General features: G+C 40.2%; 3 protein-coding genes across 8 annotated transcripts in view; 2 read left to right on the top strand and 1 right to left on the bottom strand.

The window, feature by feature from the left end:
* Positions 1–17,511, top strand: part of PNPT1 (polyribonucleotide nucleotidyltransferase 1) — a 19,822-nt gene extending 2,311 nt beyond the window's left edge. The window contains exons 5-29 of the mRNA XM_037405615.1: positions 866–915; positions 1,400–1,463; positions 1,552–1,599; positions 2,304–2,417; positions 2,663–2,849; positions 3,381–3,432; positions 4,045–4,102; positions 4,252–4,348; positions 4,445–4,547; positions 5,777–5,847; positions 6,478–6,514; positions 7,298–7,364; positions 7,471–7,560; positions 8,444–8,497; positions 8,603–8,709; positions 9,401–9,472; positions 9,570–9,633; positions 11,246–11,329; positions 11,817–11,900; positions 13,915–14,021; positions 14,119–14,174; positions 14,699–14,777; positions 15,210–15,257; positions 15,635–15,793; positions 16,582–17,511. Coding sequence (XP_037261512.1) covers positions 866–915; positions 1,400–1,463; positions 1,552–1,599; positions 2,304–2,417; positions 2,663–2,849; positions 3,381–3,432; positions 4,045–4,102; positions 4,252–4,348; positions 4,445–4,547; positions 5,777–5,847; positions 6,478–6,514; positions 7,298–7,364; positions 7,471–7,560; positions 8,444–8,497; positions 8,603–8,709; positions 9,401–9,472; positions 9,570–9,633; positions 11,246–11,329; positions 11,817–11,900; positions 13,915–14,021; positions 14,119–14,174; positions 14,699–14,777; positions 15,210–15,257; positions 15,635–15,790 — 1,949 coding nt within the window. The 3' untranslated portion in view covers positions 15,791–15,793; positions 16,582–17,511. The remainder of the gene's footprint in view (positions 1–865; positions 916–1,399; positions 1,464–1,551; positions 1,600–2,303; positions 2,418–2,662; positions 2,850–3,380; positions 3,433–4,044; positions 4,103–4,251; positions 4,349–4,444; positions 4,548–5,776; positions 5,848–6,477; positions 6,515–7,297; positions 7,365–7,470; positions 7,561–8,443; positions 8,498–8,602; positions 8,710–9,400; positions 9,473–9,569; positions 9,634–11,245; positions 11,330–11,816; positions 11,901–13,914; positions 14,022–14,118; positions 14,175–14,698; positions 14,778–15,209; positions 15,258–15,634; positions 15,794–16,581) is intronic.
* Positions 17,512–21,653: 4,142 nt separating this feature from the next.
* PPP4R3B (protein phosphatase 4 regulatory subunit 3B) lies at positions 21,654–47,007 on the top strand. 5 transcript variants are annotated; one of them, XM_037405043.1, is made up of 16 exons: positions 21,654–22,117; positions 23,239–23,294; positions 29,570–29,668; positions 31,209–31,829; positions 35,287–35,364; positions 36,141–36,257; positions 37,420–37,536; positions 38,011–38,160; positions 39,136–39,238; positions 40,248–40,289; positions 40,906–41,064; positions 41,760–41,929; positions 43,069–43,208; positions 43,639–43,823; positions 44,356–44,480; positions 45,317–47,007. In XM_037405043.1, the coding sequence occupies exons 1-16, from the start codon at positions 21,976–21,978 to the stop codon at positions 45,410–45,412; spliced, it is 2,400 nt and encodes a 799-aa protein (XP_037260940.1). In that variant the 5' UTR covers positions 21,654–21,975; the 3' UTR covers positions 45,413–47,007. The 5 variants fall into 5 exon arrangements, with proteins under 5 accessions (XP_037260940.1, XP_037260938.1, XP_037260936.1 ...); XM_037405041.1 differs by having other exon boundaries at positions 21,655–22,117; positions 43,660–43,823; positions 44,278–44,480; XM_037405039.1 differs by having other exon boundaries at positions 21,655–22,117; positions 44,278–44,480.
* CFAP36 (cilia and flagella associated protein 36) lies at positions 45,624–67,227 on the bottom strand. 2 transcript variants are annotated; one of them, XM_037405046.1, is made up of 11 exons: positions 66,880–67,227; positions 61,956–62,020; positions 60,934–61,035; positions 59,935–60,049; positions 58,864–58,951; positions 57,903–57,954; positions 55,899–56,025; positions 50,988–51,157; positions 50,388–50,543; positions 48,772–48,893; positions 45,624–48,119 (listed from the first exon to the last, which is right to left on the bottom strand). In XM_037405046.1, exons 1-10 carry the CDS (start codon positions 66,992–66,994, stop codon positions 48,807–48,809), a joined length of 1,077 nt encoding a protein of 358 aa, XP_037260943.1. In that variant the 5' UTR covers positions 66,995–67,227; the 3' UTR covers positions 45,624–48,119; positions 48,772–48,806. The 2 variants fall into 2 exon arrangements, with proteins under 2 accessions (XP_037260943.1, XP_037260942.1); XM_037405045.1 differs by lacking the exon at positions 45,624–48,119 and having other exon boundaries at positions 48,328–48,893; positions 66,880–67,226.
* Between the last annotated feature and the right edge of the window lie 2,581 nt (positions 67,228–69,808).

The raw sequence follows: 69,808 nt of genomic DNA, 5'->3' as shown, positions 1-69,808 counted from the left end.
TTGACATTACCGCAGAAACAGACTTGTAGTTTCTTGCTTATTGGTACTGATTTTTAAAATGATACATCAACTGGGGCTGTGTGCCTATTCCTTTATATATAAGCCTGGATTCCAAGAAATCTTGTCACCTCTGTTCATATCAAGCTCTCATGCTAACTGCAGAGATGTTACCTCTGCAGTTGGACGTTTCTCTGAACAAGTGGAGGAGACAACCAAACTAAACTGAAATACAGAGAGGCAGACTTACTGATTGATAGATACTCACTCTCTCCCTCTTGGTCCTGCTTGAAAAGTGATCTCCATTTATGAATAAGATAATGCCTTGAAAGTCAACATTTATACAAAACTGATGTCAGATACATCAGCATCTGAAGACTGTGATGAAAAGAATTAGGAGAGGGAAATAGCCTATAAGGCCTAGGCTGTTACGCAGTCCTGTGCACTTTGGACTGAAATAAGTAGGAAATCTGCATTGTGGACATAATGCAATATTGAGAACATGTATGCTTTTGTTGCTTTAATTTTTTGGAGGACTGTGTCTTTTCATTGAAGATATTTTTGGTCAAATACTATTTAATAGATTATTTGAATCCTAAAGCACAGAAGACTTCTTCAGTGTTTTTACCTTGTGTTACCTGACAGTGGGTATGCTCACTCAAATAACTCTTACTTCACTCTGAGTGCTATTGACATTTTAGAATTGATTGTCATGCTAAATTTACTTCTGAGTCCTCTGCCTTTTTTGTTTGTTTGGGTCTTCCATGTAAACCATTTTATGGTTTTTGTGGGGTTATTACACAAGACAAACTGAATGCTAACTACTGGAAGCTGAATACTTCTTAGACTTTGAATATTTTTTTTCCAGATCGGTCAATCAGACCACTCTTCCCAGTGGGCTACTTTTACGATACACAGGTAGGTCATGCTTGCTGTCCCTAACTATAGCTACCTTCAGAATGGAAAACTTGGGTATATCAATTGAAAATTTCATGTGATGTAGGCACTGTTTTAAGATAAACAATTTTCATTATCTTCCAGGAGGGGTTTAAACTTTGAAAAACAGTCTAATATTCTAATGCTGCTTTGTAGTTTGTCATCTCCTTGCCTTAAATTACTTTTCTTCCATGCTAGTTTCCAAATTCTATTGTAGAGGTACAGGAACAAAATTCAGATATCCTCTGTACAATAGAGGAAAGAAAGGCTAATAGTATATGTTATATATGATATGATACTCTACACTCTGTGAGCTTTCTAGTTTAAATACCTGAACAAATTTTCATTTGCAGTATAGACATGTACAAATACATAGAATGTTTTGTTATGTTGTCCTTACGTTTGTAGTGACAGCTAATAAAAATGTATACATCAAAATTATTCATTGTCTTTTATCTTATGCCAGATCCTTTGTAATCTTTTAGCAGTAGATGGTGTCAATGACCCTGATGTTCTGGCAATTAATGGAGGTAAGATGACCGATAAAAACTACTGCTTATGTGTGATTTAATGCGATCCATTTTTTTTCTAACACAGATTTTTATCTCCTCATTCTAGCTTCTGCAGCACTTGCATTATCTGATATCCCATGGAATGGTCCTATTGGTAAGTAAATATTTTCAAGTGACGGATGATTTGAGTAATGGAAGACTTAGACCACAGTTCATGCTTTTTTAACAAGAGCCTGAATCTAAAATCCACTGTCTTTTTTTTCAAGTACTGAATGGAATTTTACAATTGATAGGATTGTTGCACTTCAAAGCATTATTTTTTCCTGGACTAAATATACTTTGGAAGGATTTATAATCCAGAAGTAGTATGGTGTAGAGACCAGTAACTTAATTTTTTCTTTAGAGAAACTTGGGTCTTGAAAAGCGTTGTTCAGAAAATAGCCAGATAAGAATACTTTTTCTCCAGGAACTCAGGAAGAGCTTTATTCCATTGTGACTATTTTGGGGAAAGAGAAGCCAAGATCTAGCCCAGAACAAATACTCAGCTGTATTTTTCCTTTCACCTGCCTTTTTTTCTAGAAAATATGTGCTCAAATGACTAAAAAACCCCAACCAGTAGACTTACAGCCTTGTGTATAATGCTACGTAGCTTTATATACCCTGCCCTGTAACACTACCCAAAAGAAATTCAAGAAGAGCTAATTTTGCGTTACAGATTTTTCCTTAATATATAGCTAATGTGCTAATATTTTTAAAAATCCATAGCTTTAATTACTGGTTTTACGTGTATAATTTTCAAAGTAAAATGATACTTTAAAGAACTTCTTATTATAATAATTCTCTGGAGTTTCTTTGTAGGTGCAGTAAGGGTAGGACTGGTTGATGGAGAAACTGTCATCAATCCAACTCGAAAACAGATGTCTTCTAGTACTTTAAATTTAGTTGTTGCTGGAGCTCAGCAAAATCAAGTTGGTAAGTAGGTTAATAGTATCTGTTGAGTGTTTGAAAATCAACTGGGTGCCTCTGCAGATATTTTCCTAATCTTTGAAACTTGTATTTTCACACAGGAATAAACAACAATGCGTTAGGTAACTTTTGTTAGGTAAATTTAGTTATATGTATGCAGTTTAATATTATTCTGTATTTCCTCAGCTGAATTAGATTGCTATTGAACAATAAAATAGTAATTTACTTAATTTTTAACTTTTCTTTGATAGTTATGTTGGAAGCAACTGCCGAGAATATATTGCAACAAGACTTCTGTCATGCCATCAAAGTAGGGGTGAAGCATACCCAGCAGATAATCCAGGGAATTCAACAACTAGTGAAAGAACGGGGTGTTGTCAAGAGAACTGTTCAGAAGTTATTTCTTGCTCCTGAAGAGATTGTGGAATGTGCAAATAAGTAAGTTCAGATCAAATAATGTTGATCTAAATTCTGTTAAATGACTCAAAATGCTTATTTAACAATTATTTTAATTTGATGAGCTCTAGGCAGGTAGTTTGGGGGTTTTGTTTAACAAAAGAGCATGTTTTGAATGGTCAGATTCAAAATGCATTAGTTGCTGCATTTTCCGTAGAAACTTAGGAATATGGCCTTCAACTCTCCTGTTTTATACTTGGTAAGAAAAACAGGGCAAAACAAATACTGTGAGAAACCCAGTGAAGACAGTGTAATTTAATATGCCATTCTCGTGGCGTGGTGACAAGAGGAGTCAGGATGTTAGCGTGTATGAGCCTTGCTGTGGAAGTGATAACTCGTTTCAGAGAGGTGGCAGGAGAACAGGCAGGCAGGACAGACAGCTGGAGCTAGTAGTGTTTATAAAATGTCAGTCTGGTGCTTTCATACTGCTGATGAAAACAAACATTTAGTCCTCAAAATAAACAAGCAGGTTTTAAGCTCTGTTTTAAAAAATGCTTTCTTTTCTTCCAAAAGACTTGCTTCTAACAAGATCTATGCGGTGTTCACAGATTCTAGCCATGATAAAGTAAGTAATCACTTCAAACATGATATAATTATTTTTTAATTAATATAATCATGAAACTGTAGTAAGATTTAGTTCTTTCTCCTATTGTTAATGAAAACTCTTCTCCTTCTCGGCATATATTTGCAATCGTAATAATAAATTACTCTGTAAATTCTTACCTACCAGAATATTTGTTTCCAGTACATTGAGATGGAGACTCCTCTTCCAAGGAGTCACATGGAAAAGAATGAGGGGCAACAGCCACTAATTACTCCTGGGGAGATTCCGTTTGGACACAAGAGGAAAATTCTTCACAATGAGACAATCAACCATTGGAATCATCTCCCCAGGGAAGCAGTGGATTCCCCAGCATTGGGCATCTTTAAGATTCAGCTGGACAGGATGCTGGGCCATCTTTAGACAGTGCTTTTGTCAGAAGGGTTTCGACTAGATAACCCTCGAGGTCCCTTCCACTCTGGTATTCTATGATAATGGATCTTTGAATTTGTGTGACAATCCTGTTGCTTATTGCTTGAGTTTTACAGAATTTTAAAACAAAGAGAAACCTGACAATCCAAACCTCTTTTGTTACTCTGCCCTGGAGACTAACTAGTTGCAAATCCTGTGTTCTAGATTTCTAGAGATGAAGCAATTAACAAAATACGGCTTGAAACAGAAGAACAGTTGAAAGGTATTTCTGTTTTCTTAATATGTAGAGAATGCTTGAATGGAGCAGCACTACTTAGTGTGCTCTTTGTTGGTCAAGCTATTTTAGTAAAAGTTCTACAAAATCAATTTTCCAACTTCAGATGCATTATTATTTTATTTTTTTATACCCAGAAAAATTTCCAGAGGCTGAGCCTTTTGAAATCATGGAATCTTTCAATGTGGTTTCAAAGGATATTTTTAGAAATCTTGCTCTGAATGAATATAGAAGGTAAATATATCAAACTCCTACTGAATAATATTTCTGTCAACTTCTAATCCAACGCTGTAGTTCCATTGATCTCATAATTTCTGCTTGTAACTTTAGGTGTGATGGGAGAGATTTGACTTCGCTCAGAGATATTAAATGTGAAGTGAACATGTTTAAAATGCTTCATGGATCAGCCTTATTTCAGAGAGGTCAAACACAGGTAGTGTCTATAAACATTAGAAATTATAAATTAATTTATTAAAAGCTGGAAGTTTTGTATATTTCATTTAAATGTATAGTTTCATTTTTCTTCACATTCAAATAGTAATAACTAGAAAACAGCTTAGATTTAATCTAAATACATCAAAGTCTGTTAAGACAATAGATAAAGCTTGGCTCCTTGCTATGTTAACAGCACAGATATTAGGATAAAATTCTAAGTGTATGTGCCCGGGAAGAGTCTGGTAAATATTACTGCATCATCAGACCTTCTGAAGAATGTCTGGTAACCAAAGCTAGAAGCCGTAAGGCTTCCCCTTGTTCAGTTCAGGTTGGCACATTTGGGGCATTTTTGGTTGGTTGGGTTTTGTCTTGGGGGCAGGTTGTTTGAGAAGAAAGCTTTACAATTCAGGATGGCTTAAAGTAAAATTGCTTGTTAATAAAGTCATCCTTCTATGTAGACTTTTATGTTAAAGATATGTGTTGAAAGAAAAGCATTTCATGTAAAATACAGTCCTCTTCATTTTTAGAAAAATGGGTGACTCATTTAATGGGTATGTAGAGCAATGCTAAATTATGCGTGTCTTGAGAAGTCTTTTTAAAAGAAACTTAATATGTAACCTGGAATAAATAGGGAAATTGTACCCCCAAAAAAATCACATTAATGAGAATTTTTTCTCTTCTTTGCTACAAGTGTCAGGTGTGTTGGGTGGATTGAATTAAGACTTTATGCAAGATTTGGTCTCCTGTATTTTCACAGCTGATTTTCCTAGAAGACTGTCAGCTATTGATCTGACTTATTACAGGGTACATGGGTTGTTGCAAAGAGTGATTTACTCCTCAGTGTTGTTCCCTCTTAACCACTGAAAATAATACAAGCTGCAGGTTCATGTGATAAACAGGCTTGTTCTTTTGCACAACATTGTGGCTGCATCTAGCCCTGGCTCTTAAATGAAGCAGTTTGGTTTCTTGATGAACACGCTGTTCTATGCTTCTAACAGGTTAAGAAGCATTAGATGAGTATTTTTGAATGTGATCACTTGTAAGACCATATAATCTTTACAGATTATGAATAAGTTTGTGCAATGAAGGCAAAAAAAAGAGTTTGCAGGAGTGATAGGTGATGGCATAATATTTGTTGCTGAAGTTGTTCTTTTAGATTCTTCATAAGCAGTAAATTGTGAAAGGTGGAAGTGTTTAACAGCAGTTTATTTACCCTCTTTATTTTAGGTTCTCTGTACAGTTACGTTTGACTCTATAGAATCAAGCGTAAAATCAGATCTTATCTCAACAGCAGTGAGGTATGTATATCTTTTCTGGTGTTTTCTCAGTAGTAATAAAAGAGGATGAGAGCACTTGGGCACATCTGATAAAAGTTCCTTGAACTTTGACATTCATTAGGACTGGAAAAATGTGTAAAGTTAGACTTTGAAGTGGTCTGTTTTCAAGAGACCTTGGCAATTGTTTTTTTGTTAATGTGACGTTAATTCCGTAGACATACATTTGAATTTGGAGAGTATTACAAGTAATGTCCAGTTTGGTTTTGAGAGGAAAAAAAAAAAAAGCGAATTACTCTTGTATCTGTAAAACCATTAAGTCTCTTTAAATAAAACAATTGATGAAAGTTGGCTCTCTCTGTTCCATGTATTTATCAGCATACTTGGAACTTGATAGTTATTCTGCTCCTTTAATCTATTTCTCACAAGTTTAATGTTTGATGATTAATACATGAGTTTTTTTCTTTGTAGACTATGCTTTCTATTTGTTTACTATGTAGAAAAACCTTAGGAAGAATGTGGGTGATGAGTAATTCTATTGGTTTGTTGTTTTGGCTGGGTATATTTTTAAGCATAACTGAATATAATCTTCTGTATTACCTATTGTATGTAAGGGTTGCTCTTTTGTGATATGGTCTTGTTTTTAATTAATAGTGGAATAAAAGATAAAAACTTCATGCTGCATTATGAGGTGAGTTTTGCTGTGTCAGTTTTCTGCATCCTTCACAGAAGGACTTAATGTTTTGCTTTTAAAGGTGAAATTGATCACTTCCCAGGATAAAACATTTTAGCTAATACACAGATAATTCGTAATTGTATAATTCGTATGTGAATTTATACTGCAGTTTATCAACAACAGTGCTGTTTTCTTAAGAAAGCACAAGACAATTTGTAAATTGCCATTTTGTACAGCCTTTTTAATATCTTAACATTAGGTTAGCCCCTTAAGAATGGGTAATTACTGAAAGCAGCATTAACCTGCTCTATTATGTTTACTAAACTCTATTAATATGTTTAACTGACACGATACACCAGTAGTAAATAAGTGCTTTTACATCTTGGGTCTCTCTCAGCCTTTGAAACTTGCCCGCAGTATTTCATATACTGGCAACAGGCATATCTTGTTCCATTATCTGTATGACAGAAACAAGATTTCTGATACATTGTTTGACAAGTTTAATTGGAGTAAGCTTGTTCATTGTTTCTCAACTACCTTGCAACTGCTTTATTCTCTTTTGTTCTGTGGAAGTAGAAATAAACACTACCTAAACTGGTCCTGGTTTGCAAACTAACTGATGCTAGTCATGTGGTGGTTTGATTTTTATTTATTTATTTGCTTATTTTATTATTATTTGGGTTTTACCTTGACATGCACCAAAGCTTCACATTTTTTTTCCTAAGTGTATGTTTTCAAATGGAAAAAAACCCACACACTAGTGAATTTTCTGTGTACGCTTTTTTTTTTACTTCATAGTTTCCACCTTATGCAACTAATGAGATTGGCAAAGTTACTGGTATGAACAGAAGAGAACTTGGACATGGTAAGTTCAGGCTAGAGAAGTCCTATGCTGTAAGTTTTAATATTTTATCTGATTATTTTTATTTATGGATTACTTGGTGTTGTGCTTGTTGGGTTTTTTTGAACAGGTGCACTGGCAGAAAGAGCTTTGAAACCAATTATTCCCCAGGATTTCCCATTCACAATACGAGTTACATCTGAAGTCTTAGAGTCAAATGGTATGATGATTTTTCTTATTTTGAACCTAGTGCTAGAGACTAAATTTGGTTCTTAAAAAAAGCTAGAGTTTGAAAAACTTGAGTTGTAGATATTTTAGGTAATAGATTTCATTTTTAATGTTCTTAATCTTGATAACTCTATTACCTGAAGTACTTAAAATAAAAATACATAGTCATGAACAATGGACCTTTCTTTCAGTTTCTATAACAGTACATAATCAGTATGAGATGTAAACATTTTGAATTTATTTTGAGTTTAATAAAATGGTGTTTGGGGGCATTTTTATGCTACAGAGTAAGGAAAATAAATTGGCATGTATTAAGACCTATTCTTCAGTGTTTAATCACAGCTGGTACCCTCACTGACTTAGAGGTAGCTTCTCCTGGCTGTCTGTATTTGTTCTTTCCCATCTGCCCAGTTTGGGAGAGAGCTATCCATTTCACCTTTCTGCAGATTTCCCTGTGTGGCAAGAAGCTCCCTGAGGTCCATCTCCTATTTCCTAGCACTGTAGTGAGATCAGGTAGCTGGGAGAAGGTGTTAGTGGAGAAGGGGATGGAGTCCTATTTGTGAGCTTCCTGTGAAGCCCACAGATTTCTTGTCTAGAATATCTGATATTAAACATAATGCTTGTTAAGCTTTTTTTGTATCAGTGTTATGAAAGATTCGAACTATATTACCCATTTCGTGTTAAAAATGCTTCTGCTAAAGAAAATTTCTTAATTGCAGTTATTTATTGTAGTATCTATGTTGCTGCACAGTATTTTCTAGCTAGCAGCAAGTTCAATTTCAGACCGTCACTAAAGAATATCACTTGCAAATTTTGTTTCAGGTACTTTTGACAAATGTTTAATACTTCTTTTTCCCTGTATTCTAACTCTGTAGGGTCCTCTTCAATGGCTTCTGCGTGTGGTGGAAGTTTGGCATTAATGGATGCAGGTACAAAATATGATGCTTATGAGAATAAACTACATATGATAATGTGTTACAGGATTTGAAAATGACCAGAGTTTTTAAAAATGTGGTTTTATTTACCACTATTAGGAGTTCCAGTATCAAGTGCAGTGGCAGGTGTAGCAATAGGTCTCATTACCAAATGCAGTCTGGAAAAAGGAGATATTGAGGACTATCGTTTGCTGACAGACATTCTGGTGAGTGTTTCTAGCATCATTGTTGTTGCTGCTTAATTCTGTAAAATATTCTCTACGGCCTTCTTTTCTAATGTTTTTACCCAGTTAATTCTGGAACATACGCTACTGAAAATATTGAGTAGTTTTATCTTTTCTGTTTTGTCTCCCAAATTCCTCCCTTATTTCAAAAAATCTCTATGAAATGTCCAGTCTAGTTTCTTCTCCTTTTTTTTTTTTTTCAGTTATTTTTTTAAGCTCTCATAAGGTCTCTCTTTCCAATGAATTTTGTCTTTTCTCTTGGGGGGAAAAAGACATAAGTCTTGAATACTTTAATTTACTGAAAAATACACTATATTGTGTGGAGAATAAGCACTGGGCAAAGTTCCTCGTGGGCAGGGAGGGTGGCGATGCACATAGCCACGCTGCTGCTGCTTCTTCCTGTGGCAGCCACTGATTGTACAAGATCAACTGTAGATCTGTTGTTCAGAAACTAGTCCACAAAAGCTCTTAATTTCTAAAGAGAGATAGGAACAGTGTTAATCCTGAACAGCAAAATAAGGCTGAAGGAAAACATGTGGGTCTCAGAAGTAAATCCAAGTCTGCAGAACTACTTTGAGGGTTATTGAAACCTAGAATGTACTTTTAGTATAATAGGGACTTGGTGCTGGGATAAAGTTACTCCAACTTGCTTTCTTTCTGTCTATGCTGGTAGGGAATTGAAGATTACTATGGTGATATGGATTTTAAGATGGCGGGTACTAATAAAGGAATAACTGCCTTGCAGGTATTGTAACGCTAAATCTTCCTAAAGTGAAACTCTGAGAATGTATCTGAAAAAGCTTTCCTTGTGTATTAATGTCACTTAACTCTTCTCATATTAGGTTGATTTAAAACTGCCAGGAATACCAATAAAAATTGTAATGGAAGCAATTCAGCAAGCTACAGGTAGGTCCGTGTTTGTATTTGTACCTGTTTTATCATATTAAAAGATGAATTGTATTAAATTCTAAGTTCTATGAAACTAAATAATATATTACTAATTTTTTGTTCTCATTGTGGAAAAAAGCTGCTACCTTTGAAAAACTGGTCTGGTTTGGGTGTTGGCTGTTTCACATCAATATAGGAGTTTCATACAAAATAAATAGCTTTTTGTGTCAGAGGAGAGCATTCAATCTCCCAAAAGCCGGGCCCTTCCCACCACACTTAGATTTCATATTATTGTATGTAATGTCAGTGAAAGTGTCTGCTGTTCCTAGAGGTTACGTTTTATTAAAACAAAATAAAAAGTGTGATACTAATGTTCACCAGTTGAGCACCATGGGTAACTTGTTTTGAAAAACTGCAATAAAATTAGTGGCATAGCAAAGGTGGAGCAGGGGGGAACTTGTACAAAAGAGCAACATCAGGGATGAGGAATGTATTATGAAATATTTACATTTATCTTGGATTTGACTGATAACAAGTACAATATTATTAAGCCACATCAGTTTATAATTTTTTTTCGTATTTTATTCAAATCATACATGGGAAGTTGGGGAAAAAAGGTATGCTCTTTGCTGTGCAGTAAATCAGTAGAAAGGGTTGTTAAAAATAAGCTCCAAACTAACTTTAAATAACTTCAGACCAATTTTTAAATGTCTCTTGAGCAGTGAGTTCTTAGAACTTAAGTTCTAAGTCTGTGTCATCTGAGGGAGTTCATGGTTAAGATCTAGCAGCTTGATATCCTATGAGTAACTGGTAGTAAAGGCTGAAGTGCAGCTTTGAGCACTGAAACTCTCGATTGCTTTTAACTGGTGAAAGCTGGGAGAGGGAGGAGCCATCTGTTGTTAGTGAAACATATGAAGGGTTTCCCTAACACCCAAGTGGATTAGCACTTGCATAAAAACATCCTATTACGTGACACTTTTTAAATCCAACAGAATAATCTTAAAAAAAAGCAGAATATTTCTCATTTACCATAAATTCAGCTATGTTTACTATTGAAATTTACTACCTGTATTGATGTGTACAGCTAAAATATTCTTGAGCCATGTGAAAAAATGAAGCTACAAGCTTCAATAAGGATTTAACTAGTTAGAAGAGAAAATTTTCAACTTGCTTGTAATAGCAACATTTCAGTAAGAAAACGCTTATTAAAATGTGAAAACTAGTAATTTCTATTCAATGGTGTATCACTTCAAGCAGCTCAGCTGAAGTTCCAGGCCAGTGTGTCATAACTTAACTATCAAAGCTACACTTGGTTGCTCTTACCGGCACTCTGATTTATTTAAATACCTTGAAACTGTATGTGATGTTCTAGGCTGCATAAAATCAATAAATGTGCTGAAAGCACAAGTTTTGTATACAAAACAAATGTATACATACAGAGCAGAATGTTGTACTGCAACAACCATGTGCTATCTGACATGTATTAAGTTACTGCGATAAACTCTCAAGTTAGGCAGGAGGCAGATTTTATGAATATCTGTTCATAAAACATCTATTTCATAACTAAAACTGCATAAATTTATTTTAATCTTATATGAAACTTTTTTTTTCCTTCCTTCCCCCCCCCCAGCTGCGAAGAGGGAGATTTTACAAATTATGAACCAAACGCTGGCAAAACCCAGACCTAACAGAAAAGAAAGTGGACCAGTTGTAGGTAATGTTAGTTGTATATTGATGTGAATTCATATATTTTTATAATTACCTTTTTAACATCAAGGTGCTGCTTAAAACAGCTTTTTTTAGTGAATGTTTGTTATATGTTTCTGCCCCTGCCCCATGAAGTTATTTTTCCTTTAGGTATTTTGAGGTGAATTTTGGGGTTTTTTATTGTCATGTGGGGCAGCACTGTACTATTTCACTCTAAACCAGAAAACAGAATTAAACTGAAGTTATGTGACACTCACAAAATCTGAATGGATACAGATATCAATATTTTTATGGCTTAAGGTAATTTACACTCATCAAAGTACTTGTATTCTATGTTTTCATTTATTTCAATTCTTAAGTGTAATTACATCAATGTTCAGCAAATAATGAAGTAGCTATAGAAGATTAAAACCTAAATGAATTACTTATTTTATGTGATACCTTTCAAGATTATCTTATTTAGCATTTCAAAGTAGTTTTAAATGTTCTTTCAGAAACTATCCATGTTCCATTATCAAAAAGATTAAGATTCATTGGTCCTGGGGCCTATAATTTGAAAAAACTTCAAGCACAGACTGGTAAGACATTCTTGCTTCCTGTGATAATTTATCTTAGTGTGTTATTAGCTGCTTTTCTCTATGTGAATACTACTAGTGTGGAGTTTTAACTAGTTTTTGTAGATTTTGGTAGCACAGGTATTATTAGCACAGCTATTGTTGAATCTTAATGCTATCTTTATGCCCTTTCAAAACTGGAATTAGCCAAAAACTTCCAAAATTGTTCTGTAGACCACCTCCATAAAACTGGCGTTTGTGCTTCAGCAGCAACAACCCAATAAGTAGACAGGAAGAACTATTAAGAGAAAAGGGTATTCTTAATTTGAGCTTCATGCTGCAGACTGCAAAACAGTATTTGCCTTTGTTTTCAGACTTGCATGTTTAGCAGTTGCAGTGCTCAGTACAAACTGAGTCTGCAGTATCTTGGTAGGAGATGCACGTGTTCAGAAGAGCTAGGTGAAGCTCACTTCAGCTACGCTTGGTTGTGTAGATTCTCTCTGTAAAAGTGCTTGCAATTTGTTTTACAGCAGGAATTACCAGAATTTTGGTAAACATGTGATGGTGTTTTTCAGGGCTTACAGAAGAGGCCATTAAAGGTTCATCTAGGCCCAGACAGTGTTGATTGAAAGATGTGAGGTCTAGCAAGTCTAATCATGAATATGCCGAAGTGTAGACCAAATCTGTGCAGCTTCTCTTCCAATGAACTAAAGCCTCTTTTGTTGTGGTTAAGAGAGGGCATTGAGCTCTTCCCTACAGTGTACATCAACTGCTTTCCTGGAATTCCCTGAAGAGCTTGTATACACTAACATGCTGGCTTGTGTTAGACATCCAGCTTGCCTATCATGTTGCAGAAGTGACCTGTACTGGGGCTTAAACTGGTAGTGAGTAGTGTGACAAAAGTTTCCTGACCTTGTTGTATTTCATGGCATAAATTATTTGTTTGCACAGTGGTTTGTCCTGCCTGGCCTATAGCATGAAATGCAAAGTCAATGCCTTTGTTGCCACCATTACGTGAATAGGGCAATTGATTCTTTGGCTGAGGTCAATGCAGCCTGACAGGTTGCTTCAAATTAGGCCTATACCTTGATATTGTGGTTGCCCTCAGAAATGAATAAATGGAATTGGTGAAGTATTAAGTATTTCTGAGAGACTACACTATTAAAACCTTTTGTTCAAACCACTCAAACCAGTGAAATTAGACATTGCCTACCCTTACTGTGTCTCAGAGTGATGAAGGTAATGTTCAACGGATAGCTGTGGTAGCAGATGTGAATTTCTGCTTTGATATTAAGTACATCAGACTTGTTTTATGAGCACTTCTTTGTAAATGTAAATTCTTTTCTTTTATTGCTTAACACAGTAAATCTTTTTCACTTGTTTCCTACTTCTAGAAAGCTAAAAACTAAAAAAGGCTGGTATCTATAGAGTATTAAGTAGATGTTCTGCTTCAACTGCTTTGGTCTTGAAACTCTTAATGCCCTGGTTAGTTTGATTAGTGCTTCTCAGGGGATTGGGATGGAGAAAATGGGGGAAAACAATCATACTTCCCTCTGGTTGCAAGCCTATGCAGTCTAGCCAGAAAACTAATGTAGAGGTATAAAGAATTTTACAATGCAATCTTACTGTGTTCTGGCTTTGGAAGACTTTAATTTCCATCAGCTATTAATGAAAGCTGTAGTTTTATTAAAGATCTGTGAAGTTCATTCATAGAAGCTGAGATTCTTTCATAATACCAAAATTTTTTCAAGATTTTTTTTTTCCTGCCATAAAAGGATTATTATAATAATATTGTGTTACTGTATGGAACACTAGTTTGTCCAGGTATTTGGCAAGTATACCTGTAATGTGGTTTCTGTTCAGTTGCACATAAAACCGTCCAATGCCTCATCTGATGAAGATAATCTGAAATTATTAGGACTCTGAGATCTTAATGAGTCTGTAGAAAATAATTTTGCTCTTTGCAAGTCTTTACTGAATGTAACTTTTCTGCTTGCTGAAACAGTAGCAGTAAATCCTCTCAAATTCTATTCCTAAGGTGTAACTTTAAGTCAGCTGGATGAAGAGACATATTCTGTGTTTGCCCCCACGCCTAGTGCTATGCATGAAGCAAGAGAATTTATCCACGAAATCTGCAAAGATGATGTAAGCACAGGCTTTTGATGATAGCTTTTCGGTTTCGTTTTGTGAGTTTACGTCTTACTGTTCACTTTGGTGTTTTTTTTTTCCCCACCCCCTACAGCAAGAAGTTAACTTGGAATTTGGCGCAGTTTATACAGCTACAATAACTGAAATAAGGTATGAAAACTGCCCTGGAGTTTAAGTAGAATTTAGCTTATTTAATAGCTATATTCCTGGTAACTAAGTGTCATGTAAAATAATTGATTTTTAAGGATGCAAGACTTATGCTGATGCCAATGTTTCAAAATAAGGCTGTTTATTTTTGCTGCTTGTTTAGTTATTGTAATGTCTCTAAGTTACAAAACCTAAGGTCTTTTTTAATCTTCATGTCTGAGAGAGATGGTAGGAATTTGCTTTTCACTTTTTGATCCAACATTTGTCTTGCAAAAATTACATGCACTTTTTGCATGGTGCTTATTACTGAAACACACTGTCCCGAAGTAAGTAATTTCCATCCACTTCCAACTAAGGAAAAATGAGTGGACATGTTATGGTTGATATAAGATTTTTCCAAAAGGGAGGAGTGAAATCTTGTTTATGAAAAGTTTACTAATGTTTGCTTTGGGGTCAATGTGCAGCATACAGTACCTACAGACTTCTACTAAAGTATTTTGAAATAATCATGCTGTTTTCTGTTGCAGAGATTCTGGAGTAATGGTAAAATTGTATCCAAACATGACTCCAGTGTTACTTCATAATTCACAACTTGATCAAAGAAAGGTAATACATGCTTAAACAGGTATAACTTAGATACTTTGTTTTTAATCAATTCTCAATAAACTTAGTTTGCATTAACTGTAACACACATACTGTTGTTTTGTAGTCAATTTTCATGTTAAAAGCTGTGTTGGATTAGCAGCACCTTTCTGTTTAACCTCTGCTTGCCCTGTACTTAAAGATGCAAACAATCTAACTATATGCCTGCTACAAACCTACTGTTTATGCTTTTATGCATATCACAAAGTTCTTTAGATCTGCAGTACCCTTTTCTATGTAACATTTAGAAACCTGTTTTTCATACAATAGTGTTGAGCCACTATGATTGTCTGAAGTTAGCATGAGGAATCCCTAAAGGAAGGAACTTATATAACTAACTTTATTAAATTAATTACACTGAAATAAACTTTTCTGAAAAATTTTTCTTTGTTCTAGATTAAGCATCCTAGTGCCCTGGGATTAGAAGTTGGACAAGAAATTCAGGTAGCTATTCTTTTTTAACTTAAAGTGCAAACAAACTGTTGCTCATATTTTAGAATTTGTGGGAATTTTTTGTGTTTATGAAGAAAATATTCTGCCATACCAGTTTCCCTTTCTGTGCTAGTTAAAGGTCTGATCATTTCAAATGCGATTTATTTAGTGTCATACTCTTGCTGTCTACACACCACATTAATTTGACAGACCAATATTGGCTAAACAGTGCCTATTGTTTCTGGCTTTTTTAGCATCGTACTGGGGGGTGGGGTGGGGCAGGGGGGGAACAGACAACAAAAAACCCACAAAACACCACCTATTAAGGAAAAATGCTACTCCCAGCTCTTTAAGTTGGTCAGTCTTAAAATGATTTGTTTTCTTAACAGGTTAAATACTTTGGACGTGATCCAACTGATGGTAGAATGAGGCTTTCACGTAAAATTCTACAGTCACCAGCCACAACTGTTCTTAAAACCCTACCTGACAAAAACAGTGTTGTCCTGGGAGGTACTGTTCCACAGTCATCTACTTCATCCCAGTGACAAGTAAGACCATAGGAACAACTTAAGGGGACTCAGTACTGCATTTTCTTTACAACTATTGTAAAGAATTATATCAATATGTTGGTGGTTTTTTATACTGTACAGTTACCCTTCGGCGGTGGGTAAATAGTGCTTGCCAGTTATGTTGCAGCATGTTGTAAGTTAGCAAGTGCTCTTTCACATGCTGTGGTCGTAAAGAGCTTGATATTGTAAAATTGGTTCAAATGACTTGACAGTTTCAAGCATCTTAGACAGTCTGCTTTCTCCAGAACAAATTTATTTGTTAATCTACAACATCTATATAAGCATTCCCTCTTCTCTGTCGTGCCACTATTTTTTTTTAAAGGGGAGGGGGGGGGGGGAAAAAAAAAGGCAGGGTAGGAGAAGAAAAAAAAAGAGCTGCTTTTTTTGAAAATTTTGAATCAATTAGTGGAGTCAATTACCCAGAGCTCTTCCCTAGAACTAGTTTCCCAGCATGTGTTTGCCTGTCAATAGACTTATGCCTAATCTTTTCCCAGAATGGTGTATACTTTTTTTTTTTCCTTGGGAAGCTACTAGAACAGGAGGATGTCTGATAGTAAAATCAAGAGCAGTTACACAGTGAAATTGGCAAATGGAAATGCAACTCATCGATGATAACTTAAGGCAATCTGTGACAGTCTTCTAGGAATGATTCACAACACTAGAAGAGATTAAAATTCACTGAATAAATGTATGGTTTCTTAAGAAATGTTTTTGAATGTCATGCCTTGATAACTAGTTGGTTACGGAATATTCTCCATCTCTTTCAGGAAAAAAGCATGGTAGTTCATCAAAATACAAGTGACCTTTGCTAGAATCTGTTGATGTCTTCGCAATAATCTACAGATGGATGGTAGTGAACCATATTTTTAGAATGCTTAAAGGTGATGTGGAACTTGAAAGTCTTTGAATTGATTAAAAACTCTTAAAATAAAACCAGAAACAACCAATGCTCTTGTGTAGCAAGGGTGAGATGAGAATCTAAGAAAGTGGAATGGTATAGACGGAAAAGCAGATTAATTTCAGTGCTTAAGATTCTTCTCACTATCATGTCAAAATAAAAATGTAAAGATGAGAAGCCAGTATTTAACAATTATTTCCTAGAAGGAATTATCCTGTATACTTGCTTGAGTGGCACACTTGGCCAAAGTTTTACGGGCTTTTGAGTGTACAGGATCTTATGTTTTGCTCAACATTTCAGACTTCAGAGATACCACCTTTAACACGTTCAACACTTTTTTTAGATAAATACATTGATAACTGTCATAGGGTTCAGACTTGCTAAAATACCTGAGCAGAAGAGGGACAAAAAAAAGTACCTGGCTGAAACATCGTCATTTACTATCTGGGTTCATTAACACTGAATTTTAAAATATATAGATAAAAATAATTGTTTTGGCATAAACAATTGATGTGATAAATCTTCCCCCTAAGACAGCCTCATTAAGACTGTCAGAATTCCTCTATCGTTTACGTTCCATCAGTGGGTTCACTGGTTTGTTTTAGACTTCAAAACGTTTCCCAGAGGCTCGTGAGAACTACTTGTTTTTCTGCTGTGAGGTACAGACTAAAAATCAAAGAGGTGTCCCTTCTGATGTTCACCAATTTGTATGCAGACCTAATAAGAAAAGTGGCTTCCCGCGTGATGGCAAGTGTGCTCTGAACCTCCTGAAAGCAAAAAAACAAAGCGCTGGGGAGAAGAAAAATGTGAATGTATGGTAAAAATTACTCTTTTTAAACTAAGTTAAAATATTAAAGAAGAAAGAAATGATATTAAAGAAGAAAGAAATGACTGGCCTGCTTCTTTCTAGCTGTCTGTCTTTCATCGTGTAAGATCGAAAAAGTTTTCCTTAGCAATGTTTTCTGCTTCTTTGAGGACTGTATTGTTATTTCTTAGTAAGAATTCTCATGTCCTTGCTTACTATGATTTAATTGACTGTTATCTTGTTCATTATGTATCCTGGACAGCTTAATGAAATTATCTAGGCAAATTATTTAGGCACTTGAAAAGTGCCTAAACACAAGCTGACATGTTTCCATTTCTCCTAACTGTTCTCAGAAACTGACAACCCACCACCACCAATCTAAGTGGTTTTCCAAGGTTTTGTTGTAGAATAATTTCTGTAGGGCTACTTTTTCTAGTAGAACAGATGCAGTAGGACTGGATGCTCTAGTTACAAAATACCATATAAAATACTAACTTTGGAGGTTTGTGGGGTTTTTTTGCTAGCACATTACCAGTAGGATGCTTGCATTAGAATCTGTGAAACTGATGATTTAGGAGCCAAAAGAATCCCATTCTTTCCTGTAAAGGTATTTTCTTGCTTACAGTAACAGAAGTATTAATGCTTTGTGTGATAGGTGGTCTTGATAAATCAACTCTTAAAGTGCAAGGCGGGTTTCTGTTAAATAATAAAGTAGGAAAAAGGTTGTATGTTCTTGTAGCAGAACCTGTATAATCAACCTGACTTTCTGCACTTATAACAAGTTTTAGGCCCTGTGGGAAGGGGTGGGGGAAAAAAAATACACTTGATAGCAGTCTGGGAGGAGCACAAACGAGCTGCTCTTACCTGAGGAGAGCAGCTCAATGGGAGCCAAGAATTGAGTAAATGTGTGGTACACAGAACATCCCTGGAGGGGAAGGCAGGCTGGCTTCAGATGTCCTGAGTTCACCCGAGAGCTGACAGTAGTGGCAGGTTGGACCCTGGCAGGAGGTACTTGACTCTCAGATGATACCAGCTGTGTCAGAGTGCAGCTAGGTTAATAGTGAGTGCTTGAGAGAGCAAGCTCAGCCCTGTTGTAGTAGCTGTTTCTTCACGTTTGAAATAGTGATTTTTGTCTCAACTGCCCTAGATAATTAGCTTCTGTAATGACCCATCTTAAATGCAGCCATTGAAAGGAATTGCTTTCGAAAGTGAAGCTGGGCATTTGCAGCATTACACCAGGTCAGGAGGGCTAGAAATGCATTTATTTGACAAAGCTGAAATTTTCAGAGGCAAAGCATCAGGAACTGGGGTATCTTTAAATGCCAACGATAAATATTAAAAGTGCTATAATAAAAGCATAAGAGCTGGCCTAATTGTACTACTGGGATTACATGCCAGAGGGAATGAATGATACGGTCTTTTAATTTCAGTCCAAGAAATATTAAGTGATTTAGGTATGAGTTGTCTGTCTCACTTCTGAAAACAACAAAAAAATTAAACTCCCTGCTGCTCCAAGTTGTGATACCTGATGACTTGCTCTGTCTGCAGCCTACCCTAACAAAATTCTATGTTTTGATGAAGAACAGAACTCTACCTTACAGCTAGATCTTGTCACTTTTGTGATAATGGGGAGGAGAGGTGAGCTACTGGCAGGTGCAACGTCACAATGAAAAAGTGCTGCTGTGCTTTCTCTGAACCTTGCAATGCAGAGATTCAAATGTATTGCTTTCCTGGTTTTGTATTTATGCTGGTTTTAAATTAGATATGTAAGAGCTGTTGGGGCAAGTCTTGCATATATTCTTCAGGCAAAGCTCCCCCGAGTTGATGTGCTTTTTTTAATTGGTATATATGACAAGATCATGCTGCAGTTTCTAGCATCCTAGGCTGCAAAGTCCTGGATGCTGTTCTGTGCAAAAAGGAGCCCCCTGTCTGAGTTGAATGCAGTCTGGGTGTATTCTGGAGTGGCATTTTCCCATAGAGGTCATCAATTTCATGCCTGGAGAGGTCACAGATTGATTTCATAGCTTAGGCAGAAGAAACAGTTTTTCATGGCAATTCTGGCTTGGGTATCTCCTATACTCCTGTAGCTGTTCACCATGGTAGATAAGAATTTACTCCAGAGTCTTCTGCTGTGGTTTCTTGCTGTTCTGCATATTTGGAGAAGTAGTGCATTTAATTTTGAGTAGGAGAGGTCATACTTAATTTTATGCATCTGGTTTGAAGAGCTGAAGAGCGTGCGCAGGGAAGTCTCGCAGAGGGAAGAAAAGTTTGTGAATGGCAGATGTCCTGAAGCAGCAATATGCTGTGACCAATGGGTTTCGTGTTTCTTCTTGTTTATTTTTTTTTCTGCCTCAGTGAAAGCTTAGTAAAATATGCCCTATGTGTAAAACCTTGAGAGAATCAGGCCATGTAATGCAGACAAGGCCACTAACGTGTAGCAGGGAAGGCTTGTGTGGAACTCAACTGTAAACTGCTTGATGTGAGACTCAAACCACAGCTGGTGAAACCACTAACATCATGTGGCCTTTTGTACAGTTAATGATATATTTATGTGTAACGATAAGATGCACGTATCTTAAAGTATGTTCCTGTAATGTATACAGCTAAAGACAGGTGTATATGACAGTTCTCAGAGGCGTATCTTACAGTAGCTGTCTTCTGCAAAGAAAAGTCATGGTTGTGCATCTTCAGTGGCCCCTGTTAAAAATTAAAATAAGGGTTTGATAGAGATTGAGCCCTAGTTCTGCAGAAGCCTATTAAGGGTGCTTCTCTTAATGTTTCTTAGAGGTGGATTGTTTTGCAGATGTGGGCTGACTGCTCCCTGCCTCTTGAGGAATGTAAAAGACACTTCAGCAGTTCAGCTACACCAGTGCAGCTGGTTGAAAACTGTACCCAGCAATGCTCAGGGGCGGTCACACTCGGTGTGCTGCATGGCAGTACGTCTTGCAAAGGCCTGTCAGAATGAATGTCAGAGCGAGAGCTGAAGCTTAACATTAACATCCATGTAACACTTCCAAATCTGCCTGGAGAATGTTTTTCTAATGTATGGGAAAGTTGCACATAGTTACTTAAGGTGGTGCATTGTGTGGTAAACTTTTTCTTTCCCTTCATCTAGACCAAGATTGAGCTTACACCAGCGAAACACCAGTCTCATAAGAAAGAGCTATACTGGTGTGACTGCTTACTCCTTCAGACAAGGGCTGGAAAGGCCTTGCCTTGTCTGGGGGTGAGACATGCCCTGGCCTGGGGGGCACTTCCCTGCCCCTCTCGCTGCCCCCTCAGAGCCAGAGGGCTTTTGTCCTGAGGCACATCCAGGCTTCCCCTTCTCCCAGTGGGTCCCGCTGTTCCACACAGCTTGGCCTCTTGCCCACTTTTGTCTCCTCTTCCCCTGTTCCTATCTGAATGCTAACATGTAACTTTTTTTGTTAGTACAGAGGAAGGCTTTTAGGCTGGAAAACCAGCGTTTGTGTGCTCCACAGTGCCTGGAAAGTGGTCTGCCTTAAATTGTACTGTGTTTGTAAGAACTAATTGAAGGTGTTTCTTGAATTGCGAAGCTTCACTGGGCAGCTTCAGCTGTAGCCCCAACCCCCCCATACAGCTCTACCAAGCACGGGAACTGGCACCAGAACAGACGTTATGGTGCAGGCATGACTGTGGGCCCTGCGGCGGCCAAGGGGCACAGCAGCTCCGGGAGATGCTGCGGAATAACCTTGCTGCCGTTCGGTGCTCGCAAAGGACACCTTTTTCCTGCAGCCCCTCGCCCTGCGTGCGCTGCAAGCGGAGCTGTTACAGCTGCCCCCTCCCCGGGCCTGGCTGCGCGCTGTGCCCTCGCTTTGTGTCATGGCGCCGGCCCCTTGCCTGCCGCCGGGGAGGCTGTGTCTGTGCTGCTGCCAGCTCCCAGGCTCTAACAATGAAATAATATTTTTCAAGCTTTTTAAATTTTTTTTCACGGGTGAAATTGCTCGACAATGTGCAGGGCGGCGGTAGGCACGGCTGGGCAGAGCCGGGAAGCGCTGGCAGCCCCGTGTGAGTGGCCGGGGGAGCGAGGGGCGGTGGGCCCGCCCCGCCCCGTCCCGCCCCGCCCGCCGCCGTCCCGTCGGCGGCGCGGCGGCAGCTGCCGGCCTCCGTAGCCCCTGCGAGGGGAGCCCGTGGCCGGGCTGGGAGGAAGAGAAAGGCGGCGAGAGTCGGGTTACAAGATGGCGGCGGCGCGGCGGTAGCTGCTGAGGCGGCGGAGCGGCGCCAGCGAGGGCCCGAGCCGGGGCGCGGCGTCGCTCTCTCGCCCTCAGGGAGCCATGAAAAGCGGCGCGTTAAAGGCCCCGCGGTGCCCCTGAGCGGCCCGGCCGCCCTGCTTCCCCCCTCCTCCCCCCCCCCCGCCCTCGCTCCATCGCCCCCCGGAGGCGGAGCGGGCCCGGGCCTGCGCCCGGGGCCGGCGCGGAGGCCCGAGGCCGGGGCTGCACCATGTCGGACACCCGTCGGCGGGTGAAGGTCTACACCCTCAACGAAGATCGGCAATGGGACGACAGGGGCACCGGGCACGTCTCCTCCACCTACGTGGAGCGGCTGAAGGGGATGTCGCTGCTGGTGCGCGCCGAGTCGGACGGTGAGAGCGTGGCCGGGGCTGCGCGGAGGCCTAGGCCGCCCGGGCCCGGGCCTGCCCCTCTCGCTGCCCCCCTCGCTGCCCGGCCCCGCGGGCCTCCCCGCCGCGCCCGCTCGCGCTGACACCCGCCGCCGCCGGGCCCGGCTGCTGGCGCCTTCCTCCCCTTCCCCGGTCGGCAGGGAAGGCGCCGGAGGACAGCGATCGTTATTTTTGTGCCCCCCTTTCTTCCCTGTAGCTTGCGGCTCCGCTCGAAGTTCCCTTCCCCCGGTGAGCCGCAGCGGTGCTTAGGGCCGCGGCCCTAGCCTTTCGCTGCCAGATCCCCTGCACGGCTCCGTCGCTTTTGACTGAAAGGAGTTAAAAGTTGTTATTACATGAGGCGACATTTTGTTCGCTTTCAGAATGATTTTGCTAGCTTTTGAAGTGCTCTTTTCCTCCCCTTCTTGCTACTGTAAAAAGTTGGTGGGTTTTGGTTTTTTACCCTTAGAAATTCACCGATTGTGTTTGAGTTGCCTGGTGTTCCGCGTGTTGTATTGCGCTTTAAAGTCACCTTAAGGGTCTGTTTTGGAGGGGGGAGGAGGGTACATGCCACTTTGTCAGCCGACAGGTGCTAATGTGCTAAATAAACCACCTAAGACTGGTATAAATTACTCTGAAGCTGTTGCCAGGATACATACACTACTTGCATACACAAGGTAAAGGTTTATAGTATCTAGATGATTCACTTCTGAAGGACAGTTGAAGGAAATAAAAGCAAATGGCCCACGTGGCTTCTATGGGCAAAAACATTTTTATGTTGGGCAGCGTGTTACCTGGTGCAAATGTGTGTAGGTTTGCTAAGCGGCCTTGAAACAAGCTAGTTGTCCACCAGGTTTCAGGAGAAAAAACATGGCTACAGAGAATTTTGGTCTAAATTGGAAGAGAAAAGTACATCTTAATATGGATATTTCTGTTCAGTTCTCTTACCTGGTTTATTTTAGGGAATTAGGTTTGAAGAAGGTAGTTCTTCTGGATTTTCTGTAAGATACAGATTAGATTGAGCACATGTTGGCTGGCACGTGGGCGGTTATAAGATGCGTGATGTTGATTCTGTAAATTCAGTAAATATGTCTTCATAACTTTTCCAGGTTCGTTACTGTTAGAATCGAAGATAAATCCAAATACTGCATATCAAAAACAGCAGGCAAGTATTATTGCTAAGCTTTATTTTTTTCTGATTGCTGATGCTGAAGAATTGTTTTACACTCAAAAGTAATTGCATTTTCCAGAAAAAAGAAAAAAAAAAAAAAGGGAAGACAGCATGGCATGGAGTTGTCAATGGTGTTTTCCATAAAGGTGAAAAACTTGCTTAGAAGCGTGTGGGTGCTGTAATACTTCACGTTCTAGAAATTAAAAGTATGGACCTCCAAAAAAAACGCTTTTGGACTTCAGGCTTTGAAGAGAATGTATGCAATTTGGATAAATGTTGAACTTATTACAGGAAATATAGTTAGAAAAATACACGTGTAACTCTTGTCTCCTATCCCAGGCAGTATGAAATAATTGCCCAATTAAGAAGGCAAAACTTTGGCCAGTTCTGCTACAGCTTATTTACTTCTTAAGTTCTTTTTCTGGAAATAACACGATGGAATTTGTCTTTGTGGGACTTCTTTCATTGTTGCTGTTTAGTTTTTGTTTTAAGCTTTGGAAACTTCGGCTATCCTAAGCAAAGTGGCTGGCCATGGTGAGACTTACTTGCACGGTTGCGTTTCCTAGGGGTAAGCCTTCTGCAAAACAAAGAAGTAAAACAGTTGGGAGCGATGTTAATAGGTCGTTTTTGTTTAATCCACTAAAAAAATTAGCTTGCTAAGTCTCTTCTGCTTTTATTGCTTTTTCCTTTTGCGTTAATTTGTGGTGTCTCTAACTGCATTGTTCTCATGGTTATTACTGGAGTTTTTTTCTGTCTGTTTCTTTGTTCTTCAGTAGACTCTCTGTTCCTTTTGTTCAGTACTTTTCATCATTATGGTATCCAGAAGTGTTTCAGCCCTAGAAAACAGTAACTGTGTTCTTCCTAAGTCATGAAGAGACAAATCTTTAAGGATTTTGTTTGTTTTAGTGACATGTTACGTTACGAGAATTTGAGGAAAGAGGTTTTGTTAGCTCTCAAGCACAGGTTGGCTCACTTTTAAGTTAGGAGCGAGTCAGAGTCTGGAACCTAGCCTTTCAGAAAGCTCTGTTTCCTGTGGTTTCCACTTTTCACTTACGAGGTATTAGTTCTTTTAGTCAGGTGGATGACAGTCACAGGCTCTCCTGGGGCGGGCCATGCTGAGGAAGGAGGATGGTGTTCATGGAGCTCTGCAGAGTTCAAAGACAAGAGCCTTGAATTCCTTCCTGTTTAGCAGAGGAAACTAATACATAATGAAATAAGAATGCAGATTATGTTGCTGTAAAATTTTAAAGTGCTTTCTTTTGCAGGCTGTTTTTCGAAACTTCATACAACTGATTATTTGAAAGCCTTCTTTACTTAATTGGTAGCAAAGTTTCAAGTAACTTAAGTAGCTTCTGTGGTTGGTTTTCTTGTGGAAGTCTTTATAGGTTGTAGTTTTGAAGAAATCGGGCTGAGGTTTATTTTGATTGGCTTTTATTACTGACCCTAATGCTTTTGTGACCTCATGGCTGAAAGTGTTTGCTTCACTGTTCACTCTTTTGAAGAAGTTTGGTTTGGGATTTTTTTTTTGGAAGAGGAATCACAGTTGATGATTTCCAGAGACAGGTTCTAGGTTTAGCTAACCTGTGAAATTAGACAGCTTTTGGTTGACGGAGCTTTGTCCTCAAGTTTTACGTGCTTCCGCGTGGAGTAGCAGAAAGCAGACCTTAATGTAACATCCCCATGCTTTTCTTAGTTTGTGAGATTTCAGTCTCATCACTAAAAGAATGTAGTAGTCACACCTGGGCGTCTTGGGAACAGATCCTTTTTAAAAATGGTGGTAAGATTGAGGCAGAATGTCTTGGTTAACCAGAGATGAAGAGAGGCAGTCATTCCCCCAGCGCCCTGCTACTTGAATGTGGAAGCCTATTACAGGGTAGCCTCAAGACTTGAGGCTGTACTGATCTGCCCAGGGCAGATGATTGCAGGTGAATGGCAGCGTGGAGGAGAGCTCTGTCTTCCACTGGCCAGAGTTCAGTTGTGGATTTTCTTTAAGGTGCTGATCATCTTGGTTTTGGGGAAAGCCACAAGATGATGTGGCTTGATGGAAGGGAAACGTGCCCTGCCTGTGCATCTGTCATCTTATAAATTATTTGAATGGGTTTATAGGGTAGTTTTCAATTAAATTGTGATTTGCACAACATCCTGTGAAAAAAGAAAGACCAGTTGGTTTTTAGTTGCTGTGCATCATCCTTTGATTCCCAGTATTACACTGCTTGTGCTAAGTAGTACTGTAACTATTAACTAACTGTAAACAGGGCAGGCCTGTTACCTGCCTTCTCAAATCATGTTTGTGGTCACTAGCTTTGGTGCAGAATCCAATTCTGTCAAGGTGTTAGGTGTGCTGTAATCGTGACCTCTTTCTCAAGGGAAATAGGACTCGGGTTGGACAATAGGTGTTGGGCAGCTCGGCATACAACATAGAAGAATCTCTATTACATGTATGGAAAGAACGTGAGAGCCTGGAGAGCTTTAGATCCCCCTATATTTTGGGGCACAGGCTTTGAGAGTTACATAACTCCACTGGACACTCTGTGTTGGCCAAAGGGCAGGGTCAGATGTGTTCTGGAAGCTGTAGCAGGAGCAATTTAAAAAGTTGTTACCACACCCATTTGTTGTTCCACCCTCTGCTTGAGGTTACTGTTCCCTGGCAAAACTGGCAGAAGAGCGTGTCTTCAGTGAGAAATCAGGTGGGTCCATCCTGTGCTTTGTTCCTCCAGCGCAGTTATGCAGGCAGTAATTCTCAGTTCCACGGCTGTAAGACTTTAAACTGCTACAGAAATCCTTAGTGCGAACACTGCCTTCTGATGTTCACTGTCCTTTAGGTCCGCGCTGTCTGTTTTCAGACTTGAGAGGAAGAACGTGTGCAAATACTGTCTTTTGCAGAGTTGCCGTCACTCTCCTGAGAACAGAAAAATTTGCTTGAGGCAAAGTGGGAGTTCCTTGAGGCCAGGATTTAACACATTTGCAGGGGTGCTGTTAAAACCAGCCTGAGCAGTTGCCAGGGGGGCTTCTTCACTCCTCTTTCATGCCAGCACGAGTATTCATGTTACTGCATGACAGTTTAGGTGAAGAAACTGATTCCGTTGAAATACCTCTTCTGCTGGGTTAATTTTTATCAGCACACGTTCCCCTGTCTGGTTCACTGTACAGCACACCCGTGCTGGTGTGGTGAGGTTGAGGGCTAGTGCAGGAACAAGGAGAGGTGGCGAGGCAGACATTGTGCAAACCAGTACCAACGCAGAAGAGAGGTTTGCACTAGTCTTAGTTTAAATTGTTGTTCTGAATATCTCTTCTTTTGTTTGTCTGTATGTTGTGTTTGAGTAAATTCAGGAACATTGCTGTTACTCATTGATGGAGCAGCACCGCGAGTGCTAATCTGAGCGGGTGGGAGTGGTAGTTTCTCGCAGCAGCTAGGCCTGGAAGATGTCCGTCTGTGGGCTTTGTGGGCCGGCCTAGGTCATGCAGGAAGTGTTCGCCAGACAAGTAGGTTTTATACTGGTATTGGACAAATATTTTCTTAGGAAATTATCAGTCTTTCAGAAATATTTTTGGAGAAACTCACATAACTTCTGCCTTGTGTGGGCAGTACAGATTGTAATGAGTACCATTCAGTAATTCGAGAATTCTCACAAAATTTTTGAGTGCAGTATCTATAGATGTATGCAGTCATTTTAGTTACTGCACTATTTCTCTTACTTGAATCGTTTTGGGCTACGAATAGGATTTCTTCGTGTGTGTGTCCCTCTTTGTTCATGTATGTGGCCCCCCTCTGAGTCTCAGCTTACCTGGAAGTGTATCGATTTTGAGTGTCAGGGCATCAGTAATTCCACAGAATGTTTCACGATAAGCATTTCAGAGTTCTCTAACAGCCATAGAATTGTACTTAAGAATTCTTATTTTTTGATTAATGTCTGAAAGAGAACCAGATCAGGGAGCTGATCAGACTTTTCAGTGCCCACAGCTGACAGTTACTGCTTTTTCCTTGAAGCCCAGTTAACTGCTCACTGAAATGGCACCCTGTAAACATGGAGATTCAGCTGTCCAGGAGCCAGAGATGAGGGTGGACAGCTGTAAGCAAAAACCGTGTCAGCTATATGAAGCTGTCCCATTTGCGCACGTGAATCAGAGCCCAAAAGCAGCAATACTACCTATTAATATTTGTGACTGGAATAAAGGTGCAAGTGTAATATAGGATACAGTAGTATAAATAAACAACTCTCATGAACAGCGTTAAGACCATAGTGCAGTGAGCTCAGTTCTTTCCAGAACTTTAAAGGACTATGTAGAAACAAGAAAGAAGAAAAAAAAAAAAAAAAGGAGTTTGTGGGAGTGCTGCTGGTTTTGGTGTGTGTGACCTGTGATTATGTTTTGAAAGAGGGAAGTTTATCAGTTGGTGGGCATTTGTCAACAATGTTGCTGTAAGAGCAAGATGTTATAGTAAACTTTAAAAGAAAGAAAAAAAAAAAAGGCGAGCACAAAACCCCCAAAACATGCAATTACACATGGATATTAAGAGATTAAGATTACCGTAGAAATAAACTGAAGAATTACTGCCATATCAGTGATGCTGATTTTCATTCATGTTCCAGAGTGGTAACTGTAGCAGCTGGTTAGTTGTTTATTGAGACAGAGGTGTGTTTTTCAGATAGCTATGCTGGTGAGTTTACCTACTGTCCCGTGCCAGCTGCTTGTCAGCAGTCCTGTCCCAAATGTTAGTCCCCTCACATCTGCCAGCGGAAATACTTACAAGCAGTCCCTGCCCTCTTTAAGCCTGGGTAGCTGTGCTAGCAAACATCTGTTTAAACCACCTAAACTAACCTGTTTATCAAAAACATATACAGAGTGCTGTCTGACAGTAGGTTCATGAGTAGCAGTGATCACTTGGGTATTAGTTATAGTTTTGTCCTGTCTTTGGTGGGTACGTGAGGGACGGGGATGGTTGTACAATACCATGTCATGGGTTGGCCTTTTAGCAGAGTGAACGCTTTAATTGATCAGTTTCATTGTTTCGTGTCTTTTGGTGCACAAAGGGAACCAAGAAGTATCTTGAGGGTAAAGATGCGAGGGGGAAATGACAGCTGCATCTGTTGCTTATTGCCCCTGGAGTTTCCTGAGGTATACTGGGTATCTTTAAGCCAGTCATATATTTGTTTGAGTTTGGTTGCTAAGCTTGGAGATATCACTTTGAATATTTTGTTTACTGTAAAAGTGATGCATAAGGTAAAGACTTCATAGCCTTGATAAGCTGTGTGGTGACTATTGACCTTTGTAAATGTGGGAAGTAAATTACCTTACTGACTATTAAGCAAGGGCTTGCTGGATTTTTTTTTCTTTTTTTGTAAAAAAAAAAAAAAAAAAAAAAAAAGATGTGGTAACAGTTCAGGAAGTCAACAAACTTGGCAGAACGTTGAACTATTTTGTTGGAGCTTGTGACATGTACTGCAAAATTAGCAGAGAGCCATTCAGTTTGAACATTTTAACATGAAGATGAGTTTACTGTAGGATGCTGAACTATGTGTTTGAATGTTAAAGCACAGGCTTACATTCCTTACAGTACAGCAGCAGGTGTCCTAATATGTCATAAAAAAATCTTCTATTCAGAAATTCTAGCTGAATCTTCCAGATATACTGTGAAAGTGAAATTGAATTGATGGAGGCAGTAGTGACAGAGAAAAAGAAGCTTGCTCAAACAAAAATACCTGTTGGCAAGATGCTTTTAACTTTAGTAAGAACTTAAAGAATTTTTATATTACTCAGGCTGTATGTCTTTTAATTTAGAAAAGAGTATTTTCACATTAGTTAGGCATTATTTCTCAAGTTGTGAAAGCTGTATTAAACCCTTTCTGAGGAGGAAACACTGTAATACTGGGGTTTTGTTTCTACTTTATTAAATCTCAAAAGACTTAAATTGTTATACTGCAGGTTTTCTTAATCTCCTACAACGTGTGCTTTCCCTTTTCAAGGCTGTTGGCTTAGAAGTGTGTTGCAGAAAAATACCATTATAAGTGCTCTGGATATGAAAAAAGGCATATTTAAATACATAATATATGAGGTAGTGGTCATAAAATAGCAAAGAAAGAAGGGCGATGTCCCTTATGGCAGAACAGGTGATTTAATATTTTAGTGTCTTATGTTCTTTTTTTGACAAGTGTAACTTCTAAATTAAAATTATTTCTTCTGTAGACATATGATTTGGTGGAATGCAGATTAATATGCAGCATAGACCTCTTTCAGAAACAGTTATTTCTTTTTGTTTTTCGTTTAAACAGGACACCCTGATTGTTTGGTCAGAAGCAGAAAATTATGATTTAGCACTGAGTTTTCAAGAAAAAGCTGGCTGTGATGAAATCTGGGAAAAAATCTGTCAGGTACAGTTAACTTTAATATTCTGTTTCTTCCAGATGTTTTTGTGACTTCTGTGACTTTATGTATTGGCTGTAATTTTTAAACCTACTTGTAAGAGAAGCACATACTCGTCATTATTTTCTGTGGCTGTTCTGTTGAAGATCTTAAGTTGCTGCTATTTAGAACAGTAGTTGTTGCATTCATAATTGAATTTCACTCTTCTGAAAAATCAATGTAATGGTGAAACTCAGGTGCTAGGCATGTTAGGGGTTGGTTGTTTTTATTAGAAAGGGAAAATCGAGAGTACTGCATTTTCATTGTTCTTCTGCCCGGCAGCCTTAGGAAGGTGACTTGTTGGAGTGCAGTGGAACTGAAAATGTGTTGTAACGCATAGGAGGCTAGATACTTCACCGTGAGAGACACGGGTGGCATTGCTGTATGAGCACAGCAATGTCAGTGATACTTTTTTTCATCAAGACCCAAGTCTTATAGGCCATCTGCGTGTTACAGGTATTTCAGTCGTCATTGTTTTATTATGAAACAGCGTAGGTTTTATGTTTTCAACTCTGGAAGTAAGAAGTCAATGGCGTTGTGCCTGTGTGTACTTAAAAGAGGAAACCTGGGCTTTCATGTTGGAATTTGTCATAACCTTCTCAGATATTGAAATGATGCAATGTAAAGCTGTTAAGAAGCATAGAATTCAGATTTCCTAGCAGTTTCCTTTGAAAAAACTAGGCGATTTAGATGCATTGTTAATCTTAGCATGTTTTGGGGTATAATGTCTTCTCAGCCAGTTCTGAAAGTAATGGATCCTAGTAACCGCAAGTGTATGTGCCTAATAAATAGTCCAGGTTTTAAATTGGTTTGAAATTGGGGCTGAGCTGATGGCCGGTGTGAGGGGAGGTCTCCCTGGGCTCAGGCGATGTACACCTTAGGCACTGCCATCAGACTCCAGAATTCTTCCTGCTTTGTCCTTTGAGACTCCTGCATAACATGCAGTCCTCCTTGCAGGAGTTAACAACAGGAGGTTACAAATTCTGGATCAGTGGGGGCAATGAGAAGTATAGGATATGTGGAAGACTGGGAAAAGGAGCTAAAGGGACAGATGAGGCGGAAGGAAAGCATAGTGGGACACAATAGCTTCCTTCTCTTGTTCGATTTCAGTACTTGGGACCTTTTCCTGCCTCTGTTCTTGGTCTTTTTGTTGTTTCACTTAATGTTGGTATAGCTGTGGGCTCTTCCTATGAGTTTAAGGCTTCAAGTCCTTCTGTTTGAGACACCGAAAGGTTTTGGTACATCCTTCTCTTATTTTGTGCTCGTCTCCAAGGTGCTTCAGATTTCTTATCTGCACAGGTATTGCTAGGGTACTATTGAGGATAACGGTAGGGAATTTTAAATGTAGAATTTAGAGGCAGCAAACTCACACTTCTGCACAGGCAGACATTTTCTAGGCAACTGAAGAAGGTATAGGAGGGCTTACGTGCCTGTTATTCTTGTTACTGACTTGATTATTTTTATGTATGTTTTGGGATGAGACAGTAATTATGTGTGCTTTCTTCTTAGGTTCAAGGTAAAGATCCTTCAGTGGAAGTCACGCAGGACCTTATTGAGTCAGAAGAGGAACACATAGAAGAAATGCCTGAAACTAGTCCTTTGATTGACCTTCCTACTTGTGAACTCAACAAACTTGAAGAGATTGCTGACCTAGTTACCTCTGTTCTCTCCTCACCCATCCGTAGAGAAAAGCTAGCGCTGGCCTTGGAGAATGAAGGCTATATTAAAAAACTACTACAGCTTTTCCAGGTCTGCGAGAATCTGGAGAACACCGAAGGCTTACATCATCTGTATGAAATCATTAGAGGAATTTTGTTCCTCAACAAAGCAACTCTGTTTGAGGTGATGTTTTCCGATGAGTGTATTATGGATGTTGTTGGATGCCTTGAGTATGATCCTTCCTTGGCTCAGCCAAAACGGCACAGGGAGTTCTTGACCAAAACAGCAAAATTTAAGGAGGTTATTCCTATAACAGACTCTGAACTCAGGCAAAAAATCCACCAGACTTACAGGGTACAATATATTCAGGACATCATCTTACCGACACCATCTGTTTTTGAAGAGAATTTTCTTTCTACCCTCACTTCCTTTATTTTCTTCAACAAAGTTGAGATTGTCAGTATGTTGCAGGTAAGTGGGTTTAGTATGGTATAGATGGATTATGTATAGAAACCTCTAGCTGTAGTTACAAAATTGATTACAGCTCTTTTAACATTGTGTAAGTTAATCATACACGCTTTCATTTGCGTAGTGTTTTGAATGCTTCCCCTTATTTCTGATACCTTTTATTTTGTATTTTAAAAATCGTAGATTTCAGGTGAGTATATTAATATTTTTTAATGGCTTGTAAACAGTTAAAGGTTCTTCTCCTTTATTCACAAGTAACATACACATTTTGAGCTGGTTTTGTCTAGGTATTTAGGGAACAAGCAACTTCTTGTATTCTATCTCAAGCACATGTGTGCTGTCCGTATAACAAATTCTGAATCTGATTCAAAAGAGCATGTTCAGAACCATTCCTGTTATACTACTGTTACTTTATGGTACTAATTCCAAATGTTTATGTTGCAGTATAAAGTAGTTTGTTGGGCTTTTTTTCTTCATACTGACATCCAGAAGTAATAATTAATAAATAACCAATATGTCGTTATATCAAAAAAATTACTGCATACTTCGTAGCCAGAAGCAGGCTTAAAAGTAGTTGTGTGACAACCAAGCTGGACCGTGTATGGCGCCTTGGTGAAGAGCTGCATGTGAACTTCGTGGCGTTTTGGGTATTTTCAATTCAATTTTGTTGTGCAAACTGATGGGTACCAGAGTGGCTTTATTCTGTTTCTGATCTGTATCCTTAGCAAAATGGTTCATTTGTGTAGAATAGAACATGATAAACCTGTCGGTTTTGGGCGTGGATAGTCTCTGTAAAATAGGGTGAAATAGGAAAATGTATCAAGGGGGAAGGTAGTTAAAATTGTGGAAAGATCAGGGCACTGGAGAAATAACATTACCATAAGGAATATTTCTAAAGAATGCAGTAGGTGACTGGGGAAAAAAAATCAAAACTACAGAATTGCAGAGAATTGCATGAATAAGCTTTCAGGCTTCTTTCTGGTTTCTTCTTTGTGGTTGAATAGCAGAAAGAAACTCAGAAGTAAATCCCACTTGTAAAATTAATGACGTTGTGTTAAAGATTTTCCTTTTCATTCTTTTGCATACGTTACTTTTCTAAAACTAAAAATAATTTCCGTATTATCATCTGAGGCCACGGTCCTGTTTTCCATTTAAGAGATTTTTAACTCTTTAAAGTTCATTATTTTTCATTTAGGCTTTACCGTACTGAATATTTAATTGTGCCGTAACAGAAAGCTATGATTCCCTGTTGGTTCTAGTACTCTCTGAAGAAAGTTCTGAAGTCCTCTGATGGTTCTTTGCTGCTCTCTCACTGCTGTCTTTGCCACAGTAGAGAGAGTATCTGGCACGTAGGTTTGCCTGTCTGTTTTAAAGACAAATCGAGGCATGCATGGTGGCTTAATGTTGATACTTGCATCGTTTAAGCTGCCTTGAGAATACAAGCTAAGAAGAAAGCACACACAGAAGAGGTGTTTTTGATAGTTACGCTTGAGGAAAATTACATGGTGGTACAGACCCCAGCTTCAGGACTGTTTTCACAGTCCCCTGGTGTAAATCGGCTTTTTGTTGTGGCACAAGAACTCTAAAGCTCCTTTGGGTTTGGTGTACACGTTAGGAGTCTTGTTACCCTAAATACACTGGCAAAGCTCCCTAGGAGAATGCAGTTTATAGGAGTAAGAGATTGTGTTTGCTGCAGCAGTAAAGCTCCTTGCTACGTGCTGCGAAGCAGTAGATCCCGGTGCTGCTGTCCATGAAGGGCAGCATGTGGGAAACCGAGTGAGCACAGAAAACAAACCCAGGTCCAGCCTCGCTTTAGGGCGTCAGGCCTGCACTGTGTGGCAGCCTTATACAAGCAAGAGATCTTTCTGTTGCCAGGTGTTCTGTAGTGGAGATTTTCTAGCCTATCTGTGGTTAATTGTGGTATGGTCATTTTTTTTTTTTTAAACTGGCTTAATTAAGCTGTTAAAGCCAGCAAAGCTTAGAATAAACTACTAAGTCTGTGTATGTTGCGCTCTTGCTCTGATGTTGATTCCAGGTATCATTTGTTTGTAAAGCACTTCATTCTCCACATCTTAAAATACTCAGGAAAAAAAAATCTGTGAGGCTTTCCTGTAATTGTAAAAGTTCTGTATTATGTTAGTCTAATAAAGCGTACGGATTTTAGTAACAGCACACAAAAACAGAAAATACCCTCTATGTTATGCAATGTAATGTTTATATATATATATATTTATTGGAATGCTGCTATTCCATTCATGTTTATTCAATGCGTAAGTAAAGTTTATAGAGTTGAATCAGTGCAGTGATGCATAGTTTTGTAATGCTGTAACATAATGTTACTATTTGCTTTAAGATTTATATTGTATTTAAAAAGTAACAGAGACATTTGATTTGAGAGAATGGCAACACTGTGTTCCACATGGAGGAGCACAGAGAAATCAGCGTTCAGAGAGCGCAGAAAGTGCCCAGTTGACAGGTGATGGAGTTCACCCTGGTTTTCTTGTACCTCTTGAGTATTAGGCAGTGGTCTAACTGAAATGCTTAACAAGAAGTGAAATGTTTTCCTATGTATACTTAAAAATAAATGTCTTGGTAGTAGAGGATCTGAATAAGAAAAGCAAGTAATACTCAAAAGTTTCCCAGATTGGAAAATCCAAACCTCTACAAGTGGGAGAGGTTGTTTCATTGAGGGTAAGGTTAACGGGGACATGGCTGCAGCGACCTGGCAATGTGTAAATCTAGTCACCTTAGCATAGGTGGGCTGAGGAAATGTTTGCAGTGCTGCAGATCCAGAAAAGGGTAATCAATACGCAGGAGGTGTTAAACTGGAGTACAGCATGGTAAAAATTGTATTTTGCTTGGTAGATTGTAGTGTACAAGTGCATCGGTTGCTGCCCTGGAAGGCTACCTGCAGGGCGGGAGCCTGGAACAAAGGCTGTCGTTTTCTGTAACGTTGGTGCGTGGGGGTGTGTAGCAAATCATACCGTGAGTGTGTGGGGTAGGGCAGAGCTGAAAACCACAGCGGGTGGCATGGCAGAGAAGGAAAGGAGATGACATGTTCTTTAGAGAGCAGTGGTTCAGAAGGCAGTTGTAGTAACCATCACCTGTGCTCAGCTTAACGTGTGGTTCTGGTCTGGACCTGCTTCCACCGCGCAGAATAAGCACTGAAACAGGGCCCTGGGAATGATCCTCTGGAATGCGTACTCGCATTTCCCTTTTTTGTGATAAAATAACGGAGGTGTGGAGAAAAAAAAAAAGGGGGAAGGGGGCCGGGGATGACACGGCGACGCAGACACGGGACCAAATCACCCTTATTTACCAAATCTACTAATGCGTATTTTTTTGTTTGTAGTTAAGCTTAAAGTAAGTTGACTTCCTACAGTGTGGGACCCAGTACAGACCTATGATTTAACTTTTAAGAAGCATTGTGTAAGGTGTGTTCTTCTTATGTGTTACACAGGAAGACGAGAAATTTTTGTCTGAAGTTTTTGCACAATTAACAGATGAAGCTACAGATGATGACAAGCGATGTGAATTGGTAAGTCAGTGGTCTTGGTGGTTCTTTGAATGCTTTAAACTGCAGGTCTGGATTAGGTAGAAATACCAAAACTGTTCTGGTTCTGCAGTCACTTTTTTGTAACCCTAGAATCATTTCGACTGTAGCTTTTATGTACTCACTAGCAAGGTATTTCTTGCAAGGTAAGCTCTGATTTATTTGTTCTAAATAATTATTTTATTGTTGAGAAAGCACTAAGCTGACGTCCTAGACCTCAAGTTATACTTTCTCCCAAGTACTCATTAACGTACCACGTCACTTACATTTGTCGTATGAACACTGCCTTTTTCACTGTACTTAAAAGGTCTTTTTGAATGATTATAAAGTCCTTTGACTGTGAGGATTACCAGCAGTCCCTAATAGTTATATCACAAACATTATTGAACCTTGTAGCAGCTTAAAATGCCTTGTTAAAATCTTGCTTTCAGCAAGAGAAGCATCTTTGTTCTAGCAAACAACAGGCACACCGGACAGGAGTGTAAATCCCTCATATGCCAGGTGCGGTAAAATAGCTACAAGGCGACTTGTTTCTGAAGTAAATTTCACCCCTTAAGTTGGTGGCAATTTTTTGTTGGTTTTACTTCCTTTTGCTTTCCTTTGTTGTTGTTGAAGACTGGGGGAGAGAGAACCAGAATGATACCACTTTCTAGGAAGGAGCATACCAGCCAGTACACAAATGGATACAAATTGTAACAGTTTCCTACTTGCAGGGTTTTCTGAATCCAGTACACCTGAGGTTGTTTTTTCCTATATGACAGGTTAACTTTTTCAAGGAATTCTGCGCATTTTCTCAGACGTTACAACCTCAAAACAGAGATGCATTTTTCAAAACTTTGGCAAAGTTGGGAATTCTTCCAGCTCTTGAAATTGTAATGGTAAGTGAAAACATAATGCTGATTTTAATAAAATGTTTTAAACCCACAGCCATTTAACCAGTTTTTTTCTGGATCTGCTAAGCATCTTTGTGCAAGTTTGATTGGACAGCTTTGTTCTGCTGGAAGTTGAAATCCATTGTAACGTTCAGGATCAGAAAACTGTGGACATCTTTCGGAAGTAGCCTGACTTTATCGCTAATGTTATTTTTACTTTACATGAGGGAGAGGTCTGTGATAAATGCAGTCCTTTTGTCAATGTAGCTGAGGAAGAGTACCCTTCAATTTTTAATGTGGCAGCTTGATTTTTTTTTCCTGTTGTTGTTGGAACAGTGCCAAAAAAGTATTTTTAGATAATCTTGAACTGTTAGCTTGTTCCTATCCGAAAGATCACGTAATCCTGTCTTTTCAGAGGTATAAAGCAGATTATCTTAATCAGCTTAATCATTATGTGAAAACATAATTTTTTTCACTCCTTTGGTTCCAGCAGCTGTTGCTGCCTGACCTTTGCAATCATATATCAGTGCTGATGTTAGCCAGAAACTATAAATTGAAGGGTTTTGATATTCTAGAGTAACAGTCTCTGAACTTAGCAAAGGACACCGACTGTCCTATAAAAGTCATACAGCTTTTTGGTGATTAGATAAACCCTAATCTCATTATTCTTTTCCAGGGCTAGACCAGTCCCAGTATTTCCTGTTACGTTAATATTTTAGGCTTAGAAGCTGTACGGTTACCACAGGAAATTACATACCTTAAGTAAAATTATTAATTCTTGTTGCCTGTAAGTAAGTACAGAAACTTCTGTACAAACTGATTTGTACAGTTGGTCCTTTTATGCGAAATCAATAAACTGTGGGTAATGGGTACAGAATATCAGCACCTTAGATATTCTAGTAAGCAGCACAATATGTTTCCTGCCTAAATGAGGGCTAGCAGATTCACAGAAAACCTTACCTTCTTTCTAAAGGAGGGAAATAGTGGGGAAAAGGTTTTGCTGGGGATTGATTTTTGTTCTGTAACTGAATTACTGTGTCTTTCATATAAACTTTTGTAATAAAATGTTCTCAAAACTTTTAATTCCCTATTCTTTGCAGCTTTACTTGATCATAAATACCAAACTTGATTTATTCTAATAAATTGCTTATTTATGTTTTTTAATTAGGGAATGGATGATCTGCAAGTTAGATCTGCTGCTACAGATATATTTTCTTATCTGGTAGAATTTAGTCCATCCATGGTCCGAGAATTTGTAATGCAAGAGGCCCAGCAGAGTGATGATGTAAGTAAAAGTGTTTGGGGCATTTGCTGAATAGACTAATTTTAGAGCAAACAAAAAAAACAAATGGGGGGGGGCGGGGGGGAAGAAAAAAACCACTCCAAATTTGGGATACAATATGTGCCCAACAAACCTCTCCAGAATTTGGGATACAATATGTGCCGAAAAATGTAGATACTGGAAACGTAGGGAAAAGTAGATGTAAGATACAGAAGTGTCTGAGCAAGTTGGTTTTCCATGTGTTCACAGCAGTAAGATTGTAGGTCGGCCTAGCAGTGATTTCGGGGGGGGGGGGGGGGGGGGGGGGAGGGGCTGTGCTTGACAGAATGCCAGTGTCTAAATACAACACAATTTTTCTGTTTCACTTAAGAAAAAAAAAAAAAAGAAACTTGATACAGAAACTAGGGAAGTCATTCCACTATTGAAACCGTGTCTAGTTATTTTGTGGTTTGTTGGTTTGGGTTGTTTTTTTTGCAGGATATCCTCCTCATCAATGTGGTCATTGAGCAGATGATCTGCGATACTGATCCTGAACTTGGGGGAGCCGTTCAGTTAATGGGCCTTTTGCGTACTCTGATAGACCCAGAGAATATGTTGGCCACAGCTAATGTAAGAAAATACAAAGGGGTAAAGACACTTTACTGTCTCAGCAAAATTAATAACTTGATGTTCTCTGTTACTGTTATTGTGGTCTGAGGATTAAAGATGTGTTTTCTTTTGAGTGTTGTATGTGGCCTGATCAGCTTAAAATTTTCCATTAACTTCTGATAATAAAAGATATGCGTATGTGACGTGGTGCAAGTATTTATCAAACCAAGCGGTCCTGTGCTTCTGGGAAATAGCACTACTGTGATCACGGCTCCTGCGAGCTGGATGGGAAATGGGGAAAGAAGAGTCCAGTAGCGTCTGCCTGAAACCAAATCAGTGGTTTAATACCAATGGCACAAAAAGGATGCAGCTTCATCCAACTGGTGCCATAGTTAGTGGAGGATGTATTTATATTTTGAATTCCCAAATTGCTCATGTGTGTTTAGACAGCAAAGTTAGAATAGGAGATTTGTAGCAGTTCGCTTTAAAACTTGGATCGCTCCTTCCTTTCAGCTGCTGACATTTTGAATCCAAACCAAAGTACAATGTATTTGTAATTTAATGCATACTCCATGTAGGAAAACACGTTGTAATCTTACTCGTATGTTGATACACCTATCTTTATATATAATGTAGTGAAGTGGACCAGATCGTAATTTTTCTTTAGCATAGAAAGGTTTGCATGTTGTTATGGATAAAATTACTGCGTTTAACAAGGGTTTAAGCAAATTTTGTGACACGCGTTGAGTCGCTGATGTATTTGCAGTATATATTTGCATCCGCAGTAGGGATTTTTTTTGGTGCTAGCTAGGTTGGTTTGATGCCTCGCAGGTCTTTTCCCAAAATAAAGACACATGTCTTCATTGAGTGAAGACAATGTTACAGGCCCAACCAAAGAGACACAGGCAGACCTGAAGGAGTCGACAGAGTTGTAGGCTGCTTCTTACGTTACTGCTCTTTATTTAAAAGGTTATATACAAATGCTTGTATTTAATAAGGTTGTGTTTGTTCTAGAAAACAGAAAAAAGTGAATTTCTCAATTTCTTCTACAACCATTGTATGCACGTCCTTACTGCACCGCTACTGGCTAATACATCGGAAGATAAATGTGAAAAAGGTAATGCTGGGTCGGGGTTTTTTATTATTGTTCCTCCCCCCAAGTTCTCAAGGGACTTACAGTCCTGGTAACAGTGATAAGCCTGTGCTGCAAGCTGGGAAGACGCTTGCTGAAAACTGTTGTTTCTCCCGTGATAGCGGTTCTGCGAGCAGACGTTTGGCTAGCCCTTTCTGCAGCTTTGAATGGTAACACGTCTTTATGCTGTGCTTTGTAAAATATGTATCTCTTTGATGTGTGTTGTTAATTGTATACTAGTCTAAAAGTTTACAAAATGCTTTGATGTTCATCAGTGGTTACATGAGTCCAGGCATCCGGCGTGCTCAGGTGATTCACTCTGAAGACGTTTTCACTTGGCTGTAGTACGGAAATGCTGAAACAGAACTCTTCAGAGAAATACAACTTGGAACTCTTTCGTCTTGTTCCTTTTTAATTTTTCCTGGTGACAGCAAAAGAATTGGAAATCTCCGGCACACACAAATAACAGCAGTTTTTGCCTCTAGTACTGTACAGACAGAAACCTAACATCATCACGGTCTCTCGAGTCAGACTTTTTTCTGAGTGCTCTTTCAAAGAGATCAAATCAGACCAGTATGTATTTGGGAAAAACATTTCTTTGGTCTTACCCATCTTCCCATGTTAAGTCAGAAGAATAAATGTTTTATGCATTTTATACAAAAAAACCCAAACATGCAGAATATCTGTACTACTCATTTTGTAATGTTATTTGAAAAATTTAGAGTAGTCACTTTCGTCTAGGTAGGAATAATATTCCTAAGTATGAGGTCACATATTTTCACCTAGCTGAATTTAAAACTTTGTAGTGTAAATTGAATACAGAAATCTCCGCTTGCTTTTTTGCTGTGTGTTTATTCCCCTGTAGCTTACAGAAACTTCTGATTTGATGAAAAGTGTGAACAGCTGGCAGAATTGATTGTTTATCCCCATCTTTTAAATATTTACAGTGCTTTGAAAATCTTTTTCTGATTTTTGTTTTTCTTTTGTTTATCAGATGCAGTAGTTGGGTCCACTAAGAGTAATACAGTTTGTCCTGGTAAGTTTTGATTTACCTTGAGTTTTGAAACTTGTATGGTGTGTATAGTGGTTTTATTTTTTAAAAAAAAGTTAGATATGTCCATTCTTTATTTTTTTAAATACTTTTTATTGGAAGAGATGTAGGTGCTTTGCTTCCCTTTCGACAACAGGAAGCTGAAGAAACATTTTCATCCGCTTTTGTACTGAGTTTCACTTTCCCCACCCCCACCCCAGTCAGCCTTGCCACTGAAAGTTTAAATCACTGTTAGCAGAATATGGAGCAAAGAGACGTAGGCGAGTTCTGCAGTTGGGATTTTTATCTGTGTGGGCTTATTCTTTGAGCATTATGAAGACGTTGCTAATTAGTCTGGACTGCAGTAAGCTGGAACTTGCTGATCCTGGAAGAAGTGCCACTGCCAGTTTAGGGTGATTTTTGTGACTGGGGGGGGGAGGGGGGGGGAAGCCAAATTTGTGTGTGGTGGTTTGTTCTGACTCAGTGTCCCGCTTCCTAAAGCAATCCAGTGTGCCCTTAAAAACATGTCAGGAACTGCAGTAGCAGCTGAGCTTGGTGATGATTTGGTGCATGACAGTACTTTTTTTGTCTTAATAACTTAAGGCGTTAATATTTCTTGTAGATAATTATCAAACGGCACAACTACTTGCCTTAATTTTGGAGCTGCTTACTTTTTGTGTGGAACACCACACGTATCACATCAAGAATTACATTATGAACAAAGATTTGCTAAGAAGAGTACTGGTCTTGATGAATTCAAAACACACATTTCTGGCCTTGTGTGAGTATGGAGCTGTTGTGATTTCTTTCTTCAACCCTTTGTAGGTACTGCGTGGGATGTGTATGAGTAGAAGTGTATACTTAAATCCAAAATTCATGTTCATTTCCTACTTATTACTGACTAGCTGTTAGGTAATTTTGGAAGAATGGCAGCAGATGTCTGTTGATGTAGACCAGTGCAGTTTATGGTGGGAGGAGGATTGTTGTATGTTTTGAAGCCCGCAGTGATCCTTTCAAGTCTTTATGAGAGCAAGGGTCATATGAGCTGTCTTATCTCATTTAAATGGAAATTCTGCCATTTCTTAATTACATCATAAATACAGTGCTCCTGGTGGAGAGCGAATGACATTTTGTGAACCTTGGTATCTATTGGGGCTGATTCTGGGAGGTAAACACAGAAGAGAACGGGAAGGAGCTAACAGTTTAACTTCACGTGTGCTAAAGTTTATTGCTGCCGTATTTCAAAAAGAAATTCATGGACCCTGATCCCATTCAAATACCAGGAAGGTCAAGGAACGGAAGAAAGGCTGCCTGTCAGCAAATGTTTCTTCTGAACTTTGAGGAAGTGGTTTTTAATGCTCTTGGTTTGGGGATGTGTCTTCCTCTAACATCAGGTTTGCTCCGTTCTTTCCAAGAGAAGCAGGTCGCAGCCCTGGCATGTAGTTATTAAATTCTTGAATTTCTTTCTTCATACAGGCGCTCTTCGCTTTATGAGGAGAATAATTGGTCTAAAAGATGAATTTTATAACCGTTATATCACCAAGGGAAACCTGTTTGAACCAGTTATAAATGCTCTGTTGGATAATGGAACTAGATACAATCTGCTCAACTCTGCTGTGATTGAGCTGTTTGAATTCATCAGAGTGGTAAGTTAAGCAGCTTCTTCAGCTCTTACACGTGTGCAACATCTCAGGTAGAAATAATACAAAATGCCAATCTTTCCCTTGAAGTAGTGTATTAATACTTAAAATCAAAAAGTGGAAATCCCATAGATAAATACCCAAATAGAACGGAGCCAGTAAGCTGCCTCACGCTGGTTTTACTTGATTGTCCCGGTACAGAGTCTGTGTCGGCCCCATTTATGTGCAAGTCTGCATAAAGTACCCTGTGGGTTAAGTTCTGCTGTGTGCTTGACTGTGGTGTTCGTCGGCCAAACCTTGAAGGGAGGAATTAAGTGACATATGTTATATGTGAATAAGCCTGGCTGGGTGTTACTGGGTCTAAACGAGGCCAGTTTGACCATAAATTTGAATGATCCTTGTCCTTTGAGATCCTGCACACGTGTGCTTTCCTAGCCAGTGCCAGCTCGGAATCGGTAGCTTTGTGGGAACAATGTGAGCGTGGACAGGAGAGGCCGGGCAGCCGGCTGCTTGTCTTGCTGGGGTGGAAAACAAGGACTTGCAACCCCTCCTGAGCTGTGGATGCCTTGATGCAGGGAAGTCTCGGGGAAGCTTTGTGGCCTGTGAAAATGAAGGGCAGTTTTTAGTCATGGGATATCGTAGCTGGTGTCTTTCTCCAGCCAGAGGAGAATGCCTTGTGTCTCTGGGTGCCTTTGCCGGCGCAGTATGAGCGTTAAGGTTCGCCTGAGACAGCGGGATGTGTCAGAGGATGAGTGACCAAAAGGTGCCTAATCCCGCGTGTGCGGCTGCAGTTACTGGGGGCTAGAAAGAGGGGTGCAACTCTGGGGGGAGCGAGGCACAGCTAAGCTCGTGTTTCTCTCAAGAAGGCTCAATTCTAGATAGCAAGCGCCATGCTTTAATCAAACTGTCACCGATAGAATTGGGGCGGTACTGAGCATATGGTCTGTTTATATGGGAAATTCAATAATTGTTTCTAGATCTCAGCTTTTCTATTAAGGAAGAAGCTGATTACTTCGTGTTTGTTCTTTACAATAAAGTTTCGACTCGGGACAATGAATCAGTTACTTTTAAAAGCAAACTCTAAAGCTTTTTGGGCTTCTGCATGTTAATATTTGAGACTGAAATGCCATTTTGTTCTTATGCAGGAAGATATCAAGTCCCTTATTGCACATATAGTTGAAAACTTTTATAATGCACTTGAATCTATCGAATATGTTCAGACATTCAAGGGACTGAAGACAAAATACGAGCAAGAAAAAGACCGACAAAACCAGAAACTGAACAGGTAAATGACAGTGCCATTATGTAGTACTGCTGGCCAGTTTTTTTCCTTCCTAGAGGGCAGAAGCGGCTGAAGGCTGGGATTGGGGTTGGTTTTCAGTCTCGATGAAAACTTCTTCAGTTAGAGTAACGCCCATCTGGCTTCCCTTGGGGCCTACTGTAGTGGAGTTCATATTTGTGAGTATATTAAATGATACATTTGGAAAACGCTCAGCTTACGAAGGGCAGAATCTTCTTCTGTCATTCAGAGCTGGGGCTCTGTCTGCCACCTGGGGTTTTGGCGACGCTTACGCTGATGGTAGAACCGGGGAGGGAGCTGGACTGCCTTCCCAAACGCACTGAGTTCACTCTGAAGCAGCAGGAGCCGTTTCCGGTCCTGGCCGAGTCTGGAACAGCAGGCAAGACTTGAATGGCTTGTCATGTGTCTCTTACAGTGTTCCATCTATATTGCGTAGCAATAGATTTCGCAGAGATGCAAGAGCCTTAGAGGAGGATGAAGAAATGTGGTTCAATGAAGACGAAGAGGAAGAAGGTGAAGCTGTTGTGCCTCCAATTGAGAAGTCAAAACAGGAGGATGATTTTCCAGATAGCTATGAAAAATTTATGGAAACTAAAAAAGGTATTTACACAACTTCAGCTGGTTGGTACTGGAAGTGCGCTCTGGCAGATGCCATGTCAACAAACCTGTTGCTTGTGCTCTGTATCATAAGCAGGAGTAGGGGTATTGCATGGAATTAAGTAATGAATTCCTAACGTGTATTTGCAAGCTAGTTTAGAGTTAAAATACTGAGTTAAATTGCACCAAGCATGCCTCTGGTTTAAATGACATTCAAAAGCAAAACTTTATCTGTGCTTGTGTGCGCCAAGTGAGCAATGTCCCCAGGTCCGCAGCATCTGTGCCATTCCTGGTTCGAATGCTGGCGTGCTTTGGGTGAGGTTAGTAGATGAGCTGTTGATTGAAACAACTTTAAAAAAAAAAAAAGGGCAACCTTTGCTGTGTGATTATGCTGTGATGGGGATTGTACTCCATGGTGTGCAGCTGATACTTAAGTACGAAAATGTTTGTCCCTCAGCTAAGGAGAGTGAAGACAAAGAGAATCTTCCAAAAAGGACTTCAGCTGGGGGATTCAAATTCACTTTTTCCCACTCAGCCAGCGCAGCCAATGGTGCAAACGGTGCAAACAGTAAATCCATGGCAGCTCAGACGTCACCAGCAAGCTCCAACGGCTCCTCTTCAAAGAACACAACCCTGACCACAACGGTGACAGCCACCAAGGTGGGAGAACTCGCACAAAAGCTGCTGTCCTGGCGTAGGCCAGCGGGGCGGCGGCGTGAGGTTAGCGTTAGCCTCTAGGCAGGGTCTTAGGTATCAATTCACCCAAGGCCCTGTCTCGTTAAGCCCTCAGTAGTTTTGGGTGAGGTTTAAGGCGGCGTTAGGTGGGACTGGGGTCTGTTGGTATGTCTGCTGGGCACAGTTTAATCTCGCATCTTCTGCATAATTTAACTGTTCCCACTCCTCAGCTTTTAAAACTGCCCAGGTGCTGCTGTGTGTGATATACAGACAAGATTTGGGTTTTTTTCTGAACTACGTTAGTGCCTTCCCTGGTGGACAACCATTACGCATTTTTAAGGAGATGAAGTATAGTGATACCTCTTTTATGTCATACAGTCGTGCATTGTTTTACTCTAGCCTGTGCAAACTCCTAAGAGGCTGCAGGAAAGTGTGGCAGAAATGTTCCTGCACACACCACAGACTTGCCAGCAAAGCGGATGTGCAGTGTACACATCGGCTTGCGTGGCTGTCCAGTGGGGCGCTTAAAAAGTGATTTTTTTTTTTTTAAATAATGCTGAGGCCAGATGCAGCAGAGCAAGGAAGTTCCAGCGTTGGTTTTTTTTTTTTTTTTAACCTTGAGGTTCAGAAACCGTCTCAAGACAAGTGGGTATTTGAATGAAAAAGGCATCGCGAAGAAACCTCCTGCTGCAGGCTTGATGTCCTGCAGAGGTTGGCTGGGGAGGAATGGACTAACGTGGCACTTTCCTGGGTATTTTTTTCCAGTGTGCAAATTTCTTTTTTTTTTTTTTTTTTTCTTTTTTTTTTTTCCCAATTGGCAGGGAAGTCTAGTTGGCCTAGTGGATTATCCTGATGATGAAGATGATGATGAAGAAGAGGAGGCATCTCCAAGGAAAAGACCACGTCTGGGTTCATAAATGAAACCAAAACTTTGGAATAAAAACTTTTATTATGGGGTTTCAAATGCTGCAACTGTTTTAAGAGCTAAAAAGAACCTGATTCAGAAAGCTTTCTCCCATGAGTATATAAGATAATGCAAGGAGTAGCAAAAGAAACTCAGTATATCAGCTAGAAAGGGTTAGTTCTGTAAACACAAAGCTTCCAAGGAACTTAATATCTTTCTAGTTATTAAGGAGTCTGCCATTCAGGCTGTCAAAAAAAATATAAAAATATTAAAAAGTGGGTTAGTATTCACAGAACCTGGATGATGGCTTCTCAGCAAGGAAAGTCTCAGGTGTCGGGAGGGCAGGGGGAGGGAACGGTATGGTAAACACTTTTTTAAAAATATTGCAGGGTTTCCCCAGTGTTTAACAGAACTAAGAAAAAAAATAATTCAAGCTAAAATTTTGAACCCAGTAATCTTAATTTTGTAATGGTGCTGTCAGTTGTGTTCTTTTAGCAATGCCTCTTTTTAAAAAAAAATTCAAGGGAAAATTTAACTGTTTGCATAAGAACAATCCAGATTTTGGGACCATGTATTACCAATGAAATCGCATTTCTCATGGTTGGCGGGAGGGACGCTGCAGTTATAGTGCATGTTGAGTTGTTGAAAGCAGTTCAAAATGAGTTTTAATTTCTATTTTTCAAGAGGAGAAGACAGAAGCTGGATTCAAAATGGATGGTTTTCCTTGGGTTTTTTTCTCAGACATCCGGCAATGTCTATGCCAAGGAATGATTGCTTCCAAAATATCTCCAGGAGCTGCTGGTGTCAAAGCGGTGGCTGCCACGGCACACGCCATAGCTGTTGCCTTCGCCTTGCGGAAGATGCCGCATTTGAATCACTTTCTGTGGTGTTAAAGGAGCTGCCTCTTGGAGCAGCCCGCCGCTTCCCCTTTGCGAAACACTAACAGGTTTTTCATAGCAATGAATTTAGCAGCGTTTTAACACCAAAGTCACTTTGGACCAAGACAGAACGATTACTAACCCAACACCGCTCTCCGAGGCAGAATCAACAAGCAGCACCCCGAGTCTGGGTGTAATCCGAAAGCTGCTTTTTAAAAAAACAAAAGCACATTCCACGTAGGTAAGCAAACTGTGACAAAAATAGATGAGTTGACAGAGGCAAACAGTCCAGGTTTTATTTTCAAGAGCAGCGAGCGAACTGTAAATATTTTAATGTTAGTTTGCCCGTTTGTGATCTGAGATCATGATGAGAGGAAGTTTCCCAGCGACAATTGATGTGTCAGAAACGCTGAAATATGAAACCAGCTGCAATCCACCACACAGATCACTCTTGTCATACGTGTTATGGGTCCATTTCTCCTGGAATAGTTTAAGCTGAAGCAGTTTCTCTGTTTTGGAGATTTTTGTAGTTAGTTTTAATTTTAGCTATTGTTTGGAAAAAGATGGGCTGTCTGTGTAGATATGAAGTATAGTTTTTTTCCATAAAACAGAAGTTTATTTTGTATTAAAAATACCACTGTACTTGTTTTACACCATTTGTATACATGTGGTGATATTAATGCTGAACTGTAAAATTCAGGAATTAAAATGTGACCCTGTAATTCCATAATTATTGCTTTTGTTTGGTTTGTTACACATGGTAAGTTAACTCAGAATTTTAAATGTGGCCATTTTAGAGTATTTTTGAAGATTAGTTATCCGTGCAGTTCTAAAAGTAACTCTATACCACTAGATGAAATCCCACAGGGAACGTGTGAGCTCTTCCCGACACAGAAGCTGGACACGGGCGTTCCGAGGGATGACGGTTCGTGTGCGTGGACCTGGGGACAGTGGTATTGCCCTTCACGGCACCAGGCAGCCAGGAATGGGACTCCTGAGTTTTCACCTGTGTGATGAAGCACCCAGTCAGCTCCAAACGCAGAGCAGCAGAGGAAGTGTTTGCCGGTAAAGCATGGCTGCTGCATCATTGCTGTGTGCTCACTCTCCTGCTGACCATCACCTGGGTTTCTTCCTGACGCGTCCTTTCTCTCCTCTGGTAAAGATGATTACCTTCCTCCGGCACCGCACACGCTACTCGAGCGGCAGTTACGCAGTATGTGCCTTTACTAACCTGCGGCTGAAAAATTGTGGCACCTGCTCTGCGGACCCGAGCTGTCCTGATTCTCTGTAACAGCCACCCAAAGCACGTTCTCTGAGGGTCTCTGACTGCAGCGTGTCAGTCCTTGCTCTGCTCCCCACCACCCCAGCTCTTCCCCAAAGTACTGCCAGGAGCTTTAAAAATACCTTCAGACCAGCATGAGGGGGGGTCACAGCAAAAACAAGAATGTCATGAATTTTTATAGCTACTAGAAAAAGACTGTGTAAAGTGGCATTAGATGTCTCATTTTAAAACAAAATAAACCACCTAAATTCCCTGTAGGAGGTGACGTGCAGCACTGTCTCTAACTGGCTTGTGTCCGGCCGTCACCCCGTAGATGGCGTTTCCCCGTCTGACCTGGTGGGTGCTGCCTGGGGGCAGCCGCGTTCCTGTGCCTGGGGTCCTTCCAGTACCGCTCTTTTTGGAAAAGAAAAGAACATCTGCCAACATGTATCAGTTATAAATGCTATTTTAATAAAAAGTTACATGAAACTTGAACTGGTTGTTTTGTTTCTTCTAATGTGAGTTACTGGTGCAGTCAGCCATGTAAGGACATCCTGCAAAAGCCTCTCCCTGCTTCAAGTCTGTCAAAGCCAAACCAGTAAACAAGATTTTAAAAGATTTCTACTTTGAATTTCTCATGACACTATAAAGCAGTTACTTTACTTAAAAGTTGCATCTAAGGACAAGTAAACTGCCCCAAAAGTATGGAAAACAATGTAATCCAGAGTTCATCTGTAAATGTCTTGACCCCAAACTGCATTATTTTTCAGAAAAATAAGATGATCATAGTTGCACTTCTTGTGGAATTAGACTTTATTACATTGCACAGCTGAAAAGTAGCAAATTTTTTATAATATTCTAGTAAAAGGAACAGAGTTGTTTAATTGAAAAATAAAAAAAATAAAGTTTTTAACTCAGAACTGTTCACAGAGGAATTATTTTAACAGATCTCAGTATCTGCTTTTGTTCCGTCTGCCATCACGTGGCTGAGGTCAGTACTGAGGCAGCCTGCACGCTGCAGTGATGGTCAGGGGCCTGGCCGCTGAACAGGGGCCAGGGAAAGTCATAGTTTCCAGCATTCTGGAAAGTCTGGTTTTAGTGTATTCCAGTGACATTTTAAATACTTATTCTATAAAAGTACTGCGTTGCTTGTCTGAAAGTTCTATAAAACAAAGTAATATTGGAAAACAATCCATTCAATTATTGATTATATAATTGATTCTAAAGACATACTTGTGTTCTTGAGATCTGCAATGAGCTTCTTAAAATTACCGCTTATTAATAACTTCTTCTTTCAGTTTTTCTGCAAGCATTTTCCTCTTCTGCAGTAACCTTTGCTTCTCTTCTGACATTTCCTAAAGACAAAGTGGAAAGAAACACAACACTGATAAACTGCGTGGCTTTCCTGGGAGACATCCTGACTTCTAACGTGAACCGCTCCCCCGGTGTGAGAGCGTGGTGGGGGGGCTGGTAACACCACTTGCAAACCTGAGGCTGCAGCAGCCGTCCTTCACACTCACCAGCATCATATATATATATATAAAAAAAAAAAAAAGTATTACTGTTCCATCTCTGCAGCAGCAGATCACAGGATGCGGCTGACTGGCTCTGCACAATCTGCCTTTTTTCCACACCTCAGCTTAACCTGGGGCTGCCCAGTCATTCCTGAAGTTCCCCAATCAAGTGTTCTGAGCATAATAAAATGCTCAGCCACTCTGAAAAATACCCGAGCTGACAGGAGGCCCTCTGTCTTAAATACATGGTTCTGTAAAGAAAAGTAATTACTTTTTTTAAAAAAAAAAAACAAAGAAAACCAAAACAGTAACACCTGCACAGAACAATGTAATAATGTCATCTACTCGTTTCCTTACTTGTGTTGAGAGCTTTCACGCATTTATTTTCATATAAATGTAGATCAAACCTACTTGTGGTAACCATAACGATGATTAACAATAAAAAGTTGGGTTTTTCCTGATAAAGATGTCTGTATCAGTAGGGATTTGGGGGATTTTTTATGGCTGTATTTTCTTTCCCCAATAGGATTTACCTTTTCTTTTTCTCCCCAAACTAGGTTTTCTATCATCCCCACAGCTCAAGGATTTTTGCGATTTTAGCACTTGTTTCAAGTCAAGGAACGTGTCTGTTCACTCCCTAAGCAACTTCACACACGCCTCTGAACAGAGAACAGCCTTTGCACAAAGGCAACCTTGAAGAATGGGCAAACTGCCAGCGGGGCTGCTTCCAGCAGCACAGCATTCTCCTGCCCCACGCTTCCAGCCCTCCCACGGACCTGGTTTTTCTGTTGGCAACTGGGTGGACAGCAGCATCCACCCTTCAGAGGGCCTCGTCTTTCTAAAAGGTACCATCACCACAGTGCTTCCATTCCAGTGCTCGATGCACAGAAATCAACGATTTCTCCATTTTAAATAAGCACAAAACTCTCAAGAAAAAGAGCAAAAGAACAGAGCAAATTTGTTACCTCTGTAAAATAAGACTTTGCAAAAGAAAAATGTTTCTCCTGTTTCAGCTGGGGAAAAAAAAAATCCCAGAGATTTAAGGGAGCCCAAACAGTAGGTCACAGCTTAGGAAAAAACCAGTATTTTAGCCGTTCATAAACTTAATCATGAGGATTTGGTGATACAGAAGCAAAATAATGCTAACAATCACTAAAACCTCTAGCCTATAAGCTTCTGCAAAAGGAGTAGCTTGGAAATGCTTCCTCTCTGCTTCCCCCACTTGGGTTTCTTATTCTGCTGCAATACTCAGCAGCAACACTGACATTGTCACTGAAATCATCTGTGTTTCTTCTATAAAGTGGTCACGATGATTTAAATGTTTGAATCCTTCACCTCCTTAGGAGACGATTCCTCTTCTTTCTGCTCAGAGTTTGATGGTGACAGTACATTATTTCTTGACTCTTTCTTTGTAGCCATCAGCATGTCTCGTTTCTTCTTCAGGTAGTCCTCTCGTTGCTTCAGCTGCTGTTTTTCAAGTTCTGACAAATTCTGGAATTATTTTTTCAAATACATTTTGAAATTAATTTTTGGTCTGCATGTTATGCAAGATAAAAGCATTTACATCATATCTGCCTCCAAAATGACTAGCTAACAAAAAACAAACAAAAAATCCAAGCTGAAGTTTCAAGCCAGAGCACTCTACTAAGAAAACATCACCAGTCAAAGGCTGAATGCTGAATTCTAGCCTAAAACTGGAATGATAATCTGAACTTTATGCAAATTAAACTAATACTATAAAACAGTATTTGCATGCTGGTTTTAAAAAAAAGAAATACACCACAAAACCCACCACCTGATTAAAATAATAGAAAAATATTATATATATATATATATATAAAAACTACTGTCTTACATACATATTCTAAATGTAATCCTATCTTTTTGCTTTCGAGTTCTATGTTTGGGCGATTTTCTTGTTTGTTTTAAACTTACAGGTCCTTCCATCCCAGCCTTTTGCGCTGCATTTTCTGAACATTTTCCAGCTGACCTTTTCTTAATGTCGTCTTTCCCTTTGGTACAAGATGGCTGAGGTAAGCTTTCTGTTCCTTTTGGTAATGGCCGCACTGGTTTTAAGTCCTCCCTTGCATATTTCTGAGATTCCTCTATGCAGCAATTTTTACAGAGAAAGCAATTAGAAAAAATAGAAATACATAAGAAAATTTTATCAGTGTTTCTTCCGATACCTAGATGTCTCTTCTGATTAAATGGAAAACTTTAAAAAACCAACACATTCCTCCCCTTTTTATTAATAAAACTTACTTTCAAACTAACGTAGATATTGTATTTGCACAACGGAAGCAATTAAGTAACACTTTACATCCTAAGTACCTCTACTGCAATGAATTATAAGTTGTTAAATGCTTGGAAGTATGACGTCACGCTCAGTGTTCCAGGAGTCCGTTCACACTGAGACTGTACTTGCCACTTCTGTCTGGCATGCCAAGGCGCTGATGGGCAGCAGGCAAGGCACGCTTCAGCCCACTGCAAGTACGAGTGTACCGCTTCAGCCTTCAGCCTCACAGCAAAGAATCAGGCGCTCCAGCACCTCAATGTCTTTCCAGTAGTGCAGGGCCACTCACGACTTTCTTGTAGCGAGTATCTTCCCCTCCCTATCAAGCCTTGTGCAAGATCACAGTCCTGCACAATATCCTGTTCTCCTGGCATATGTCCAAGACCAAAAGTGCCTGTGCTGGAAAAGAAAAGTGAGCCTGTACCGACGCCGGCTGTGCCCCTCATACCTCCACAGGGACCAAGGTTAGTCGTACCTTGCATCCCACTTGCCATCTTGGAGATCATGGAGTCATCAAGGTTATTGATGTCAAAGTCAAAGCCTCTCCAGTCACCAGGCTGTAGAGCAGGGTGTGTTTTCAGAACTTTACTAAGACTTTGCTTGACTTTACCTACTACTACTCCTGAGTAAGGCAAGCTGCTGCTCCTACTGTATTTTTATTAAAAATTAAGAGCCTTTTGACTGTTTTAAACTATGTCTGAAAATATCCACATAAAGGCAAGAATCCAGGTAGTGAAATACAAATCTTACTGTGTTCAGTTTGAGTCCATCCATTATATCCAAGTTGATACAACTGAATGTAGCTGTTTATAATTCTACAGTGCTGTAATTTTTTGTTGTAATGCTGAGAACTTGCATGAGGATTAAGGTACGAGTACTCTCCTTGGTCTCTACCAAGGAACAGACGGCAAAGCTAGCTCCACCAGCGCTAGTGCAGGGTGAACGCCACTCAGTTGTTTCTTTAGGTTAGAGCAAGCAACATACATTTAGCTCTTCAACATTGCTGCTTTCTTTAGTACAGAAAATTACAAGATACATAGTTGCAAAAAGGTAGGAAAAAAAGCAAAGCAAAGGAAATGTTATTCAAAGTACAGAAAAACAAACCAGGACAGAAATGTAAAACCAAGGTCAGGCTGAAGAATTTGCATTTCACTGAATTATGTCTGCTGGAAGTCTTGATGCTCTAAAGAATGTCTTTTGGGGACAGATACAAGTTCTTAGAGGCACTGTGAGAGGTCAGAGTTAAAATTGCTAGAAAAAATTCCTCACACTATAGCTGTCTGGTTAAAAAAGCAGAGGAAAAGAAACCCCAAAAGCACACACTGCATGCCAAATACCTACACTATAACCAACATGATGATTAAGGAACGCTACTTACCAGAAAGCAGCTCTTTGAAATGTGTGGTGTGTATGTAAGTGTACACTGTGGCTGTCCATACCGCAAACACTCAAACTGGAGATGTTTGTGTCTTAGCAGTCAGTACCTGTAGGATGTGATTATAGGACCCTCAGTGTCACTTAACCCATGAACCTGAAAAGATACTGAGAAGAGAGGGGGAGGAGGGTGTATAGTGAAGTTACAAATAGACAGCATATCTCAAAGAATTACAGTTACTGGTACATAACTTTTTTTTTTTCCTTTGAGAACTTGTCTATATGTACATTCACGCTGTGGGTGGCTAAGCAACACACTTTTCCATGTGGACAATTACTTCAGAATCTTCTCAAAATGCAAGCACGCAGGACGACTCCAGCAGCCGCTGTGTCCTCCTTATCGATAGCACAATACACGTGGCTCAGCGCGAACTCGAGTGCAACTTCTGAAGCAGCTGCCCTGCAGGTACCTGGAGCAGGAAGTGTTCTCCAAGAATGCTGGAAAGGTCCCTTGCACTCCAAAGTGTTGAGAACGACCTTTACTATGAAATTCACCCTTCTGATCTCTCCACACTGCACAAGTTAGGTGGTCAAAGTACAGCAGGAATGGTTTGGCAAGCCCTAACCTGCAAATCATTTGTAAGGAGCTCATCAAAGTGAAATTAAGAAAATTAAGGCAAATACCATTAAATTTGAATTCATCATACAGTGGAAAACTTTAAGGGGTCCACAAACTGAAATCTTGGGTCTCAAGGTGAAGGGGAAATAGCAAAAAATAATAAAAGTGCTGTGTATCTGAAGGGAGAGAAACGTATGGCGGACTGGAGGGAACAAAAAACAAAGGAAAAGGAAAAGTGTTTTTCTGAGAGCTGGCTCATGCGAGGGCCATGTTGCCAAGGCAGATGACAGTCCCTGGGTACAGGATTGCCCCCCATGCTTGGGTCGAGAAAGGCAAGCTGTCCTGTTCCTTGGTAACGCAACCCTGCCAGTAATAACGCAGAGCCAGGACCCAAGCATAGGTCTGGTGGGCTGTGAGGGTCAGGGACCAGCCCAGGTGAGAGAAGACCAGGGCACAAACCCTTGGTGAAAGGTTCTTGCTGTTTCTGTTCCCAGAGTTGTATCTGGCACCAAGAGGAAGTCAGTCAAGCCGAGGATATGATCCCATTATCCGAGACGAACCTTTAGTTGGGAACCCAGGTTTTAGAGGCGGGCAATCACAGGCTGCTCTGGAGGCTGGTCCTCTCAGTTCTTTGTGAGGAAGGGGCATGGAAGAAGATTCCCCATGCAGATTCTTCTTAATTTTTGCCACCACTACCCAAAACCACTTTTCTAGAAGACAATACTAGAGGATGAGCTGTGGCAAACTTTCTCAGTAGCCTCTTTGGACAGCTATGCTGCCACAAGATGCCAGGTCTGCAAGGACGAAGATTTCCAAGAAGCTGAACTTTTTGTAGACCTGTCTCTTCTTTGGCATTTAAAGAGCACGGCAATGCTCAGCACCAGCTGAGCAGGCACTTGGACAGCACAGATGTGCTGCGCTCAAGTGCAGAGAAGTCCTGACTCCTGAGCATCACGACCTCCTGTCTCTCAAGCCCAGGATTAAGTCCTCAGATTGGGTGTTTGCTAGATTCATGTGCCTTCCCCATGAATCAGGGAAGCAGCCACTGCAGGACCGACATAGTTTAGTGGTGGCACTACTGAGCGAAAAATAAGAGAACTAAGAGCAGGCTGGGAGAAGAGTGCAAGTATACCTGCAGGCCTTTTGCATACTTCCAAGGGTGGAAGGGAGAGAAGAGTTCAAATAAATGCCTCAACCAAAGGACAGAAGGGATAACGGGGGAGGGGAGCGGGGGAGGGGGAACAACAACCATATTTAAAAAGGTCAGTGACAATTTTTTTTTTTCAGTTTCCTAATGTGAAACTGTGAAAGACACTAATTCAGTTCAAAAGAAGAGGGTCCTACAACCACTTCATCTGTTAATGGCCATCAAACGAAAAAGCAAGGAGCAAGTATGGCCCAAAGGTACTACCAAGGCTAAAAGTATCCAGCTCAAGTGTCTGCGGTATGAAAACTTCCGGTGTGAAAGCATACAGAGACAAGTAAGAGAGAAAGGAAAAATGTAACTGAAAGACAGCACAGGCTATTATTTCCCAAGGTTGGAACCGTCTTCTTCTAAGCGACCTTAGGATATCGTTACAAATTTTTCACAACCTCTTAAGACAGCAGATCCCACTGAGATGCAACCTGGTTTTGAACATCGACAACGTACACCCATATACATAGATATGTGTGTGTGTATACATACATACCTATATGTGCGTGTGCATGTATACACACACACACACACATATATGCTTCTTGCCACCTAAGAATCTTCCTGCTTTCCTGAACAGGTCAGCACCCTTGTGCTTTAGCTGCAACACAAACATACCAAGGGCGCATTCATTACAACCAGCGATTCCTTTTATTCTCCTCCCTTAAAAGCACTGGCTTGGTCATGCTCTCCAGTAAATAATTATCTACAAACAATCCAGACCATTTTCACTACATAACTGGGGTAAAAACTACTTAAAAGAGCTCTCCGTGGCACTGTGAGTTGGCAAGTGTCACAATCCCACTCAAAAACAAAAAGGTAAAATTGAAAAGATTTAAATGAGTAACAAGAACCTGACCCAAACACAAAAAAGGTTCAGTTTGGTGATCTGACAATTCAGCTTGACAGCACAAGGTTAGTTCCTTCAGAAATGCTCGCTTGCTATGAAGAAGTGTTGTACAATTATACATTAAATCTATAATGGCCACACACAGGGAGAGAAAGCATAATATTTTAAGTAAATGATTCATAGTTGCTTACAGGAAACATTGTACTTAACAGTCGTGGCAGCATAAGCACAGTAAACTGAAAGAAGAAAACTGCTGTTGGACTCCTGTGTTTCTGCTCCAATTGGAGACGACTTAGAACATCGCTGAGTAACATACCAACTCTGGGTGGAAGGCATTTCTGCAGGCCACCCAGCACAAATACTCTGCTCAAAGCAGGGCTCACTTCAAAGATAGGATGGTTTACTCACAGCCTCATCCAGCCAAGTTCTTAAAACCTTGCTATGAGGGAACACTCCAATAATTTGAAAATAGTATCATATTGCACACTCAGCATTGCACTTCCCCATGGAGTTACCTAATGGAAGTTTTGGAGTTCCTTCAGAATCATCAGCTCCCTCCATGGACTCCTTCACTTTTATGGCTTCTCTTGAATCTCCTGGAGAACTGTAGCTAACATCTGGTGATTTAAGTTTACCACGTGCCTCAAATTAAAAAACAAACAAAACCAAGCATTACATTTTCCTGCCACTGCACCTCAGGGGCAAGAAAGCTCCCAAAAGGACTTTCAGTTAAAATTGTGTTGTTTACACTACATAGTCAAAACAAACAAAAGCAAACTACTTATTTTGGTTTACTAATAGGAAGGTTCTTACTGGCTTAGACTTGTCAGTCAGCATTTCTTATTTTAGTTCAAAACCTGTTCCCTAATCAATCACCAGAATTTAGCATATTAGGCAAATTAGTACCTTGTTTCCCAGCTACAAACAGATAATGGGGTGTGTGTGTGTGTGTGTGTGTGTGTGTGTGCCACACTTTGCTTGTGACTTTCAAGCAGACCTCTGTCCACCAGAAAAATACAATACAGTAAGAGAACCAGGAACGTACACCCAAGTTACCACAGAAACGGAGAAACAATCAGCTGAATGGAAACAATAGGTCTGGATAATCTCTGACACTATTGTTTCACTCCTATACTTGTCTGGGAAATCTTGACAATGTAGCCCACCTCTCAAAATTGTAAAGCCAGCTGGGATTTGCCCAGAAAGTGTCCATGCTGTTCATCAACCATCTAATTTATGTCAGAACACCCCAGCATTCATGAAAATATTATTTCATATTAAAACATTTTCTAACAAAAACGTATTCTTGAACGGTAAGTATCACCTTCTCCATCCAGATGAACTTGACTGGGGCCTCTGTAATCTATCTTGTTTATCAAGAATATTGATACTCTTGGCTGGCTTGAATTTGCCTTGGCTGATTTTGATAAGCCTGCATCCTAATGTAACTGGAATTCTTAAAAGAGCCAAAGCTTGAGTTTCCCGGTTATTTTGCAAGAAATCCAGTAGAATGGGTGTCTCATTTCCTGGAATCTACCATAGTAATACCGGAAAGAAGTTTTGCCACCACTTTTCCACAGCATCACACACTGGGAGAGAGGTATAGTTTGGTAGAACGTCCCAGCTGTTCAAGTCTTGCATTCAATAGCATAGCCATCATCTGCACCTATCATGGGTTTTGAACTGGGGAGTGTCAACCTCCACAGCAGCCACTTTTGGTCTCCAGGCAGTTTCCTTTGTCAGTTCAGGCTGAAGAAACAGCACTTTCTCTTTTCAAATTTAGCAAGCTCAATTCCCTAATGACAGAAATGAACAAAAGAACAATTCTGCTCCCTTTTGAAACAGCCTACAATCCCAGCTATTTTTGTATGTTTTCCCAATGAAGGGGAGGTTTATTGCCACGATTCCACTGCAATTTATTTCAATTTCAATTTGTTTCTCAGTTGCTGAACAAATGGCAATTTAGCCAGTCCCCATTTACATTCAGTTACATGGTTTACTCTGATGGAGACCAAATGATGGTCTAACTTGGAGAGGATTTCTGGTTCCTGGTGATTAGGTTCTGGCACTACTGTGCAGACTTACTGCCCATGAAGTGATCCTTAAAATTCCTGAAGGATTATGAATGCTATAATCTCTAAGAAGCTTATACTTTGAAGTCTCTTTGATCTTGACAATATCAGTAATTCAGATGTTCTCTGGATCCAAAAGGTTGACATCCATTATCAGGATTTTAGAATTTTGATACCAAAGAGGGAATACGCTTACCACATGAGCTCTGCCAAATGGCCGATGGTTAACGGTGTCATGTATAGCGCTAGTGTCAATGATACCATCAGAAAAAACGTAAACAACAGAACAGACCTTTCAAAAGGAAGCATCAGTAAGACCCTCCTGAGAGACTGTTTGCTGAGGATGGTACACAGTGCCTTACAGTGACAGAATCAACACCCAGGACAGGAATATCAGAGTATTTCTTAATCATCAATATAACTCATCTGGAAAGGTAAGATACTCACTTCTTCAGTCCTCTTTCTTTCTTGCTCTGTTTCATATTCTTCCTTAGATTTTCTGTAACACAAAATACAAGTAAATGCTCAAAACTTCTTTAGTGACTTGTAGGTAAATCTAGCACTGATTAAATATTTGAGGGCTATCAAAACAATTACAACATAATACAAATTTGTTAGTATCCAAAATACTCCCATGACTTAAGTGAAAAGGCACTTGTAATAGAAATAAATAATTATGATAAACACACAGAAGCCACCATCCCCAGTCTACCTTTCTCTGTGCAAAAATAATAGCGTAAGAATTTCCAGGGCTTATCTATCCCTTGTTTCATCTGCTCATTTAAAGACAGGAAGGGAAGCATTTCCAGAATACAGAGGGAAAATAGCATAAATTAATATAATGTAAATGGATTAATCTGCTATTATTTCAGATTATGCTTATATATATGTGAACTGGGAGTGGAGGAGAACCTATAGAAGTTGTGTCAGTCCTCACACATCATCTTAGATCACAGCGACAGTCGTTGAACTCAACTAAGAAGGAAGCTATAGAAAGGTATAAGGCCTACTTCAAAACCAGAATTTGCCTTTCCAAGGCTTTATTGTTTAGGGTGTTCCCTGAATGAATTACAGCTATGTCCAGAGACATCGACCCCAGGGCTAACTTTAGTTCTACCTGGAGATTCAGGGGAGGATGGAAAGGATGGGGCTCAAAGTTGCACGTCATTCTACGCATCATCAAGACACTTCATCGTGGCAGAGCAGTTCTCCCTGAGTCTTCAATATTCCTGATCACACCCACTGTCTAGCACCATTCATTTTCTCTTAGGTAGGATTTTGACAAGAACATTCATGTCATCTGTGTGATGAAGGTGGCCTCCTGGAAAAGGCTAGAAGAGTTAGGTCCTACATACCTTTATTTTTTATTTTAAAGTAACATACAAAGAAGGACAGATTCATTTTGTACCTTAGAACCTCCCTCAGTATCTTCATTTCTTCTTCTTCAATTTCACTGAATACATCAGAACCCTCTGTCAAACAGTCGGGCAACACACCTATAAAAAAAACCATAGCACAATTTATGCATTACTCTAAAGAAAATTACTTTGCCTGAAGAATGATGCCAAATGGAGCACAGAGAGAACAAAGAAAAAACAAAAACAAACAAACAGAAAACCCCCATCTAAGTCTTCCTCCTTTAACTGTTTCCAAAAGGATTCTGGATCCTAGGCATCAAGCTGCTAGCAGCAAAAAGGCAAAGGTTTCTGAACAATGATTTGACGTCTAAGGGTAAAGCATAAATCATACTCTGCATTGACCACTATATGGCATTTCCTACAGACTGCAGTTCAGCCATGGCTAACAACCATTTTCAAATTTATCTGTTGTATGAAAGTTAAAGTTCCAAAATTATTTCCTGAAAAAAACATGCATGCAGAAGTCAAAACAAAATGGTAAAACTTTTTTTTTTACATGGAAGAAAGGAGTGGGTAGATGAAAATTCTTTCAGAAACATCAACAGACCAGCAAAGTTGGATGTAAATTATTTTCTCTTCTCTAAAAGTGTGCATGTATTAGCACAATGAAAGCCTTCTGCTTTCTATATGGATTTTTCAGATGCAACTGTACGGTGTGAATTGCAAAGTTAGGCACAGCAGATAGCACAGCATCATTCCTTTGTAAGTAGCATAGTTCAAACTATCAGTGTTGTCTTTGTTGATGAACTGATAATAATTGCTTTAACACTCAAAATTAGCACAAAAATTCATTAACAAAACCTAAGTCTAAGCCAAGTTTCACAGAAAAAAATTACACAAACAGAACTGGAAAATCGGTTAATTTAGAAAGGAACATAGAGACAGCTGTCACTGAGAACGCAAGCCAAGGACTAAGCAATGAAATCCTAGTCCCAGTAAAATCAACTGAATTACTTTCATTAACTGAACCAGTACTCTATACTCGCTTATAAATGGATTACACAGTCATCAAAAGAACGCTAAAAAGGATGAAGTGAAACCCCACATTTACCACTCCTTACCATTTCTTTCTTTAATGATTCTAATAGCTTGCAATTGCATTTCAATATTTTTCTGTACCATCATTTTTTTAAATAGTCTAAAATCTTCTGCTGCCAACACTGTTTGCAAAATGGCCTGTGGGTGGGAAGATATGCACAAAATTAAAACCCCTAAAGAAATCTTAATATAATTTCAAGCAGACTGAGATGGTTAAGATTTAAATTCAGTGGAGCATGTTTTTAATACTTATACTTAATACTCCTATCTGTCTTTTTTTCCAGCCATACAAGTTGAGCTAATAGTCAAGAAGATAATTTGATGGTTTATGTCTTTAGATTAACATGTCTACAATATTATCACAAAACCTGGAGGGGTCCCCTGTCTAAGATTACAACTGCAATTCATTTGACTTCCTGAACAAATGCATAAGCTTGAGTGAGGAATGCACACTCTGAAGAAGTTTGTTACACATCTAGGAGGAGATATGTCAACAAAGCCCAATTTAAACCAGCAGCAGAAGCTCCCACTCCTCTGCCCGACATACCCAAAATATTCTGAAAGATATCTTTGGGCAGGTGAAGGGCTGCCTAAACATGCCTCAAGGCCAATGTTTGTCTTACAGATTTTACTGTTTTATTACAGAGGAAAACATTTTTTATTTCATGGAATATGTCTACTGTTTTAATCTTTGTCTGCTGCTGTAAACAGACTGAAGACTAAAACTGACAAATAAGCAAATAAAGGTGGCAGAAATACCCTAAGCTTAGAGGTTTGTTTTAAAACACACAAAGCACAGAAGATTAATCTCAAAAGGTGCCTGACACCACACAAGTATCTGTCATTATTTTCAAGATGCACATTTTTCTGGTCAAAGTTCATAATACAAACACACACATTATGTTTTAGAAAACTACACTTTTACCAAGTAAAGTTTTCCAAGTTTCATCTCTACCCTGCTGTATTAGTGAAAATAGAAAGCTAAAAATTGAATCTGTACCTTCCTTAACAAAGGAAAATACCTGTGAAGTGCGTGTCTTTGCAAGAGGAGATGAAAAAGCCTCTTGAAATTTCTCTTCATTAATTCCAACTTCTTTAAGATAGTCTTCTAATAATTTTTCAACCTATAAAAAAGTATAAGCCTTACTTTCTAAGAGGTTTTTCCCTAAGGATCGTATTAATTTTTTTTTTATAACTGTACATTCTTTTCTGCTGGCATTGTCTTTTTTAAACTCAAATGAAGATCACTGCAATAATATAATTGATTTTTCTGATACATCAGGCCTTGTTTACTTTCATGAACTGTTTTCATTGCTAAATTTGGTAACTACTTAATTTAGCTTCTCCAATTTCCAAGAATTTCTCTTCCTCCACCTTTTCCCCAGACTCCTGGCTAGTATTCCTCACCAATTTTTGCCCTGTGGGTAAAAGCACTTGTTGTCAGTCTGTGTGTCTGAAACCCTCCAGGGTCACAGCAAAAATGGATGTTGGTCTGTATTTATTAAGTTGACGCTTTTTTAACACCACATATTACTAATCCTTGTTAGAAAAAAATTTTTTTTTAGAAATCAGTATGCATTGGTTTATAGGTATTTTAAGCATGCTCCACACATCTCCTGTAGTTTTTTCTGACAATTGAAAGTTAACTCAAAAGATTTACCAGGCTCATCAGTGAACAAAATAGAAGTTATACACATTTCTCAGACACTGTGCTGTTTGTCATTTTAACTTGACAGAAAATCTGAATATTATCAAGCTTCTAAGTACAGTATTTTAGCTCGTGGATTTATTAATCTTAATGAAAAATAAGTAACATGGCATAAGAGATATGACTGTTGAAGCTTCTTTTCTACTATCTTGTGTTTAAGCATAAAAATGCGTAAGACGGCTACGACTCAAAGGACTTCTAAATAACAATTATAACAGGCAATGTTAGAAAACTAAATAACAAAAGATAGCACAATTAAAATTTCATCTAAATACTGCTTTAACACTTTAAATTGTATTTCTTAGAAATCTATCACAAACAGGGAATAATGCTCACCAGAGCTTGGTACTCCTTATAAATTTCTGTGTAAGACAACTTGCTTTCTTCTTCATCATCAAAAACTGTGGGGAAAAATAAAAACACAAAACACACACACATTTTGGGGTTAGTTTACACACCACAAATTAACTTACGCTTTAGAGCGAAAGATTAACCTTTACAAGGTAATATATTTAATTGCATGAAATAATTGGCCATTATTGATTAAAATAATGTATTTTTCCACACATTCAGGCTAAGCACGTACTTTTGGTAATTTAATGTAATTAAATTAATACCAGGAAAACTTATTGTAATAACAGAAGCAGATTTCTAAGCAAGCTGAGGATTCAGCAGACACATACACTAAAAAGCCAGATTTAGTATAAGAAAAGTAAGATTTACTGTAAGAACTACCATATGAACTTGTGCAAGGCTGTTCTAAGACAGCAGGTGAACAGATATAAAGCAGGAAGATTCTCTTCCCCCCCCCCTCCCCCAGGTATTTACATGGAGGATGTATTAATGACTTAAACCAAATTTTTTTACAATGCCATTCATTTAGCGAGAATTAAAGGTGAGGCAGGAAAATGAGACCATGCCTGCACAAAAACAGATAACCCCAAAAAAGGAAATCTGCTGCAGGGAAGTTTTTTTAATTGTATCTATCCTGATTTAGACAAAACGAGCATCTGTATAGTAAGGGCCATATTAATTATATGCATATAAGTTCATATTAAGAACTCTCGACTGGAAATATCAAACTAATGATCTCTACACTGCAGGACAGATGGAAGAAGCAGAAAATAAGAGAAACTGGAAACTAGGGTTTGGGGTTTTTTAATTTACATTTTTTTCAAGTCAACAAAGAACAGAGGTAATATAAGACCTAGCAATTAAAGCAGAGGCTTATAAGTAAGACTTTCTCAATCCCTGTCAAGATTAGCCACTACATATTGGACAAGTCACTTCCCATATGCATTCTTTGAAGTCATTGGAAGAATGGGAATTCTGCTTAAATTGGTGAGTGTGATTTATTTCATACAGACACACATCATCTCTGATGGTAGGTGGTACTGACGCACGTAGAAGTAGTATAACCTTCACTCAAATTTAGAATTACTTTTAGAAAGCATTATTTCCCAGCTGTGACAGCCCTGAGGCAATGTTACTCTGAACCTTGATAAAAGCATGATGCAAGATGTCTGTTCCTAAAACAAAGTACTTGCACCACTTCCTAACAACTTACAGCAATGCAATGATAGAAATCTAATCAAACAACTCAGGCCCTCTAAATAAGCAAGGGAAACTTGCTTTTTAAATGACATAATCTGGAAAACAGCATTTGCTTCCGTTTCATTTTTGCACAAGGGAAATTATTTTAATGAAGGGATTCTTTTTAAAAAGAAAAGCTTTAAAAATATGTAGGAATAAATTCAAATGGTAGAAAAAGTACTACAAATCTTACTCTAAAAATGTTCAGCTCCTGCGGTGACCATCATCTTACCAAACCCAAGAGGGTGAAGACACTTAACTGCCTCTATTGTCTTCTGCATCTCCTCCCCTCCGAGGGATGTCCCTTACAGCTCTTGCAGATCCCAATCTTTGTCTCAGTTTCTCTGTTCCCTTCTACTTCCCACTGTTCCTCCCACACTGGGCACCCAAAGCGGAGGTGACACAGGGATGGCACTCCTCAGTATCCATGCAGACAGCTAGCCTCACACTGCCAAGGGGATGCTTCCAAGTCCTCCTCCTCCTCCTCCCACAGCTGCAGGACAACATGGAATGCAGAGTGGAAAGCCAGCACAAACTGCTCTCTGTTCTCAAGCTCTGAACAAAACCGGGATGAAATGCCAAGTAAAGCAAGCTGCAGTTAGCATCTCCCCTCTGAGTTAAATGGCATTAAGGAGTACTTTGAATCAAGATTTTGGATTTTCTTGAGTCAAGGCTTCTAAATCACGTAGTCATTATCGTCCTTAAAGTTTCTGCACAGAGTCTTTGGTTGTCCTACAGGAACCACTGTTTCAAATTAAGCTGGGAGACCCAGATAACCTGAGAGGCAACCTCATCATTCTCCTGTTCAAATTGAAAATCATTGCTATGACCCTTCAAATGGGATGAGTGCTAACTCAAGTTTGAGTTCTCCCCGCTAGACTATACCACTGACTCACCTGACCTCACAGACAAGAGCCAGTTAAGCAAACCTGAGGAAACTCTCATCTTTCTCCCCCAGTCCTCACTGACTGGTGAAGCAGCTCTGTGCTGGGAGGGAAGGGAGTCACAGGCAACAATATCCGTTTATTCCTTTTGTACCTTGTCTTTATCTTCTGGTGCTCAGAAGCTTATCAAGCTTATCCCTGTCCAAATGATGCTTCAATTAATACCTTGGAACAGGTAGAAGACCTCTTGCCCCAAATACATACTCACAGATTTAATTTCAATTTCACAGCCACATAAAAGGAATCAAGCCATAAGAAATTAATCAAGTACCCAGAAAGTGAGAGAGAGAGAAAGGAAGCTATCAACAGATAGAAAACCATCAGGACTGTTTATAAACTGAAGTGCAAGGACTTGGCCTAAGTAACTACAGTTCCAAAAAATTCAATCCCTTATCAAATACCAAAACTCAAATTCTATTTCTGAGGAATCACTAGCTACTGTCAGTTAATCAAAGTGTTGCTAATTTGCTTGTTCAGCCCAAAGACTAAATGTTTTGGGAATTAAAATAATTCTGTTCTGACAAAACGTCTCAGTACAAAAAAACCCAAAAAACAAAAAACCAGCAATGTAATCAGCACAGTACACTTATAGCGAGGAAAAGCAAATAGCACAGATACCTGCAACTAAAACTTCAAATTTAACTGTGTTTCTTGGCAACCCTAGCACTGCAGTAACAATTCTTGAGCCTTTTTTCTCAACAGTTTCCAAAAGTTGTCCAACACAGCACTCTTGTAGCACAAGTGATACCTTGGAAGATCATTTACTGCAAATGATTTCTCTACTTTGTTCCTCCAATTTCTTATGTAGAAACAAACAGGCAGGAAGCAACCATTATATAAGTCAGCCTCACACTACATGGAAATTTACAGAGGTTCCATAAATCTTCTTACTGCCAGTAAATTCCTCTCAACCTTCTAAAGAGAGATCATTGGTCCAGAGAGGGATAATCAATTCCCCCGATTCCTAAACCTAGACCCTTTGCATGATAACCAAAATAGCTGACCGAGCTCAAATTTAGGCAGACTTTCCAAGAGAAGACTTCTAGTCTGGATTTCTCTGTTGCTTCCTAGCTCTAAAGAGTCTAGCAGCCTTCCTGTTCTCATTTCCTGAAAGGGTAGAAACGATTCAGGGTAACTAAGAAGCAACTCGTTTAGAAGCTGTGATCTGAATCAGAGGTGTGTTGCTTCACTGAATATGAGATAAAAATTCTTAATGGACCCTAACAAGAATGACTGCGTAACAAAAGACACGGCCAGGCCCTACTGAGGCCAACCATTACAGAAGCTGTTCTGGAGTCCACAGGAGGATGAAGGGGAAGGAGTTAAGTGTGAGTAGGCAGAATACTTTAATAGTAAAAACCATTTACTTTGAGCTTGATACTAGTAAGGCCCTAGAAGTAAAATGTGTTTGGAAGCCTGTGTTTCATGACTTCAGTATTTTAAAGTTAAAATTATTAATTAATCCTACATCCTGTCAAATGATACTAAAAGAACAGATCTTATCCACAGTAACCACATAAAGTTATCCTAAATTAGTCTATGGCAACATGCTTTAATATTTCTCATGCGTGAACGTCTGCAGGCTGGGTAGGACCACAGGCCATCATGTTCTCAACTCAAACATGGTTCTTTTTCTGCAAAAATCACAAAAGAAAGCTTCCTTTATTTTTTTTTTTTCCTTTTTCTTTAAAGGACTTCAGCAATGCTTTCAGACTTGCCCAAGTTGAAGTTGTAACTATTTTGCTACCATAAGGATACAGGTATTCTCCGGCAGCACAAAAAACATTCTGTAAGTAGTAGAACTAACGTAACCAAATTCCTGAAGCAGAAAGCCCATGTCCTCCTTTCCTCACTACATACATACCCCTATACGGGTCTCCTCAGGCACCTTCACACGGAGCCCCAGGCCTACCCCAGTGCCCCCCTCACTGCCTGTGCTTCCAGTTCACTCAGGCCGTTCCCCAAGTTACTCCACAACTCCCTCAGTTTCCTCTTGAGGAAGAGAAGGCAGTTTAACTAGAGTTGCTTCTGAGCTAAACTCACGCACAGGACCACCGACAAAACGTAACTGCGAACCGATGCCTTTTTAGTGCTGACTATCGTTTTTCTGAGGTAATAATGAACAGCTTCTCATCTCTTAACAGCCAACGTTTGCAAAATTGCCGGAATTTAACTTGGGCCTTGTACTCTCCCGTCCCACCGAACAGACGGCGATTTCGGTTGTACTGCCCAGTTTCCTAGGGCACACCACCTAGCCCTGGGGAAGCATTACAGGCCTCCCGCCGCGCCCCAGCCCCGTGAGGGCATTACGTGCCGCGGGACGCGGGCTCGCCCGGGCTCCGCGCGGTAAGCGCATGCCGTAATCCCCTGTACGAGCTAATGGACGCCACCCGCCCCATCCCGCCCAACGCCTGCCTCAGGGGAGCCGGCGCGCCCGCGCCAGGCGCCCCCTCCCCGCAAGCGCCGCCGGCTGCGCGGAGCCCGGGGCGCCCTCCCGGAGGTCGCTGCGGACCGGCGGGGGTGCGCCTGCTGCCCGCACGGAGCTCAGCCCACAGGGACACCGCGGCCCGGTGCCGGAGGCGGGGGCCTGGGCCGCGGCGAGGCCTGGCGTGCGGGCCCGCCCCAGCAGCCTCCCGGCGCCCCGCAGCCCCCCGCCGAGGCCCGGCGCGGGCGAAGGGGCTGCGCCCACGGGAAGCCCGGCCCGCCCCGGCCCCACCGCTCACCCTCGCACTTCTGCTCCATGAACTCCAGGATGGGGATGGACCAGGCGGGCCCCTGCAGGAACCCGGCGATGGTGTCCACCACCCACTCCACGTCGCCCTCCTCCTCCGCCGCCATCGCCGCGGCCGCCACGGGAGGAACGGCGGACGGTGCGGCGGCTGGAGCGCCCGCCCGTCGCTATAGCGACCGGCGTCACGGGGAGGGGACGCGCGCGCCTCACGTAGGCCCGGCAGCGGGAGCGCTCGCTGCGGTGGGGGCCGGCGGCCGGTTCTGGCGGCACCGTCGTTACGGGCGCTGCACAGCGGGAACGAGCAACGCCGCCCGAGCCTAGCTGAAGCTCCCGCTCCAGCCCGTGCGGTGCGGCGTGGGGGCTGGGCCCCGGCCGCTTTACGAGCGCAAGCGGGGGCAAGCCCGCGCCGCGGGGGCCGGTGCTGGGCCGCCGGCCGCGCCGCGCCTCCCACAGTGCGGAGCAATGAGGGAATAGAACTACTCACAACGCTCCTTACTCGCCCATCTCAAAGTGAGAGTAACCAAGCGCAGTAACGAGTCACCCAGCCAGGCCGTGGCTTCCCTATCTTGGGGCGAACAGGGATATGATGGGCCAAGGCCCTGAGAAACCTCATCTAAGGTGTCCCTGTGCCCTCCAGAGATCCCCAATTATTACAATTACTCTTGCCAATCACAGTTTTACGGTACAATAAAAGTTTGGTTTACATATTTGGGTTATATAGCAACAAAGATGTGGAGGATGCATCTACATCATAGAAAATTCTTGATAACCGGTACTTTATCATGCATGGAGTGCTGTGGCATTGCATAGCAAACAGTAACTCCTATGTTCCTCCTTAGCGGTTGTACCTGGTGCTCTAATTGCTGATAGCTGGAGTTAATCACTCATCAGGCCTCCATGGAACACAGATACATTGGCATAATCTGTAACTGCAGTAGATTTACCTTACACCTTAGTAGGGTGTAGTCACCCTAAGGTGTACGAATTAGAAAATACTTCACAAGGCAGTATGTAAGAAGGTTTATATCAAAACTTCATTGTTTGGGTATTTCTTGGGGCCAGCATTTGTGGACACATTCCTTTTCTCCACTAAAATTAATGTAATTTCTGCCATTGTCCTCACCTGTTACATTGCTGAAAGACTGAAAAGTTTCTCCTAATGTTCACATTTATTTCCCTTCTAATGTTGTATGACTGTTCAATTGTGTATGTAACTGGCAAGTAAAAAAAAAACAAAAACCAAACCAAAACAACAAAACCAACCAAAACTCTCTGAGATCTATTTATCCTTTTTTAACTCTGTCCTTGGTTAGAAGGGGGTTTTTATGCAAGCAGGGAACAAGTGGTACAGTGGTGGTTCCAGTTAGTTCCATCAGGCACTGTTGTTCTTGCTCAAGAAAAACTCCTGTAGTTGTTAACAAGGTGTTGCCTGCATAAAGATTCAGTGCTGGGAGGAGACAATTTATTTTCATCTCAAAGGTAACATTGTCTTCACTGCAGAGAAAAAACTGATCAGCTGTGCTTAACTGCATCATTTTAATAAGATACAGCACTGGAAAGCCTTCAAATTTTCCTTTCGCAGGTCACTTTGCACCTTTACACCATCAGTGCTTCCATGTCTACAGCCAGTTTTGTGGTCTGTTAGTAGTATGAAGGTATTACTTGTCTACAAGTAATAGAAGAGCTACTTCAGATTTCATTGTTCACATAATTCAATTACTAATTCAGGCTTACATGATTGTAAAGTATGTTCACCTCTTGCATACTCAATCAGCCATAAATTATCATATAGGAGTACATAATTCTAAGTTTGCTCGGTAGAGCTGCCAGCAGTCACTGTGTGTTATGTCAGGTTATGCGAGCTCTACTTGCACAGGCAAAACCCAATGCTTCTATCTTGGTTATTTCTCCAAAATATGTTCTGCTTTCTCTAAGGCCCACTTCTTGTAATGCTGCACAATTAATGACTTCAGAAAATAAGCTGCTTTGTGAGTAGTTTGGCACCTTAAGTCTCCGCACCACGGTAAGCTCTTCTTCCCTTAGCATCCCTGCCAAGCATTACGACCCTTGTGCATGGCACACAATTCAGGGATCCCTTCCCACTGGTCACACGGATTTCAAAAGTGTCAGGCAAGTGGGAGGATGTGTAGCCACATCCCCCCACTGCCACTGCACCCCTGTGGTCCTTGTCAGCGGTTCCTTCAGCCCACCACTGTGCTGGCAAATCCCTACTGATGACAACTTTGCAAGGTAAAGGCAGTAAACGCCCAACATGAAATGAAACTGGAAAACTTGAGAAAGGAATCATGCAGGTAAAAACCCGTAACAGAAATGTATGCTTGGAAACTAAAGAGCATCTAACATTCAGATGTGACTTCTCAAAAAATGTAGCATGTATTTTAAGACACAGGCTTTTCTGTACATCATACCAGAGAGCTCACAATGTGTACCTCACTTAGCAGAATTAATTTGAAATCTTAGAGTCACATAATTTCTCTAATCACTATTGATGCTGAGATTAATTGTAAAAAAGAAGTCATAATGCAAAACCAATGTTGTTCTTTGCATCACACACTTACGTATCAGTGCACATAGCTTTATTATAGGGCATGCAAAAACATCTCTTTTCTTGCTTCTGCTAGCAATATGCTTCCTCTATTGAGGTCAGCTGAGATGTCTCTAACACAGCTCTAATGCTGAGAAAAATCTACTTGTTCTTTCAGCATGGGTAATCTTATTTTTCATGTTTTATTTGCTGCATAAAATCTAAATTATTTCATCATAGTTACAACAGAAATTGCTAGAGTAACAAATATGAGGGAATTCTGTCCACTAGAATCAAAACCATTTTAGCACCTCATGTGAAACTGCCTAATATTACTCTGTTCTGTTCTTCAGCGTCAGGGGGAGTTGTTAATAAC

The sequence above is a fragment of the Falco rusticolus genome, chromosome 12 (assembly GCF_015220075.1).
Source record: "Falco rusticolus isolate bFalRus1 chromosome 12, bFalRus1.pri, whole genome shotgun sequence".
Taxonomy (NCBI): domain Eukaryota; kingdom Metazoa; phylum Chordata; class Aves; order Falconiformes; family Falconidae; genus Falco; species Falco rusticolus.
This window is presented reverse-complemented; position numbering and strand designations above follow the sequence as displayed.

Excerpts from the sequence above, each read along its gene's own strand:
- PPP4R3B (XM_037405039.1), top strand. The coding sequence starts at position 21,976 with ATGTCGGACACCCGTCGGCGGGTGAAGGTCTACACCCTCAACGAAGAT. Across the intron at positions 35,365-36,140 it reads ATGACAAGCGATGTGAATTG|GTTAACTTTTTCAAGGAATT; the intron begins GTAAGTCAGTGG and ends CCTATATGACAG. Across the intron at positions 40,290-40,905 it reads GAGTAATACAGTTTGTCCTG|ATAATTATCAAACGGCACAA; the intron begins GTAAGTTTTGAT and ends TATTTCTTGTAG.
- CFAP36 (XM_037405046.1), bottom strand. The coding sequence starts at position 66,994 with ATGGCGGCGGAGGAGGAGGGCGACGTGGAGTGGGTGGTGGACACCATC. Across the intron at positions 56,026-57,902 it reads AAAGAAAGAGGACTGAAGAA|GCACGTGGTAAACTTAAATC; the intron begins GTGAGTATCTTA and ends TTTTAATTTGAG. Across the intron at positions 48,894-50,387 it reads AGGAATCGTCTCCTAAGGAG|GAAATGTCAGAAGAGAAGCA; the intron begins GTGAAGGATTCA and ends CTTTGTCTTTAG.